We start from the raw sequence: 72089 nt of genomic DNA, 5'->3' as shown, positions 1-72089 counted from the left end.
TTAATGCTAATGTCAAGGACCCTGTTGATGAAGGTACTGTCAAAGCTAGTGTTCAGTGTGGTGTTACAGACAATGGGGAAAAACGGGGGGGGGGGGGCAACAATCAAGCTCATTTAAAGAAGTTTTTGGACAACTATTGTGCATTTGATAATGTGAACAGTGATTGTGGTAATGAGCAGTTTAACCCATCCACACAGAAGGGCACTTTGAGAGATTTTATTTTCACATTGGGGAAAAAATTTAACTTAATTAATACTTTAAAATTAGATAATGCATATCTGTTGAAATGTATTAATTCTAAAATTGTTCCTATGGGGTTATGATTTTTCAATTACCCTATGGAGGTTGACATTACTAATAACACTAAATGTGAATTTAATCAACTGTTCAATCAATTTGGTTTTCAGTATATGCAGTTATTAATCAAGTTTAACGATGAAAAGTAGTGTAAATATATGAAAGAAGTAGAACAGTTGAATGAAATGATTCTCAATGATTTATTATTCCCACAGTGGGAGAAATTGTATGTAAAACAATTTGAGATAGCCGATCATAAAACCCAGAAGTTCTATAACAAAAAATGTAAAAAGATTAAAAGAGATATTGAACAGTACAATAAGGGTCATGCTTATCAGTGGGGAGAAAGTAAACATAAAGCTAATAATGCCAAGGACATTTATAGTAACAGCAGTAGGACATATGAGAATGTGGACACTTACAACCATGATAACAGATTAAATTTTCATCAGGGTTGGAAACACAAAATGTACATAGATTGGAAAAGGGAAGGAAAATGGAAGAAAAATTCTTCACACCAAGTGGACAGAACATACAGGAACAATCCAGTGAATGGGGGGGGGGGCATTGGTAGAAGAGCACAATACTACACCTTGTCACTACCAAGACCCACATACAGATCAGGGTATCACTACAGAAGGTATCATTTTTAGTTACAAGAACTTTAACATATATAACTACACACATCTTCCCTTAGAAAAAGCACATTTTGACTTGCTTTCTAAGGGAATGAAATATATTCCCACTACATGGTTCAGATTAGTGGGTTGTCTAAGTGAATTCAAACTATTCATCAGAAAACTCAATTTAGCCATTTCGTTCAAGGATACTATTACAGACACTGAACAAAGGACAAGCGGCTCAAGTATACTTAGGAAGAAGAGTTGTTATGTTCCTCCCATGCATCCAAATGTGTTAGTTTATGACAGACTGGTAACCAAACAGATTTACCAGTTGCAGAACAAGTTATTGGGTAAAAATCCTAGTAGTAATTTAACTATGGATGAGATTAAAACCTTGAAAGACCTGACAGAAGACAAAAGTATTCGGGTAATGAAACCAGACAAAGGAGGTGGTGTAGTAATATATGACAGTTTGGAGTACACCTCCAAAATGCATGAGATCTTACATCTATCAGGCATTTATGAGATAGTCTCTATTAATGAAATCAACATCGCACACAGACATATAGATTTGCATGTGGGGGAATTTCTTATTGATAGAAGGATTACGGAAGATAGTTACAACTTTTTGAAAGTAAAATATCCCAAACTGGCAACTTTAGTGGGGATACCCAAGATACATAAGAATGTCAGTAATCCACCATTTTGTCCTATAATTTTGGGTAGTAAATCCAAGACCTTCCCGTTGGGAGTTGCTGTGGATACTATGTTAAAACATATGTATGGGAAGATTACTCATATGGTTAAAGACTCATGGGAGTTTTTAAATAACTACCCTGTTGACACCTGGAAGGAAGGACTTATATATGTCACTATTGACGTTATAGATTTTTTTTCATGTATTCCCGAGGAGGAAGGTATGGAAGCCTGCATTAATAGTATTAGAAAATATAATGACCTAGAATGGGATAAGGTCTGCTTGATTCTTGAATTGATGTCCTTAGTTCTTGATCACAGTTACATATTATATGAAGGTGAACATTTCAGACAAACCAAGGGAGTGGCTATGGGGGCAGCTTGTGCCCCCATATTTTCCAATTTGGTAATTTTAGATTGGGAAGAGACAGTAGTGTTCAAATGTGAGTACTACAAGTATGTTAGATACTACTCACAGTTCCTAGATGATATATACATCTTATGGGAAGGTAATCAGGTAGTCTTAAACAATTTTGGACTATTTAAATCAAAGTAGTGAATTCCTCAAGTTCACTTCTACTAGTAGTAAAGAAGGTATAGCCTATTTAGACACATTTATCTCCAATTGTGACAAATGTTTTAAGTCCAGAATACACAGAAAAAGTACATTCAGAAATGGATATTTGGAATATAGTAGTAACCATCCTGGAAAACTATTATATAATATATACAAAGGACAGTGCATTAGAGCCATTAGAATGACTTTGGAATACAAAGATATGATGGAAGAACTGGATTTTATTACTGAATTATTTAAAGAAAGGGGGTACAACAGAAATATGATGAAAGATGTGAAGAATTATGTTATTAAGGGATGGGGACATAAATACATCCCATTATTAGGAGCAAATAGTAAAGGGAGAGCTACTAACATGATGGAAAGGTCTGACATCAATCACAAAGATACTAAAGGGGACTTCAATAGAGCTTGTGTGTTAGAGTATGGTCCACACACTAACAAAATAAAGGACATTTTAATAAATAATTGGAATGTTATGATGGTGGACCAAGAAATAGCAGACATATTGGGTCCTACACCTACATTTGTATACAAGATGGGTTGTAACATCAAGATGCATTTGGAAAGAGGAATAATGGGTAAAGGAAATAACAGTGAAAGAAGAACACATCAAAATGTGGCAGTTGTAGTCAATGTCAGGCAATAAATGAGGAGGAAGGAATTGTTTTAAGCAATGTCAATAGAACTAGAATAAGATTCAAACAAGGTAACTGCAACTCCAAATTTGTCATTTATTTGGCAAAATGTGGAACTTGCCCGGGATACTATATAGGGAAGACTGAAAGGAATTAAAAAAAAAACGCATTTATGCACACCTATACAGTATCAGGAGGAAGGATGTGAACAATGCTCTATACAGACACGTAGAGAAGCTGGGGGTAGAGCACTCTTTTAAGTTTGCCATTTTGGAAAATGTTGCCCATGACCCTAGAGGAGGCAACATTAAGGCAATATTGGCTTATAAGGAACTATGGTGGCAGTTATTCACTGATGCCTCGACTCCTCCGTGACTTAGTGATTACCTAACCATTAAACCATTATTATCCATTAAATAAATTCATTAACATGATTTTTGTATTTAGACAAGATCAAGTTTATGACACACAAGGATGTCATTGCCCAGCCATTATCCGTACATAACACATGAAGATTTCAATAACATTTTGTATGTTTGATGATCATAGTAATTTTTAACAATTTTTTTTAAAAATTAGTATGTACATTTGTAGAGGATTATGGTTTATTTTGTATTTTTTATGTGAACAATCAGAATGTGTCAGTATATAATAAATATGAATATAGTGAAGGTTGTTTTATATATACATATATATATATTTTTTTGACATTTTTATTAATGTTATATTTGTAGATGTTATTTTACATTAATAATAGGACATTTGGCTGCAAATAAGTGTTGTAGGTGTCATTAGGTGAAGCGTACAAGGTATTTTTTGTACAGAATCTTTCGTGCGCCTTGTCACTTTAAGATATATAGATTTGGTGCCAAACGGAGTATTTAAACTGCATTCTCTCTTTTTACAGTTGTTCTGATGAAGCTCAAGGTTGTGTGAGTGAAAGCGCTTAACTCATGAAATATTAAATGAAGATTTTTTAACAATTCAAGTGGTTGGTGTGTTTTCACACAGTATTTGCATCATCGCTAGTGGTTTGGATTTTGTTTATGGGCAGTGAGCGTTTCTGGAGTCCGTGGAGTCAGCGTTCTTCACTGCCAGTCTTTTTTGCTATTTTGTTGATGGAACACTTTACTGGTTCAATGGTTCTCTATGGACAGTCCTAATTACTGTGTTCATTTGTTTTATCAAAATTTTGACTTTTTGGGTTTTATTGACCTTCTGCAGTCTATTTCTTTCATTGATCTTAATATGTCTATGTATGTCTATTAAATCAAGAAACTCTTTTCTTAGCTCATTTTCTTCTAAACTGAGGGCACATTGTTTTGTTTTCCATTTCCTGTGGGCATTCTATAGAAAGTTCTGTATCATCTTCCTGTGGCACATTCTCTTCAGTTTCATTCTGTGCCATCCATTGCTCTATCATATAGGAACTCACTGGCCTATCACTCCTCAAGATTGACTGCATCAGAGTTTCCAAAGTTTCCTGTTCCTTCCCTTGCTGTCCAGCTTCAAGTGAACATTTATACTGGTTTCCTCTGGTAGGCTCCAAAATATCGACAACTAACCAATTGCTTCCCATTCGATTGGTTTCCCCTTAATTTGGATATCAATTGCTCTATCCTTTTGTGGTACTGTCTGGATTAGATTTTCTGCACTGAATCCTTCACTTGGCAGGTACTCCATAACCATACACCTCTGGAAAGCAAACCTCAAATTTCTTCAGAAACACCACAAAGTTCAAAGGAAGACACAGAAGTAGCTAATGTCCATCTTTATTCTTTCCGTCCTGGTACCTCAGCTGTTCGCCTTCAATGGGACATACTTTGACATTTTCAGTGTTCTTTTATATATGCATTAATTGATTAATTAAGCATAAATTGATTAGTTAAACATCATTATGTCAAACATTTTAACTCTTTCACCACTGAAACATATTCCAAGGAAAGAAATATTTCCATTATTTGACTATTTAAAGATCATTTTTTCTTTTTTTCTTAATTTACAAAATTTCTAAATATTAATTACAAAATATAAACAAACTAAACACTCCAAATTTGATTAATTAATAAATTTCATTAATACAATAAATTCTTTTCATTTAAATATGTGTATAAATATAACAACCTGTTAGTCACCTTTAACTTATCAGTATTACAAAACTTCATTTTTAGCATATATTAAATCAACAAATATAAGTTAAATTTCATTTACACTCATTAAATTTCCAGATTCATTCCCTTAGGGAATAAAGTATGATACTCAATAATCATCCTCTGTTCTAACTTACTTAGGGCTGCTTTTTAATTTCCTTTACTAAAATGGGGCCTAGCTAATGCACTAAACTTAAAACTGTCATTCTCACCATTATGTATGCTACAAAAATGTGCAGCTATGGGGCTCTCTAAGTTGCCCCTCCTTATGTCACCCAAATGTTCCAAGATACGAATCTTAATTTGTCTAGTGGTTTGCCCAATATACCACTTAGCTGGAACACAATCACAACCTAAGATGTATACAACGCCTGTTGACCTACAATCAAACCTTTCAAAAGCAGTGTACTTCTTTCCATTTATTTTCACCCCGTGCATGTTTTTAATTTTATTACAGACGGAACATTTCCCACAGCTATACATCCCTACCTTACCCTCTGTTTTAACTTCAACTTTTCTGTTTAAAATATCTTTTAAATTTGGATACCTTTTATAAGAAAAGGTAATGTGTTTAGGAAAAAGGTGACCTATTACAGGATCTTCACTCACCACAGGCCACAAATCCCTGATAACTTTTTCCATAATACCTGAAAAATTGGAATACTTGGATACAAAAAACAACTTGTTTAAATCTAATGCATTTTCAGACTCAAATGCATGCTTATGCCCTCATGTCCCAAATGTTCTATTTTTACTTCTGTGTCTTCCTTTGAACTTTGTGGTGTTTCTGAAGGTACTCCATAACCTCAGTTTCTATTTCTTTAACTTCTCCATTACTAAATCTCCTTTTCTACTTTTCCTCTTTTGTCTTCTTATTTTTTGTATTGTAGAGTTTTCCATGCCTGGATTAATTTGCCTGTATTTCCTACTATATATATACAAGCTGATGGGAGTTGAGGTAGACTGTGGTTTTAAGAAGTTCAGCTATGTGAAGAATATGCATACCTTTTCTGTTTGGTTGAGCTGTAAGTCATCAGAGTCTAAGACAATTATACTTTAAAAAGGAAAAAAGAGAGAGCAACCAGCAAAAGTCAAAGTATTAAAATGAAAGAAAAAGCTGGCTAGGCAGATAAGTACAAACACTTTTAATAAAAATATATAAAAAACAAAAGACTGTTAAAACAGGATGAGCACTTTCATACACAAAGGTATGAAAGTGCTCTTCCTGTTTTAACAATTATACTTTAACCTTTTTGCTCTGTCTATTCTGATCATGTGTAAATCATCACATCTTTAAATCCCCCTGCACCCGTGTGGCAATGATGGGACAGTGGTAATATTGGGGAAGCAAACAAAATAAAGTTGAGGTTCACCCTATAGGAGAAGCATGCATAAGCGAACCCAGTGCTACCTGGAGAGGTCAGGAGGCATAGGAGTTTGAGGGATATGACTACCACTGTTCTCCTACTTGTTGAAGGGATCATCTGGTATAGAAGGGGAGGATTCCCCTGTTAGGATGCCACAACTTTACCCACACTTTGAGATAAAGAATGATCTGGCACATAGGGTAGCAAAAGGGGGTAAAATTACATGACAACTGCTATTTCCCAAATGATTTAGACCAATAGTCATGAAAATGGCCCACAGCTATGTGTTCAGGGATATTTACTCATGTATTAGATGAAAGCAAAGGTGCTAACCAGATTTTGCTTGCCTGGTGTTTCCAAGGAAAGCCACAGTTACTGTGGCAGCTGTCCTGAATGCCACAAAACTGACTCCAAACCCAGGCATGAGGAATCCTCTAATTAACTTGCCTATAAATGAAGTTCCATTAGAAAGTATTGCAGTGGATATTTTAGGGCTGTTAGTTAGGTCCAATCATGGACACCACTATAAATTAGTAGCACTGGACTATACTACTATTTTTCCAAGACTATTCTTATCAGAATGGCCAATTCCAAAACAACTGCAAAAGAACTGGTAAGGATACCAAAGGAGATCTAACAGATCAGGACAAACCTATTATATCCAAAATCATGCAGTAACTGCCAAATCATTCAAGTAATACAGTTAATAACCTTGTTCTGTTACTTCAAAAGGATGGTTTGGTGGAACAGTTCAATATGGCCCTAAAATCTATGTTAAGAAAGGTTATAAAGACTGGAAAACTGGAACTAACTGTTGCCCTGTTTAATGTTCTCCATTCGTGAGATACCCCAATCCTCTGCAGAATTTAGCCACTTTTAAATATGGTAGGCACCCTACAGGGCTGATGGATTTAGTAAAAGAGCTGGAGGAGGAAGAGGAGGATGAAACCTCTTTTAAGAGTGTCATAGAGCATTCTACAGGACAGAATGAAACTGAAAATGCCCACTGTGCAGCAGCACATAGCACAACTTAAGCAACAAGGAGTCTATACAGAAACATCGGGGATAGGGAATCCCAAGTGGGAAACCTTATTTGGTTCTGATCCCTTCAACCAAGAACAAGTTCCTGGCCAAGTGGCAGGAAATCTATGAACAAACTGAACTGATAAATGACAAAGATGAGACAGACAGGGACATGCTGTGTACAAAGTTACCATATAAATGTACTGAAGTCCTGCCAAGAAACTCAGAGAAGTGTGCTAAGTACGGTTTCTGTGGTTAGAGACAACAAGGAAGAAAAGAGCATGTTGTCCATATCCACAGTAAAGCAAGAAGTCCTTCTGAAAAGCTGACATTTTGTCAAAATTACCAGGTGAGGTAAAACTCACAGAAAAAATTAATCGAAAAAAGGTTACCTTAAAAACACACAGAATACCTGAATCATCAGAAGAAGCAGTAGGCCAGGCACAGATACAGTTAATGAGTGGAGTAGTCCTGTTGTAGTAATGCCAAAACCAGACATTACCAACTGATTTTGTAATGGCTTTTCCAAACTAGTCATGCAGAAGCCATAGAGTCTGGGTTGGGTCAGTGCTCAACTGAAAACTAGGAAATGAAGAACAACCACTATGTCTCAGCAAAAAGGTGAATAAAATGGATTAGATACTCCACAATTAATAGGGAATACCTAGGTATAAAGTGTTCCTTAGTGTCACAACAGTGTTTTCTGTTAGGCAGAGAATTCACACTGGTAGCAGATCATCTCTCCCCCTCCCCCCCACTGGTTTCACCAACAAATGCCAATCGAGCCATTACATTTCCACATTCATCATCATAATGTGGACAATATGTCTTGGACTTGCAGATCTTTCAGCAGGCTTGAAATTGATATGATCACACTGGGGGGGGGGGGGGTCTGTATCACTGTGACATGTTTCTACTGCAAAAATTCCTAACAAATAGAATGCGAAGGCACAGATAGGAACATGTAGTGAGCAAGTACTAGAATGAAAGCTAAAGTTTTTAATAGAAAGGTAGTAGGCCTTTTTTACAATGGGAGAATGCACAGGGGCAAGATATAGGGACTGGTCCCTTTAAAGTGAGATGTCTGCAGCCATATAATGAAAAGCAGCTGTATGCCTGTACCTTTTTAAAGCCAGGCAAGCTGCATTATGTTAAAAGTAGGTATTTCAAGAGTCCAGATGAATCTGGAATATTTTGTAAAGGTGTGACAAACACAAGATAGATCAGTCAGCTCCAATACAGGAATCCTGTAGTAATTTGGTACTGTCAGTGAAAGCCCTGGTAGCCGAGAACTAGAGCTCTTTAACTGGAGAACTGTCCGTAAAAGGGTTTATGTTACACAGAGCTACTGCTGTTTAACTGGAGAACCGTCAGCAAAAGGTTTATGTAACAGAGTCTATGGATTGCTAATCATAAAGGTCCAGATATGATTTTGTTTCAATCAGTGAAAGCCCTGATGAGAAAAGACTATGAACTGACTGTTGTCTACAATCCATGTAAAGACTTCTTATTGTTGGAGTATCAATTTGTAAAGTACATTTAAGGCTGAAAGCCCTGAAACCTTATTAACATCTTAACTAAGCATTGCTGCCAAAGAAGCCAATAAATGGCACGATTTTTGCTATTTGGTTTTCCTGCCGTTGGTTCCTGTTTTGGCAAAGTTAGCCCATTTTTACTTTCATTGAAAATCTGAAGTCTCTCTCTGCTTTTTGGGAATTCCACAGAATATATGCATTAACACTGGCCATACAACTGAGTAAACTTATTTTTGGTATGCTGATTGTAATTTTCTGACCAAATTAGATAGTTTCTCTAGATTGTAGAATATTGCTATCATGAGACATATGCAGCCGAAGTACAAGCAAAAACTAAAGGTTTGTGGCTGACAAAGTTTGCTGATGACTGCAAACTGGGAGCAGTCATAGAATCTTCACCTGATGTCAACATCCTTCAAGAGGGTCTTACACAAAAAATGATTGGTGCCAAAGTCATGGCCTTAAACTCAATGCAAAAAAATGTATTATCATTCCTTTCAGTAGGAGCAATGTTCCTGCTAACTACCACATCAATAGCAACACCCTAAGTATGCACTAAATGGTGAGAGACCTGGGCATACAGGCTGACAGCAATCTTACCTTTGATCACCATGTCTCCATAGTGGTAAGAAGGGCATTCTATATTGCTCATCTCATAAGTAAGGGCATTGCCTGGAGAAAAAAGAAGTTATAACCTCCCTGTACTCTTCCCTCATCAGGCCAATAATTGAGTACAATGCCCCTTTTGGTATGTACCTTTCCAAGCACCTGCAGCAATTGGAGAACCCACAAAGGTTCCCCCACAAGGAAAATTTGAGGTCTTCAGCATCTGTCCTATGTGAATCATCTAAAATCACTGTCACTTTATTCTATTTCATGCAGACTATTCAGAGGTAAAATGGTACATGGCTTACTTTCGCTAAAGACCTTAACCTGGTATGTAACATTAATAGAACATGCTGGAGGTACAGATTTGTCTCCCAGAGGTTACTACACCTTTGGAACAGGTATGTGACATTAATAGAACATGCTGGAGAGACATTTTTCTCTCCCAGAGGTTACCACACCTTTGGAACAGACTTGCACTTCATGTCAAACAGAGCACCTCATTGACCTTCTTCAAACACAATCTGGATGATTGGATGGGTAACTGTAAATTCACCCCGGGGGTTCCACCTGAGTCCCTCTTGGACAGCATTAGGTGCTGATCATGGAAATAAGGGTAGAACTTGGCTAGGCTTGTAAGGGTCCTAGGGCCATTAGCCTAATAACTTCCTGTCATCCTATAATTTTATAATGCATCTTTATATTGTGCCATAAAAGAGATCTCATAATCTCCTCCCTTGATGGCTCATCTGCCTGCACCCGACTGGCCCAAACCTTATTTTGGGTGAAAGCAAGAGCCCTACAGCCCATTCATTCCTGGCCTATAAGCCCAACTGGTCCATTCATTTTCCAATAGTGAGAATCAAGTAATAATAAGTGGGCCAGTTTGCAGATCCTTCAGGGAAGTCTACCACCCACCATCCCCAACCCCCAGCAAAACATTCTGCAGTAGTTCTCCAGGATCTGCTGATGGTGACTGCCTGCCTCAGGGGAGTGGTCTTTCAGACACTCATTCAGTTTTATGCTCAGTGTTACTGTGTGCTCACAGGCTCATGCTTACACTAGATGCCAGCCAAGAGGCAAGCCAAAGCTAACTCCCTCCCACGAGCAGCAGGTTCTCACTCTCATCTTCCTCAGCTAGTTCCATCAAACAACTGAGCCACTAATCAAGTTATGGTTACCTGGGCTGTAGGTAGAAATTTATCCCTCTATACCACCAGAACTGACCCACAGAGTCTGTTAATACTTTTGCTCTACACCCACAGTGTGTACTGTTAATTTGTGAATTTTGCAACTTGGCACGTAAAAATCTACTGCCAATCATTAGCGAACTGGAGTTCCGCTGTGGCAACCCCTAACCGGGAAAAGCCGAAAGACACAACAACATACATACATATCAATGATTGAAGCTACCAATCTGAAGAACTCCCAGTGGCACAACATTACCCAGTTTGGACAAAACCCAATTAGAGTCTTAATAATTAGAATATGTTCTGGCTGTTTGTGGATGACCAGAGTGGTTGCTGTAATATATACATTATGTACTTCCATGAACTTCCTTCCTGTAGCATGGGTTTATTTTCACTGATCTTTGTTCTAATATGATAAACCAATGACTTTTCTCGATTTGACTTTAATAGGTTAATATTTTTGAAACACTGTTTTTACAGATATGTTAATAATAAAATATATGATTTTCCATGTGTCCATTCTAAAACATTCATTGTAGTCCCAGAGGGATTACAGGATCATCAAATGCAAAACTCAAAAATAGAAAAAACACACCCTAAATTAAATAAGATTCAGAAGAAATGTTTCCATCTAGTCTTCCCTACTGCATTGCAGACTTAATTAAAACTGAACTTGTAAATGGAAATAAATGAAAAAAAGCATCTGCAAATGTTTTCCAAATAATTATGAAAGAGAAGTTAGGCATTTGGCTTTCTTAAACTACATTTTGGGAATAAAAATGATAGCAATAAAATGTGTTTTTGTGGTGCAACAATATAATAAAGTGTTATCATTTATCAATGACTTGCATTTTTCACATTATATGGGTGGATCGCTGTCACCAAAGGAACACTTTTAACTTGGGTTACAGTTCTGCATTTATTTACAAGCTGCTTTTAATTGTGATAAAATTAATAATCTTACATACTTTGTTTTTAATTAAGACATTTGTGTCATAAATACATTCCAAAAAAGAGACTCTTGAATGTCAAATGCATGTCTAGAGGAAATGAACTGCATGTTATTTATTTAGAAACAATTTTGAATAGTTAATAGATGGGAATGCTTAAAGAAAGACATGATTCTATTTGGTGAAAATGGGCATACAGAATAAAACAGTAAGCACCACTAAATATAAATGACTTGGGAAACTTAAAGGGCATTTTCAGGGTGAGGATAATTTGGAAATTCTATACCAAGAGCTGCCAGTGACTATGTATTTGTAAAGAGTCTGAAGCAGAAAGTCTAGAAGTATGACATGGGGCAGGATTCATGAAGGCTTGCACGGAGTCTAAGAGTAGTGTAAGACTCCATGCAGCCTTCGCGATCCAGGAACAGCCCTAAAGTCCGTGTAAGAGACCAGCTAAAACGTCTCTTACATGGAGTGGGTGTGGATATGCTAATCACCTCACTTGCAGCCCAAAGGCATGCAAATGAGGTAGATTAGTGATCCACGAAGCCCAAAGCAGCCTGTGTAAGAGCCATTTTAGCTGCAGAAATGTACTCAGTTGACAACTGAGTACGTTTCTGCAAAAACCACAATGGAACCATGTCAGCTCAAAATAAAGGGTGCATATGTGTCAGGCAGCATGCCAATGGCCAAATATGTGGCCATTGGCAAGGTACCCAGATGCAAATATGAAAAATAAATATTTTTTTTTCGGCGATCTAATGCAGCGCAGCCCCGCGCAAACGGGCTGCGCTATATAAAATATAAAAATGAAGGTTATAAACCCACAAATGTGGGTTTTATGCAATACATGGATTTACAATGCAGGGACCAGCAGACCAAAAACAACATGGCCACCGTTTAGTGGTTGCTAAGGGGGGAAGCTGACTCTAAGACATGTAACTAAGCATTAGTAGGCAATCTGATGTAAATGAGTGTTAGGATACTGAATTCCACTGTCACATAGCAAATGAGCACATTCTGAGTAGTGTAAGAGATACATAAGGGGGAGGAATAGAGTAGGAGATAGGTGACATCACAGGGGGGAATGGTAGAAAGAAATGCAGTTCATTGGAGATTAGTGTTACATGACAGATGTCAGACACATATCATGGAAAGAGGAGTGCCACAACATAAGCATGGGAAAGTCAAGAAATGGAAGGTGTACACTGTTGCTTACACCAAAGTTTCTTGCTGGGCGTGCATGCGCATGTGTGCGCGCCATGAAGCATGAGTAGGTCAGTGTGGGCACGTGTAAGGCAGACTGAGCATGTGGGAGCCTGTTGGCAGACTTGTAACATTGTTTGCGGTGGTGTGCATGCGATTTAACCCGAATAAGACGATTGTAAACCATGTAAGCATGTGTGCGCACGTATAAGCCACTGTGAGCGTGTTTCTGCTGGTATGCACATTGCTCCCCCCTGAGGAAACAGAAAGGAAAAAGAAAGCAACAAAATTAGTAGGAAGCTAGCAGGGAATACTGCTGGAGCTAGCAGGTGAAAACAATTAGAAGCAGGCAATTACAGAGGCAGAATAGTAGCTCAGCCAAGCACTTAAAACTCTGCAAACAACAGTGCATGATGTTTCTCTCAAGAGACACTGCAAGACAAGAGTAAGCTATTAGAAGTGAAAACTGAAAAAGCTGAACTCAGAGCAGAAATGCTAGGGGCTGCTATAGCTGTCATAAGTAGACATAGGCTACTTGCTGTGGGTGGTGACAATGCAGATGGTGCCAGACAACCCACAGTGAGGAGACGGAGAAGAGTGTACAGGTCCAGGGTCACCTACCACGGGTTACATGAGCTGGAGATAGTAGAGTGCTATAGAGCGGACAGAGACCATCTGCAGCAAATTGTCGAGCTGTGTAGGCCATGCCTCACACACAGAACCAACAGAGGGGAACCCATCCCAGTGGAAACCAGGGTATGTGTTGGCATAAGAATACTAGCAACAGGTACCTTCCAGAGACCAACTGGTGATATGATGGGGATATCACAGGCATCAGTCTCCAGGGTACTGCACCAGTTCCTGGATGCCATGTCAGCACATGTCGGTGATCATGCATATTTCCCCAATGCCCGTGAGGTATTGGCCAGTAATATGCATCTCTTCCAGCAAATAGCGGAATACCCTGAGGTAGTGGGTGCAATAGACTGCACGCACATACACATCAAAGCACCAGCCGGTGAGCGGGGTAGGGCCTACATTAACTGCAAGGGCTTCCCCTCCATCAACTGCCAGGTCATGTGTAATGCCCAGGGCATAATAATGAATGTGTGTGCTGGCTGCCCTGGGAGCTACCATGATTCCCATATCTGGCATTTGACGCAGCTATACCAGACATTTGCCAATGGGGACATCCCACATGGAAACCTAGTGGGGGATGCAGGTTATGCACTGGAGCCGTGGCTGATGACACCCATCAGAAACGCACACACACCTGAACAGGAATGCCATAATGAGGCACATGCACAAACACGTAATGTAATAGAGCGTGTGTTTGGGCTGCTCAAGTCATGGTTCCGGTATCTGGACACATCTGGTGGAGTCTTGCAGTACTCACCAACTACATGTACCCAAATTGTCATGGTATGTGCAATGCTACATAATATGATCTTGCGAAAACAGCTGCAGCAGGACCAGCATAGGGCCGGGCCAAACAGCCCCCCACCATTGCCAAGGCCATCACAGGCAGAGCGTGACTCAGAGGAGGAACAACCTGAGCCTGCCCCAGTAGGCAGAAGGAGGCATGCCCAGTATGCCCTGGCCTTGGCAAAGAGGCAATGCAGAGCACATACACTGGCTCAGTAGGAACCCTGGGAATGATACCCCTCTCTGACTCACTCATATAATAACATGGATGCCTAGAATGACATAACCTGCTCTCAAACATGTACAGGGAGTGTAATATGTGCATCCGACAGAGGCAGCCCTGCAGCACCACCTGAGGCATGAATGCCATGTGTTAAGCAAAGTAACACCATGTAGTATATGCACACTTGAGGACCCTGACTAACATCCTACCCTCACCAAGCATGATGCCACAATATGACGATGAGATGATCAGTTGCAATAATTGGCTGAAGTATTGCAGTTAGTCAAAGGGGATCCAATGTGTGCCAGCCTGGGATGACATGCTGAGCATGACATGATGCTCCACCTGCTAGGGGTGGCATGCACCTATCAGTCCAGGTCTTATGGATACTGGCAAAGGATGTTGTTACCCACAGCGTGCCCTGAATAGGTAAGGCTCAAAACACAAACCCACCTCCATAGGTATCACAAGGAATAAGAACCTAGATGTAATGCTACCCAATGCCAGAAGTCTAAACAGCAAGATGCATGCAGTCTAAACTCACCCAGAGTGGAGAATGTTGATATCTGTCCTGTAACAGAAAACTGGGTCAAGGCTCACAACAGCACCCTAACACTACCAGGTTACACCTCATACTGTGCTGTACAGCCTCAGAACATGGAACAAGCTACAAAAGGAGGGTGACTAGCAATAATTGTCAAGGATAACCACACACCCATGTTGGTACCACAACAAGAAGCAGCATGGACTAGCCATGGTCAAGTAACAGTGGCTAAAACTGCCTCCCAGTTTATAGCCTGCTACAGACTACCATCCTAACACCAGGAACTGCACCTGGCCTATGTTGGAATACATGAATATATCAAGCCCTGCAAACCACATTATATTGGGTGACTGAAAATACTCAGACATAAACTGGGAGCATTATACTAGCTCCAACACTGTAGGAGAAAAGTTCCTAGAATCCATAAACCAAAATGCCCAGGAACAACGTACCACTCCCACAAGAGGAGTAAGCATACTGGATGCGATAATCAGCTACATGGGTACTGGATGGAAAGATGAGAAGTGTATCCCTCACTGGTAAGACCAGACCATAAAGTAATCACACTGGACATACACATCTTGACCACAGTCCCTGGCCAGAAAACCACAGTGAAAAACATGTGTAAAGCAAAAGTTGCACTCCTCCAAACTGATGTGGAATCCATTAAAGGCCCTGTGCAGGTGCAAAATATGGGCCACACCTCAGAACCAGTTATACAGGCATTCCATGAACACAGCCAGGAATGCTTGGATTATGCAATCCCAAATAAAAACAAGACACAATGTCATACACGCAGGCATCTGGCATGTTGGACTCCAGCCATTACCAAACCATGCAAGAGAATGAGGAAGCTACTAAATGATAGAGCAAACATAAAAAGGGAAATAATCACTAATCAGTAGTATGGCAATAAAATATGTCCGCACATACAATCCACTAAGGCCAGCTACAACAAGTCGAATCTGTGAATCCTGAGGCAATGTTACACCTGCCACAAGTACACAGACAACCCTCAACTCCCCCCAAGAAATACAAATATATGTGAGAGATGCAACCATTTATCCAAACCGGAGGCTGAGCTCCCTCAACTCAGTACTGTCAAAACTAGTCAGGAGGAGAAGGTAACCACACACACACACCACAAACCCAGTCCCACATAGACCTATCACAACTGCAAACCAAAGACATAAACACAGAAAAACATTCCCAGAGGCCCTAATTACAAACACACCACACCAACAGAGGCCTCCAAAGCAGACACCCAAGCAACCACAACCTCCAAACATAGCACATGCAACACATAGTACACAAAGCTGGTGTGCCAAACAGTCACAGGCCAGAAGGAGAAACAACATGCCTGATACAATTGTAATAGGTAACTCCATAGTCAGACACACTGCTGTTCCGCTCACCAGACTGAACAAGGGAAAGGGTATAGTAAGCTGCCTGTAGGCTGCTACAATACACCACATAACACAAGTATGCAGGTCACCCCAAAGCAAGTAGAAATATGATGCAGTCATTGTCCATGCTGGCGTGAATGACCTGAGATGTACCTCCCTGGACTACATGAAAAGAGACATAGATGAGCTCTCCGATTATGTTGTCCAGGCCGGTATGACACTGACCATTTGCAGCATCCTACCCTCACCAAGAATGATGCCATAGTACAAACACAGAATGATCAGCTTTAACAAGTGGCACAATTACTGGTGTCATTCCAAGGGGATCTAATGTCTGTCTGCTTGGGATGTCATGCTTGACAAGCCACACTGCTGTTCCAGGGATGGCATGCACCTGTTACCCCTGGGCATCTGGATATTGGATAAGGCTTTTGCCACCTCCATAGAGCCTTTCATAGGCAAGGCTGAAAAGACTAACCCACCACCCTAGAAAACATAAGTGGAAAGAAACATAAGGGTAATGCTGACCAATGCCAGACGTGTAAACCACAATATGCATGCTCCTGAGGCCCTCCCCAGTATGGAGAACATCGATGTCCATGCAGTGACAGAAACCTGCTGCAAGCCTCCTGACAGCACACCAGCACTACCAGGTTATACCTCATATCATGCGTTATGGCCCCAAAACCTGGACTAAAACATAAAAGGAGGGGGAGTATCCATATTCAGCATAGACACCCATACGTCCAGGTAACTGACAATGCACGAAGCATCAGAGACCACCCATGTGCACCTAACCATAGGCAAAACTGCTGTACAGTCTGTAGCATGCTACAGACCACACTCTCACACACAGGAACCCCACCCAGCCGTCCTGAAGACACTGGACAGTATGAATGTCCCACCAAATATCAAACAAGGTACTCACAAATTACCACATAGGTGATAAACCATTATGTATGGAAGGAGTAATCAGGGACCTAGGGACACAAGTGGACAGTAACCTGTTATGTGACACTCACATTGCCAATCTGGCTAGGAAGACTGTTTATATTGGACACTGTATCATGAAAGGATGCACATCTACGTCAACAGAGGTCATTGTGCCCCTGTACTGTTCTCTTATCAGACCCATAATCTAGTACAATGCCTCGTTTGGGATGTACCTTACCTGACACCTGCAGCAGTTAGAAAGAACTCAAAGGTACCTCACCAAGAGGATAAAGGGTCTCAACTATATGTCATATGCTGCCTGGCTGTAGACACTCCAGCTGAATGCAGTCACATACTGCCTACACAGAGGCATTGTATGCCTGTTGTACAAGGCCATGTCCAACACAGGAGTAATGGACATGCTCCACCCCAGAAAACCCAAAGCCATCGGAGCTGTGAGAGTGAGAGATGTCAACCTCAGCACATAATGAAATAGGATGTGCTGGAGGGACAGATACATAACCCAGAGGCTCCCTACACCCTGGAACAAAATCCCACTCCATGTTAGGCAGAGCACCTCACTGACACTCTTCAGCAGGAATCTTGCCAAGTGGATGGATGATCGTAGATGTACACTGTGCCACGTCCAGACAGAGGCGCAGTAAAGTAAATCATAAATGGCCATAATATTCACATAGCAAGGGATGGCGAAAGCCACACACACTCTGGCTAGGCTTATAAATGCCCTAGGGTGGATAGCCTAGTATGACCCTATGAACCTATGAAGATACAAATTCTCCAGGGCACTAAGGATAATCACAAGGCTTTCTCAACTGATGGTAGGAACCTTGTTGGGAATTCACGGATATGCTCTGAATCACTAAAATATTACAAACAACATACCAAACACACACACATATTGCCAACATACAACCTGACAGGTGCAGTGCAAACCCCCCCCACCCAGAATGCAAAATATCTATCCCAGCAGACTGCTGGCCCCCTGACATTGCAGATGCTGAGGTAACAGCCAGCATCTACAAAGCAAAACACACAGCAGCAATGGTATGAGATGGTGTCCTGGGCTGAGTCCAACATGGACTCCAAGAAGAATGGAATGCCAAATCACACTACTGCTCAATGTCAGCCTTACCACAGGATATGTACCCAAAGAGCAGTGTACAACAACAGTGGTCCTTCTCAACAAAGGTGTTGCCTGAATGGATACTGCAAACTACCACCCCAGAATCCTGACAGGCTTGGTCTGCACAGCTATGGAAAGGATCAGCATGTACCGCAGACATAAAGATATTGGGGACCTACTGACACCAAACCCTACCCAGTGTGGCTTTCTTAAGAGCAGATGCTGCCCCTTAAACATGTTTGACTCATTTGAAACAGTCATTAAGGTAATTGATGAGGGCAATGTGGTCCACACAGCATAGCTGGACCTTGCAAAGGCTCCCATACAATACCCCACATGTTAATTATAGATAGGCTCACCAGCTTAAATATAAACCCCTATGTCAGTAGAGGGGTTGCAAACCAGACCGAGGACAGAACTGACATGGTCAGACATGCTGCAGCCATGTCAGACTACAAACCAGATATAACTGGCATCCCACAAGGATTGGTCCTGGAACCTCCCTCGTTTGATATATATGTCCCATATGTACAGGCCAACATGGAAGGACTGTGTCTGAATATGTTTGCAGAGGACTACAAACTGGCCACCATATCTGACCCTCCAGCTGACACAAGCATCCCACAAAAGGGACACATAGAAACAGACAACTGGTGCCATAGCCATGTCAGCAAGCTAATTGCAGAAAAGTGTATAGTCAACCCCTGTGGATATACAGTAAGTGTCCACCAATTACCACATAGGTGTTAACCCATTAAGTACTTAACATGTAATGAGAGACCTGGGGACACAAGATGATAGATATCCTGCATTGGACAAACATGTGGCTGTAGTGGTTACAGAAACATACCATATACCCACCTATCATGAAGGTTGTCAGATCTAGATAAGGGGAGGTCATTGTGGCTCTGCAGTCATCCTTCATCAGCATTACAATTGACTACAATAGCCCCTGTGGGATGTACCTCAGTAGACACCTCCATCAACTGTAAAGTCCCCAAAAGTACCTCACCAGGAGTATCAAAGAGCTTGAACAGATGCCATGTGTTGCCTGATTAAACAAACTGCAGCTCCACACACTGCCATACTGCCCACCCAGAGGCAAGCTGTGCCTGATGTATAAAGCCATGTCCAAGCTGGAATCAATGAACATGCTGCACCTTGTACAATCTGAATGGCAGTGAGCTAGGCACATGAGAGACCTGAACCCCAGCACTGACATACATAGGGCAAGCTGTACTGAATGATCCATAACACAGAAGCCACCCCCACTCATGAGTAAACTCCCAGTACAGGTTAGCCAGAGAGTCACTCATCGACTCTCCTCAAGAGGAATCTTGATGAGTGGATGGGAGATGGTAGGTTTACCCTGGGTATCACTGTTATGTCATGGGTAGACGGAGGCACAGTATACTAACCATGACATATGTCATGGCAAACTCCACTTACAATGTGTGTCGAAGGACAAACACACTCTCCGACTAGCATTAGAAATGGCCTAGGGCACATCGATAGTGTTTGCCAATGTACACCTATGTTGTGGAATACACTACCAATGTTGGACAAGCCTGGTTTAAGTAGTTCATATCTGAACATAATGCAGCATGGTCAGATGTGCACAACTGGCCCCTAACCAGGCTGTTGTGCTCACTATGAAAATGTAAAGCAGTGATAGGACTAAAGGCCAGAATACTGTCCACCACAGTGAAAGTACTGAACCAGTAGACTATACGGTACTACAGTGTTAGGTCAGTATGAAAGGATGTTGACAACTGTATGCAAAGTATCCCATGCAAACCCTGCAGGCAGAGTATAATCCCTGTTGTGTTAAGACACAAAGCAGTTGGACAGTAACTACACAACATGACGCAGAACACACAACCATAAACGTGAGATATTGTTGAAGTTCACACTCATCCACAAATGTGGTGGGCTGCAGAGTTTTGGAAAGCTCACACTGGGCATGCTCGCACACTTTGATAAATGAGACATATGTCAGACAACATGCCATGGGAAGCCTGAACTGGGCATGCTCACACACTTAGGCCAAATCTCAGTTTAGCATTTGGCCACACATATCTGGTATTTGTACGTGTTATTCTAGGAACCAAACACATTGCAGCAATCTGCCCAGTACACACAGTTAAATGACTACAGAGACATACGTGATATAGTGGATCCCTCCCATATTCAAACATCTTCCACAGATACACATGTTGTTCATAGAAACAGGGAATACTATGGCAATAAAGACCTGCAAACAGCCTATCAGCAACAAATATTGTGCATCTGACAATTAAACATATGGGTGTAGAGGTCAACACTAGGCTGTTTGCCCTAGGGAATGATAGCTTAGCCAGAGTGTGCTTGGCATCTGCCTCCCCAGTACAGTAGGCTACTGTGCCACTGTAAAGTAGGTCACATAAGGCACTGTGTGAGGCTAGTGTGCTGTGCCTCTGTCAAGCAGGGACACAGTGGAGATCCCAGGGGTTGAATTTGCCAAGCCACATCCAAGTTGTTGGTGTGTGCTGGAAGAGGGTTGCTGAGGACCTCTAACAGTAAGAGGGCATCAATAACAGACTGAGGGGAGCCTTATCTGCATTGTCTGGACAATTTCACTGTCAGCACTTTCTCGTGATGATTATGAGGGATTGAAGTGTTGTGCCAGTACTGTTCAGAGATGTCCTCCCTCTGTGGGCTACTGCTCTGCAATGTATTAGCTCACTCTGTCTGTTTGACAGCTCATATATGGCTGGTGTACACCTGACAGATGTCCTGTTGTGGAGCAGTCATGGGTATATTTGGGATAGCATGATCAATGCAATCCTTCCACATGCCCATAGAATGCAATTGTCAAGGATTATGCAGAGTGTCCTGTATACTACCCCAGCATGGGTCCTTTGAAGTCATCCACCCCAGTCTTCACAAGTGTAAAGTCTGCTTTTGATAAATACACTTTGTTTGCAGTGACAACCTAGCCTGGGGGTGGGGATGGGATATGGATGTCCAGGGAAAGGTGGGTATGGCCAGATATCAACAATGGTGGTCTACCTCTGGTGTGGAACAGTGAGTACCCATGTTGTAGATGGTCAGGTGCAATATGTATTCCCCCTTGTGGCTGTGGTGAGTGGTCCTGACATAGCACATGGACTCACAAATTGTAGTGGCTGTAGGGTAATGTTGTAGAGGCCTGAGTAGTTCCCACACACAACATACCTGTACCTGACGTTAACAACTGGAATGGTGTATGTGAACACCTGCATATCTTGGCACTGTTCCCAGGGAAGCAAAGTGTGTGTCCTGGATGTGGGAGGGGTGGTCCAAACTGGTTGTGTTGTGTGTTACAGGTCCTGTGGTCACAAAGCATGGCATAGAACATAACCTGCCAGTGCGATGTGCATATCTGACCCTGAAGTAGGTGACTGCAAATGCATATATATGCTATCCCCCACCTGACAGGTAGTACTAGATGTACATACCTCTGTAGACATAATGATGTCAGCACCCAATAAATACTGCAGTTGCAGAACAGATGCCCAGTAATTCGGATAGTGTGCTCTGCTAATGCATCTCCCTCAAGTGTCATAATATAGTTAGGTAGGGGTTTGAATCGTGAAAATGCTCAGTGTGTGTGTGTGTGGGGGGGAGGGTGAGCGGAGATGGTGTGTGTGCAAGTCTGTGTGAGGGAAATGTCCCTTTTGGCAACTGGGAAAACACTCTACAGGATGCACATTCCCCTTTCTAAACACTGATGATGTCAGCACCCTATAAGTACAGCAGGAGAAGGGAAACTTCCCAGTAATGCAAGTAGCGCGCTCTGCTAATGCGTTTGTCTCAAGTGTCATAACATAGTTAGGTAGGGGTTTGAATCCTGAAAATGCTCAGTGTGTGTGAGTGGTGTTGGTGTGTGTGCAATTCTGTATGAAAGAAATGTCTCTTTTGGCAACTAGGAGAACACACTACAGGATGCACATTCCTCTTTCTAAACACTGATGTTGTCAGCATCCTATAAGTACAGCAGGAGAAGGGAAACCTCCCAGTAATGCAAAAAACATGCTCTGCTAATGCGTCCATCTCAAGTGTCATAACATAGTTAGGTACAGGTTTGAATCCTGCAAATGCTCAGTGTGTGTGGGGGGGTTAGTGTGTGTGCAATTCTGTATGAAAGAAATGTCCCTTTTGGCAACTAGGAGAACACACTACAGGATGCACATTCCTCTTTCTAAACACTGATGATGTCAGCACCCTATAAGTACAGCAGGAGAAGGAAAACCTCCCAGTAATGCGAATAGTGCGCTCTGCTAATGCGTCCATCTTGAGTGTCATAACTTAGTTAGGTAGGGGTTTAAATCCTGCAAGTGTGGGTGTGGGTGGTAGTGGGGGGGTGTGCAATTACATGTGTGAGAAAACTGACCCTTTTGCCAACTAGTACAACACACCAGCTGCTGCATATTCCAATCTCTACAGAGAGATGATGTCAGCACTCTACAAGTACAGCGGAAGAGTGCAAATCTCCCAGTAATGCAAATAGCGCGCTCTGCTAGTGCGTCTCTCACTACTGTCATAGCACAGTTAGTTATGGCTTTGAATTCCACACATGCCACATGTGTTTTTGTCACACAGAATGCCCATGTGAGGCCAAATCTCCCAGTAATGCAAATAGCACGCTCTGCTATTGCATCTCTCACTACTGTCATAGCACAGTTAGTTATGGCTTTGAATTCCACACATGCCACTTGTGTTTTTGTCACACAGAATGCCCATGTGAGGCCAAATCTCCCAGTAATGCAAATAGCACGCTCTGCTACTGCGTCTCTCACTACTGTCATAGCACAGTTAGTTATGGCTTTGAATTCCACACATGCCACGTGTGTTTTTGTCACACAGAATGCCCATGTGTGTGGGTTGTTGTTCACAATAATGCATGACATTGATTAAACCAGTAATGGCAATGGACACAGATGTATGTGTGTGCCAAATACACATATGTACCTGTGACCTTCAATAGTTCCCATGGGTCATACCAGCCTGTGCCACATGCTCAGAGAGCCCTTCCATGTTCCCTATCATGTAGTCCAGGGAGGTACATCACAGGTCAGCCATAGTGGCATGGACAATGACTGAGTGATATGTGTCCATGCCTCTGACTGACCTGTATGCTTGTGTTATGTAGTGGACCATAGTGCTCCATGAGCATATCACTGTGACATTCACCTTGTCCAGCCTGGTGAGCGGGACCTCACTGTACTGGACAATAAAGGTACCTAACACAACTGCGGCAGTAGCGTTGTATAGCTGTACAGACTGTGCTTGTTTGACACACAGGATTTGTGTGCTATGTGTTATGCGTGCTGTGTGCAGGCCTAATGTATGCCTGTGTGCCAGCTGCAGAGATGTCTTCCAGTCATGCAGGATGCTATCCTTAGGCTCCACAACTGACCCGGTGTGTTTCCATGCTTGTATTGCTGTCCGTGTAGGTCCACATCAGATTGGTATTGCTGTCACTGTAGTATTTCATGCCACCAGACAGGTTATGTCAGTACTGGGTTCAGAGTGCTTAATCCACAGTCCGGCCATGTGTTTCCATCTCATACATGTGTTGTACATCCATGGGCAGGGGATAGGGTTGACTGTGTACATGTGGCAGCTGTGACATTACTACATGACACACATATCCCACAACTGTACCATAGAGGTGACTGACAATTGACCTTTGCACATGCTACCATAGTATTGAGATTGCATTGGTGATTAACAGCACATAGGGCCAATGGTGAACAAGATACATAGGTCCATAGGTTCATACAGGGATGTCTGCCCAGGACATGTATCCCCCTAGGCAGAATGTGTGTGGCTTTCAACATGCATTGTAAATCTGTCTTGCTATGCCCTTTTCCAAGGTTAGTATACTGTGCCTCTGTCTCACAGTGACACATAAGTGATACCCAGGGTAACCCTACAATGTCACATCCAGTCATTAATATCACTCTTGAAGACAGTCACTGAGTCAGTCTGCCTAACCTCTATTGGGATAATATTCAAGAATGAAGGGAGCCTCCAGAGTTGTGAATGTGCCCCTCCAGCATGTCCTATGTATATCACTCCTGAGGTTCAAGTCGTTCCAGCATGTATCCTGATGGGATCTGGATATTCTGAGGTGCAGCATGGCCATTAAGTGAAGGTTTGACATGGCTTTATATGTCAGGCACAGATTGCCTATGAAGAGGCAGTATGCCACCGAGTAGAGTTTGCAGTCACCTGCAACTTGCTCAGCCACAGTACTTCCATGTTGGCCTGTACCTATGGTAAATATATAATGAACATGACAGCTCCTAGGGCTGAGCCTTGTGGGACACCACTTGTACCAGGTTGGAGGTTGACATGGCTCCAGCAAGTCTAGCCATGTGTGTTCTGCCCTTGAGCCAGTGTGCAATAACCATAGTGACATAGGGGTTAATATGTACACTGGTGAGCTTCCCTATAATGCACAAGTGGGGTATTGTATCAAAGGCTTATGCAAGGTCCAGGTAGGCTGTGTAGACCTCCTTCCCCTTGACAGTGGCCTTGGTGACTGTTTCAAAGAAATCAAACAGGTTTGAGAGGCAGGATCTGCCATTAACAAAGCCAAACTGTGTATGGTGACATGTCTGTAGGTACACAATATCTAGATATGTGAGGTTCATGATGATCCTTGCCATAGCTTTGCAGACAAAGCTAGTCAGACATATGGGGCGAATAGTGTCCAGGATCCGTGAAGGCACCACCTGAATGTAGAGGGACCACTGTTGCTGTACTCCACTCTCTGGCCACATATCGTGTAGTAAGTCTGGGATTGAACAGTGGTGTTATGTCTGGGTGTAGCTCTTCTTGTGGTTCATGTAGGACACAGCCTGGGACACTGTCTGGTCCCATTGATGCAGTGTTTATTGCTTTGGGAAGGGCATCTCTTACCTGAGCATCTGTGATGTCAGGGGGGGCAGCACTCTGCCGCGAGACATATTTGCCCTTTCAGTGTGGTGGGGGGAGAAGGCAGCAGTGAACCTGTCCACTAGGATGATGGCAATGTCTGTGTGTTTTGTATTTGTGTGACATCTTGGATTACCTCTGAGCATATCTGGGTAGTACCACCCAGGTTCCTAACATAACTACAGACAGCCTTGTGATTATCCTCAGTGGCTTGTGGAATCTTCTCTCAAAGATGGCCTTAGACAATTGTATGGGTGCCTGTAGTTGTCTTCCAATAACCATCAGTGGTGCCTTCACATTTTGGGAGGTTGTTGTATCATGTAGTGGTGTCATCCTTCTATTGTATAGTGTGTTTATGGCTGATGTCCGGCACCCAGGACATCTGCCTTTGGAGAATTGGGTCATGCTTTCATATGTGGTGTCATGATCCATGCATTCCTGAATGTGTCCATAGAATGCCTTTATACAGGTATCTGCAGTCTGGTCCATATTTTCAACAGGCCTGGGGCCTTTGAAGGTTTCCACATCATTTATGAGGGGTGTGAACTTGCTTGACATGAGCTGTTGACAGACGTGCCGCCCCCCAGACAGAGCAAGGTGAGGGTCACATTTAGCTACCTGTCGGGTGATAGAATGTGCCACATAACACAGGCACACAGGTCACTCCACAGCAAGTACAACTATGAGGCAGTCATTGTCCATGCTGGTGCAAACAACCTGAGACGTACCTCCCTGGACCACATGGAAAGAGACACAGAGGAGCTCTTACAGCACCCTCTCAAACTCAGGACTCCCACACAGCCTTCATGCTGACACAGGAGAGTATAGATTTCTCTGCAAACACCATCATACTGGGTGACATCAGATACCCAAACATAGACTGTGAACATTATACAAGCCACAATACCCAAGCTTTAGGGTTCACATAGATCAGACATTCTTCAGCTATGGAACAGGTAACCAACCTTCCCACAAGAGGGGCAGATATACTAGACCTGATCATCACAAACATGAGTACCAAATGCTCACCACTGGGAGTATATCCCTCATTGTTGCAATCAAACCATATACAAATCACACTGGAGTACTGGATCCCCCACATATGCAAACCTCGAACACATCGATGTGTGTGTGGGAAATGCCCCTATTAGCAGCTGTGACAGTACAGTACAGGATGCAGATCCCCATTTTGAAACACTGATGATGTCAGGACTCTATAACTATATTACCTGTATTAAAGTCCTCTAGTAATTCGCATAGCGCGTGCTGCTAATGCATCTTTCTCCACTGTCATAACATAGTTAGGTAGGGGTTTGAATCCTGCAAAGGGAATGTATGTGTGTTAGTATGAGTGGGGTTTATGTGTGTGCACTATGCTGGGAGGGATAAGTGCCTTTTGCCAACTGGGAGAACACACTACAGGGTGCACATCCCTCCTCCTACACACAGATGATGTCAGCACCCTCTAAGTACAGCATTAGAAAGGATTTCCACAACTACTGCATATAGCACATTCTGCTAATGTGTCTGTTTCTACTGACATAACACAATTAGGTATGGGTTTGAATCTTGCAAATGGAAAGTATGTGTTTTACTGTGGGTGGGGTTAGTGTGTGTGCACAATGACGGGGTGGGATGTGGCTTTTGCCACATGGGGCTATGCACTGCAGGGTGCTCATTACCCTTAACAAGCAGTGATGTTGACAGCACCCTGTACAAACAAAACTACAAAAGAGAAGGTGGTGGTACCAATAACACATGTAAGGTAACACTTCTTCAAGTAATGTCCACAAAACGAAGTAGGATAATCAAACAATTCTTTTATTCTATACAAACAACATGACAACAGACAACTGCCAGTACTCAGTATAGTGTTACATGCTACTGTAACACGCACATGTACCAGAATATACCTAGATAGTGTTTTGAAGCCTGTATGTGGCAAGTGTGTGGATGTGGGATGTGTCTGTGTGTGCATTTCCGTATGGGAAACATGTTTGATGTGGCAATCAGGGCACCACAGTACCTGATGCACATTACATCTTTGAACTGATGAGGTTGCCTGCACCCTGTGAGTACAGGTAGAGAAGAGGAAGTGAGTAGTAAACAGCATAGTGCACTTCTCAAATGTGTACCTGTCATGTATCGACAGCTACTCATGTAGGGTAATAAATAATGGGAATGGCAGGTGAGCGTGTGCATGTGTGTGGGTAGCAGGGTGTGTATAAATGCATGTGTGACAGAACAGATACATATAGCTCAATCTACATAACAGCACATGATGCGCATTCCCATGGTCAATGTTAGCATGTGATGGTGTGCAGCTGGTACACTTTGGTAAGTAGTATGGGTGCAGATAACAATTGAGGACATTCATACAGTTACTGCAGCAGGACTGCTGGGATATACACACAATCATACTGGAACACTGAACAGTTACAAACATGTTACTACTTATACACATCTATGTAGTCACCCTGTGCATCAGCAACGTGTATACCTTTTCCTGCACCAATGTTGTAGTATGCAGGAGGTGGCACAGTGTCATCATATGCACAGGGTGTGGGTTAGGTATGCCCAAGCCAGCCACTGGTGACACCAATTGACATGTGTGTGTATGTGTGTTTGTGAGGGGCAGCAGTACAGGGTGGACCAGTGTTGGTGCAGTGTGTGTGTGTATGTGTTTGCCCTAGGTGTTAGGTTTCTGCATGTGTGTAAGCACGCACACAGTCACACATAATGGCTGCCATGTACAGGGTTTTGTGGACAGCCACAGACTGCACCTGTCAGATCATCCAGATCAGTGTCTGTGGGCACGGACACGGTACCTGTGCCTGGCAGGGGTGCTACGGGCCGTATCCGGTACTAACCCAGACTGGGTACTGTCATCAGAAGCAGGGATGTGCTGACTGGACACAGTTCCCTGTTGGGACTGTCCAGAGCCACGTGCACGTGGTCTCCTGGGGCGTCCTGATGACAACACAGACCCAGCATTGCTGGGGCTGGTGCTGGCACTTGAGGTGCGTGAGTGGGCCTGTTGTCGTCTGCGGCCACTGCCAGCTGGTGCTATTGCTGGCATACGGTCACGTCGACATCACAAACGCACACCATCGCCCTGGCCCATGGACATCTGGTTGTGGAGCAGCTGTTCTATGCCCCCACAACGTCTGTCAATGACATCTGTGAGGTTACAGATAGCATTCGCAATGTCACGCATGCCGTCTGTCATGGCTGTGCGACATGCTCTCAGCTCCCTCAGACCCTGTCTGGTGTACCTTTCCATACGTGCCTGTGCCTGCATGACAGTTCTAAACATAGTGGAGGTTGACATACCTCCTTGGGCACATCGGCCAGAGGCAGTACGGCCACGGATGCCCCCACGAGAACCCATGGGTGACTGTCTGTGTGGTACCATTGGAGGACCCTGCTCATGGCTGCCTTGTGGGGATGCATGTACCACAGGTACCACATTACCCTGATCTATGCCCACTGCAGACTGTCCATCACCTAGGGACAATGGTGGCAAAGGATGTAACGGCAGGATGACTGTGCGCATTGACGGGGTTGACAGCTGTGTACTGTCAATTGGCTGACCAATGGTGGACCCAGACACACCTTCCTGCACCATTACAGACATTTCATCATCATCAGTACCTGGGGCACAAGATTCAGGTTCCCTGCTGCAGGTCACCAGAGCAGCACCAGAACCTATGGGAGGAAAACAGGGAACACAGATTACAGTCCCAACACATATTTGACAGAGATGCACTTCAATACTAATGCACACATTCAGAAATGGACACATGCACTCATGGACACTAACACACATGCACACATGGGCACAGGCACACTCGCACACATGCACACCCCACAGTAAACACACACATCAGTACCGTGTTACACTACTCTTAATTTAGTACAACTGGTTATTACAGTTATTATTAACACACCCACCAGCATGTCTACTACAGCGTTACACTACTCTTACTAGTATTATAAATTGTTTTTCAGGTAATGTTAAAAACACTCACCAGCATGTATGGCCTGCCTCGTTGCTAGATAGGAGGGACCTGGAAGTGTGAAGAGAGTAATGTCAGTGGGCACAAGTGTGCCATTTGTTTTGCACATGATACAGTACAGTAGTACGCTAGTTCCCTTATACACATCAGCTGCTCATAATGTCTGTATCACACATGCACAATTACATATCATGATGACATATACATACCACATGCACACCTTATGCATGCATGAAGTAACAGTGTACAGAACAGTCATATGTACATACCAGGAGTTAACTCTAATCTCACCCTTACCTCTCTTCAAACGACAACTCAAACTGTGCTTCCAGAACCACTGGCTTTGTTCTTGTTGGACTCCAGGCTAATGTCCCTCTCCCCACCCTCTCTTTACCTTTAACCCCTCATTGTGCATAAAAACTAGCTTCTACCCTGTTTCTTTCACCTTGATGTCCTTCTATGCTCTGACCTACTTCTCCCATCCCTCCCACCTCCTCTTGACTGTCTTCCTTCTTTTCCTCACATCCCTTCTTGACCCCTGCCTCTTCCCTATTATTTTATCTTTCATACTCCTTCTACTTCTCTACCCTTCTGAGCCCTAAGTATTATCTATATGGCTCTTGCCTTATTGCATAACCGTTATGCTTTAGGTAGAATTGCTTTGAAACTGACAGTACATTGTGTATGACTCTAAACTGTTTGAGTTCCTTAAATGTATGTTGATTTAATTAACAGGCTGGTGTATATTTCTATTCTGTTGGCTGTCTGTATTAACAACTTGTCTGTCTGCCTTTATTATGTTATGTGTGGAGCTTTACTCCCCAGGCCTCTACTGAAAGTGGACATATATCCAGCTAGACTATCTTGGTCAACAAATGTAGCAGTAATAACAATAAATAAATATGGCATCTTACCTGCACGCTCGGTGTCTTGCTGCTGTGTGGATCCAACCTCCATCATGATGCATGACTGTTGCTGTTGTTGTTCTGGGGCTGGATCCACAACACTTAGCAGTAGCCCCTCCTGTATGGTGAGGGGGGGATGTGTGGCCACCCCCCCCACCTGTGGCAACCTGTTGCCTGCGGATATCTGCAGCACGCTGGCGGACATTTCTAATCAAATCACTGCAGTGATGTCTCACCTGCTCATATGTCTTATTATGCATGCCAACATCATTTATCCTGCTAAGTAGGTTTTGCCACAGTGCAGACCTCTCCTGCTGATTCTGGGTGGTGCGTGAGAACAGGATGGCATAGTCACGCACCAGGCTCTGGCGAATCACGTCATCTTCTGCAGCAGAATATGCTGGGTTCCTTTTTGGAGCCATGTCGATCTGGAAAGGTACACAAACAGGTTATCAGCATAGTATCTCAGCAATACATGGTACACATTCTATACAGGGAGTATTAAATTGTACTTATTACTGCTTGGTTGTAACTTGATTACAGTGTAGCTATCATTCTCAGTCATTTTGACTAAGCACTTGGCCTTCAGGCCAGTTGTTTTACATTAGGGAGGTTTGTGGCAAGCACTGTGGTGGCAGGACACATATCTTTCATCCATTGAAGTTGGGAACTGCTGATTGAGGGCCCAGTGTACAAGTGTGTTAGTTCTGGTATAGGCAATTGGCCTTCAGGCCAGTTATTTAACATTAACAAGGTTTGTGGTCTGCACTCGTGTGTGACAATAGGCTGTACTCTGCCATTCATAGCTGGGGACATCTGGTTTCAGGTTTATAGTGCCTGCATATCTGAGCTGTAACTTACTGACATTGCTACACCTTGTTTGCTGTAGCAAACACTACATCCAGGCCTCCTGGATCTACCTTTGTTTATATGCTTGTTATTTGTTAGCTTGTTATTTCACTGGTATGCTACTTCCACATAATACACAGCTTCTCAACACATCTGTGACTCACTACTGATATCTGCATTGCTTACTGTACGCATTTCCATGTTACACATGACAGCAAGTGACTGCTTGTCATTGTTGCATTTACTTAATTGTGACACATTGCACTTAGGTTACCTGGCACTTGCTCACTGATGCTTTTATATCAGTCAGCAGTTGTAGGTAATATCAGTACACCCTCACTCCCCACTGGACCTTGCTTTCAATTATTACGGAATTCACAATAGTATTCTAGCATGTCCAGAGGTCAGTTGTCAGTTCCCTCCCCAGTCCAGCTGGTGAGTGTGGTACTCCAGAGGCAATGTTAGAACAGCTGCATGTACACAGACAACCCCCTCCTCCTAACAACAAATTCAAACTCATGTGAGTGATGCAACCATATACCAAACTGGAGGCTAGGCTCTGTCTACTCAATACTGCCATAACCAGTCAGGTGGCGAGGGAAACCACACTCACTACACTTCCAGTCTCACATAGACCTACCACGACAGCAGAACTAACACATGATCACACATGAACATACTTGTAGGCTCGGACTACAGGTCTGCCTACGCAGCAGAGACCTCCTAAGTAGACACTCAGGCAACCACTACCATGGAAACGTACACGTGCAACACATATCACACAAAGCCAATGTGCTGAACACTCACAGCCATTAACAGTACACAACACACCTCATACACCTGTACTAGGTGCCTCTATTATCAGGCACACTAACATCACATTCACCAGGCTTAATGAGGTGAGGGTAACGGTGTGCAGCCTGTCGGGCACTATGACCTGCCACATAACACAAACACTCAGGTAACCCCAAGGCAAGTACAGGTATGACTCAGTCAATGCCCATGCTGGTGTGAATGACCTGACACATACCTCCCTGGACTACATGACATGAGACAGTACAGAGCTCTCTGAGCACGTAGCCCAAGACAGTTTGACCCTGACCTTGAGTAGCACCCTACCCTCACCAAGAACAATGCCACAATATCAAGGCACGATGATCCCTTCCATCAATTGACTGACATACTGGTGTCATTCACAGGTGTGCCAATGCCTGCCATCTTGGGGTGGTATGCTTTGCTAGGGCCAGCTTGCACCTGTCACCCCTGTCCTATTGGAATTTGGCGGAGCCTCTTGCTACACCCATAGTGCCTGTATTGGGCAAGGCTCATAAGGCAAACCCACATCCATTTGTATCACAAAGGATGAGGAAGTAAGAGTGATGCTACTCAACACCGGAAGTCTAGACCTCAGGATGCATGCACTCAAAACCCTACTTAGCATTCTGGACATCGATATCTGTGCAGTAACATGAACCTGTTTCAGGTTTCACAGGAGCACACCAGTACTACCAAGTTATAGCTGTTACCATTCTTGTCGGCCCCAACACTTGAACAAGGGAGGGGAGTATCAGTATTCAATGCAGATTCCCAAGCCTCCACATTGGTGGCAAAGTACAACATAGTTGTTAGGCCATTGAGTACAGAAGATGAAGTTGGGGACCTGGGGAAGAAACATGGTAGCGGTCTGTCATTTGTCAACCACATGGCCAATGTGGATTGAAAGACATGTTATATAGCCCAGCTAATCATGAGGGATTCACATGTATGGCAGGGGAGGTCATTGTGCCTCTTTACTCATCCATCATCAGGCCTATAATTGCGTACAATGCACCTTTTGGGATGTACCTAACCAGACACCTACAGCAACTGGTACAGGACAACAGTACCTCATCAAGGGGATGCAATGGCTCATACAGATGTCATATGCTGCCCAGGTAAAGTAAATCCAGCTGGACTCAGTGGCATACTGCCTGTTCAGAGGCAATCTGTGCGTGCCATATACAGCCATGTCCTACCCAGCAGTAATGAACATGCTGCACCTCAGGCAATCAGAGTCCCATACTGACATGCTCAGGAGAGCTGGACCTCAGCACTGACATACATGGACATGCTGGAGGGGCATATTCCTAACCGAGAGGCTCCCTTCACTCTGTAATGAGCTCACACTACAGGTTAGGCAGAGTCCCTCATTGACTCTCTTCCATAGGAATCTGGATGAGTGGATGGAGATCATAGTTGTACCCCAGGTATCACTTCTATGTCACTGTTAGACAGAGGCACAGTATACTAACGTCGGGCAAGGGCATAGCAGCATAACTTGTAATTGGGTGGCGAAAGACAAACACATTCTACTAGGCTTACCAATGCCCTAGGGCAAATAGCCTAGTATGAACCTATGAACATGTGTGTACTGCTGTAGTACTTCTGCCATATGTTGCATGTGTGTGTGTTGTGGGGGATGCACAGGTAATGGCCGGATATTTCTGCACAGGCGACACGTCTGACATACTCTGGGTGTTCATCCCTACATACTGGATGTGTGTTGCCATCCAACCCTGTGATGTGGACACACATTACTCAGCCTGGATATACATATCCGAACAACACCACAAGCACAGTACACTACCTTGCTATGTATGCATGTAATTACACAGTTATTCACTAGTTATGACAGTGATGCTATCCATGCATCCCATTGGGCCAGTGGAAGCCACAACACACACCGCCAGCACCTTTGCATATGCTTACCACAGACATCCCACATACTGCATGTACTGTGCACACACATATCTAACCCAGAACAACTGCACACCACTTATTAATCCTGTCCAGTGGACTACAGATACAGGCATATTGTATAACAATAGTAGGAGGCTACTGCAGCACAGGGCAGATTCACATGACGGCAAGGCATCTGTGGTCAGCAGTGTTAAGATGCTTCACATTCACCAAATGCACAGATATTGGCAACATTGTTGCAGACAGTTTAGGTGCAGGTACCCCCATTCTCCTACACATGTGGTATTAGTTATCCCAGATGACTGTAACCTCCCTATCCTCTCACATGTCCAGGTGAGAGCCACCCTCATCATTGCAGAACACATAGCATCACTGTTACGAAATGGTATCCCTGGATGTGTGCTACATTCACCCCTGGAGGACATAGCACCACATGACAGACTGATATTAATCCCTGGCCATACTATGGGATATGTACCTGAACAGTGCCATACATACACAGTGGTCCCACACCAATGAGGAGTAACCTCTACTGACCCTGGTAACTACTGCATCATATGCACAACTGGCCTTGTGTTCTCAGCTATAGAAGTTTTAAGTATGGGCAACATGTACAGCAATATTACATATGTATATATTTCAGGACTATGTACACACAACCTATCTCATGGACATACCTATAGATAGTGAACTATGATACATTTGGAGATGTCACAGTAAACACAGTATTAACCTGCTACTTTGCATTACCTTTGTTTGTGGCAGCTGTTGCTGTATCAGTGATGCTGCTTGCTGCTTGCAGTTTTCTGCTGCTGCTGCTGGTTTTGCTGCTGTCAGTCTGTTTATTTTTGTATTTCTGTTTCTCTCTCTCTCTCTCTTTCTCAGGTTTGTGCAATGATTGTATTGCATGTGTGGAGTGTGGGTACTGAATGCTTTTGTAGGTATCTGGATAGGCCCATGTGATGGCCTCTGCACCAATTGTAAGGCAGCATTGGCTAATTGCATACAGCCAGTTGTGTACTGATTGCATGTCTCACTGTGATTTCAGGACAGTGCTATAAAAGGTATGTGAGATAGGCGTTGCCCTTTCAGATTGTAAGGGTGTGGACCATGCTGGTATGCTGTTGGAAAATGTTCTGTGAGTGTGAAGGTTAGTACATCTCTCATGCTTCATGCTGTGTTGTGAATTCAGGTTGCTGAATTTCTCCCACCTGTTCCCTGTAGTGAGTGTGTATGCATACTGACACCCACAACTATATTTATTATGTATTGCTATATATACATATGTGTACATATACATACTGTCATATATGTACATTAGCTGACAATATTGGGTACAAGCTAACAATTTTCAGGGCTGTTTCTGTTAACACACACTAGTATGGGAATCCAGTAATTGGGACAGTGAAGGTCTGTCTGACATGCTTAGGGTAGTACACATACTATATTGCCTTTATCTTCATTCCTACTATTACATGTTCCACTTATTTAGCACTATATTCCTGTATGAGAGTCATGTCTTGCTGGTAGGTCGTACAGACTAGTGTTACAATGGTCTTGTGGTAGGGCCTACTAGTATGCTTGTATTTTGCTTTCAAATTGAGTACAGGGTCTATCAATCAAAGTGCTGGAGGCACCTTCCAGCAGTTAAGGGGTTAGTAGGTCTCACAGGAGTCAGGCTGTGTTGCAGATTCTGGCTGCTGCATTTATCTTCACTGTCTCCTGTAGTGAGTGTGTATGGATACTGACACCTACGACTATATTTCATATGTATTACTATATATTTATATATATATGTAAGTGTACATTTACATACCTTCTTATGTGTACATTACCTTACATTATTATGTACAAGCGAACAATTAGTAGGGCTGTTTCTGTTAACACTGAACTAGTGTGGGAATCCAGTAATTTGGCCATTAAAACTCTACCTGAAATGCATTGGGTAGTACACCTCCTATATTGCCTTTATATTGATTCCTACTACTACATGTTATATTTATTTTAGCACAATGATCTCATGTGGTAGTCATGGCTTAGTGGTAGGTCATACAGACTAATGTTACCAAGGTCCTGGGTTTGACACTGGCAGTGGGAATTTATTTTTCTTTCCAAACCTTCCAGATGAGTACAGGACCTGTCAATCAAAGTGCTAAAGCCACCTTTAAGCAGTTAAAAGGGTTAGTGGGTCTCAGAGGGGTCAGGCTGTGTTGCAGATTCTGGCTGCTGTGTTTATCTTCACTGTCTCCTGTAGTGAGTGTGTATGGATACTGACACCTACGACTATATTTCTATGTATTACTATATATTTATATATATGTATGTGTACATTTACATATCTTCTTATGTGTACATTACCTTACATTATGTACAAGCGAACAATTAGTAGGGCTGTTTCTGTTAACACTGAACTAGTGTGGGAATCCAGTAATTCGGACATTAAAACTCTACCTGAGATGTATTGGGTAGTACACCTCCTATATTGGCTTTATATTGATTCCTACTATTACATGTTATATTTATTTTAGCAGTATGTTCTTGTATGGCAGTCATGGCTTAGTGGTCATACAGACTAATGTTACCAAGGTCCTGGGTTTGAGACTGGCAGTGGGGATTTATTTTTCTTTCCAGACTTTCAAAATGAGTACAGGACCTGTCAATCAAAGTGCCATAAAGGCACTTTTAAGCACTTAAAACCAGGTCTGCGCTCGTTTGCTGAGCTCACTTGCGCCTTGCGTTTAGCTCACAAGACACAAGCAAGACACCCGCTATTTTCTTTGAAAGAAAAGAAAAGGGGTGACAGGAAAGTGGTGAAAAAGGGGTCACAAAGAGGGTAAGACAGTAGGGAAACAAGCGTGGGATTTGCAGGAGGGATGTAGGTAAGGCCCATAGATGCCCATGTCTTTAGCAGCAACAGCTGTGCATTTCCATGTATTTTGGTGAGACATTTGAAACCTTCCACCCCTGAGAGAGGTGTCAGGACAACATTAATGTTTGTTGTAGAGCCAATTGTAATTAACAGTTTCAATGTCAAGCGGACATGTGTGCAACATGGACAGCTATGTATGGGGCGTAATTTTTTTGTGGGTACAGAGTGCCCTTTTTTTTTTTTCACGGGAGAGTGGTATGTCAGGTGCAGGAAGTCGGTATAGCTGGGGAGGTAGGTTGGGTAGGTTAACAGACAAGACAGACAAGACGCATACAGGGGCGGTGTATGACATGTGGGGGGGTTACACAATTGACGGGGACGGAGGTTGGGATATCCAAGATGCATGAGCCCACAGATGACAACAGTGGAACTGATATCCCCACCCATAGGCAGTTGCCACTGTTCCTTCACAGCCCAGGACGGGGCTGTGCTGGGGCTGTGTGGCGGGCAACGGCCGGGGCTGTTAGCTGTGCCACACGAGCCTCGAGCTGGCGTAGGGGCCCAAGAACGGAGTCTTGGATCTCCCTTCGCACCACAGACCGGACACCTTGGAGGGTGAGTGGACGAACTCCTCCGGCCACGCTTGAAGAGGGGGGACGGGCCCCATCCCCTGCAGCGCTTCCACCCGAAGGTGGCACGGGGCCACCGGAGGAGGGTCCGGCCTGGGCACTAGTGCCAGGTGCAGTCGCCAGCTGAGGTGGGAGAGGTGGGTCCGCTGGGACCTGCCTTCCCAAGCGTTCTAGGTTTGTGAGTAGTTATGTTAGTTTGGGTTAGTGGCATATTATTCCATTCAGATTAGTTGTAACAACATGCATTGGTATTCCCATTAAACAAACACACAGATATTAACACCATTGAACAAGAGGCATATCAATATCACATGCATTATTTGAACGGAAATACACAATCAAACAACATGCAGGGTTGATTAATGGCAACAGGCCATCAGATTTTCAGGTATGAACAGGGCACATGCACGAACAGACATGCATACATGTTTGGAATGGACAAATGTCCGTGGTTAATGAAATGTTCACATACCAATATTTATTGGGTGTTGTTATATGGAATTATAGGGTTGGGTGGAGATAGAAAGTGATGACACATTCATAAGTTACACATTGATATACATTTGTAATAGGTACACAATTAAGTTGAGGCTGATGTTTCAAAATGATTTTTATTTGACTGTCATGCTACACCTGTTACAAATACATCACTATCCTACTTATTTTAATTTGATCAGATACATCATCCTGCTACACTTTGATGACAGGACAGGGGACAACTATGGCTGTTTAGTCTGTCAGATAATCATTCATTCTATCTGCAAATTGTTTACTGTCATCACCATATACAGATTTTGGCCTTGACATTCCAGATTCAGACACACTGAAATCAGTTTGGGATGTTAATTTGTACTTCACACATGCATTTAGTTCTGTGGAAACACACTGGGGCTAATATATTCAGGGGTTATTACTACTTTATTTATTCATACATGACCCTTTCTGTCACTCTCACACATCCTGCAACTTCACAGTTCAGGTTGGTACTTCTAGGCTTTGTTCACATATTAGACCTGTGGTGATTCAAACACTTTCCAACAGCCTCACTTCTGTCATGATTCAGCATTTCAACAGGGGATAAATCACACATGTGACTACCTCAGATTCTGAAGCTGTACTCTGGAGACTACTGCAGGTTATACTACATTTAATTAATGGTGGGACATCTGTATTACAGCACTATTTATTTCTATAAATTATTTTTCCAGTCACACTTGCATACTGATGAACTTGTTGCAGCCATACCTGCAAACTTTCAATTCTTGCTTGCACATTAGATTACTTTTAATCAATACACTGCAGTGTTCTAATACATGCTACACTATAATATTTATTTACAAGTAGTAGATGGGGTTACTAACCTGCATGGTGGCGCAGCCGTGCCAGTCTACGGTCATGCGTCTCACGGTTCGCAGAGCGGACACCTGCAGCTGTAATACAAAGGAAGTAATATTGGACTACACATCTCCATGGTATCAGCTAGTTGAAATCCTTACATACATGAGTAAAATGTAACTTACTCAGTAGTGGGGCATTGGGCATATCCCGGGCCTCCTGGATCCATTGGGTCAACTGGTCTTGCTTACACCGCTTCAGGTCCGCATGGTGGTGACGGACCTGCTCATCAGTGTGTGGAATGCCAGTAGCACTGGTCAGATCATGAGCCAACTGGTCCCATGCCTCCGCCCTGTACGCTCCCCATGAGACCTGGCCCTGCATGAGTTGGGCCTCGTGATGATGGACAAGGAGCCAGACCATGTATCTGGACTCCTCAATGCCCCAACGCTGTGCTCGAAAGCAACGTCCCTCACCTACTCCACTCATTCTGACTGCAGGTCTGTTCTACAATCGGTTATGGTGTGTATTCCCGCCTATGGGGCTTATATATGCTGCTTTTCCCGCACATTTCTCTGATTGGCCATTTTGGAATTGTATCTACTTCACTGAAAATGCTTTATCATGCTCCATTCTGTATTTTATCCCATATATATGCTATTTCTGCATTTCTAGGTATTGCTGTCATGGCTTAGTGGTTTAGTACCTTGACTCTAGTGCATGGTATCCTGGGTTCGAATCTAACCACTGATTTTTAATTTTCCTGACAGAAATGAGTTGAGGACCTGTCAATCAAACATGCCATAAGCACTTTTAAGCACTTAAAAGCAAGTCTGCACTTGTTTGCGCGGAGGTAACGCATGCGCACTGGCAGTTAGCTTGTGGGAGCGGCGCGCAAATGGTGTGCGCTGTGATAAACCTTAATTGGCTAGTGACACACATGTTAAGCTAAGCACAGCTAGTTGCAAACAGTTTCAGCCTGTTAAACCGGTGCTTAGCAACGGGCATACCGATTGCAGCTTTTTAAACACTACGCAGCTACGGGCACTGTGTCTCACAGCAGCTTAGCTATCGGTACATTTCTAATTATTTTTATTATTGTGTTACTTCAATATGTATGCTCCATTTCATTCCATTTTACAAAAGGGTATACTTTTACATTTGGACAATACTGTCAGGGGCTTTTTTAGTGCTTATTTACAAAAAGAAAAAGGTTGTTGTGTGGGCTCGAACCCTGCCTGCCTACTCTTAAGCCGGCAACTCTACCGCTAAGCTATTTCTTCTTGGCTTACTTTGCATATGTAGTTCTCATATCCTTTTCCACTGATTGCTAACTGCAGTTGCGCTAGTAGCGCACACGAGCGCACACAGTAGCACACATTTACGGGGGTTAAAAAAAAAACAGTTTTTATTTTCATTTTATAGCCTCTGTTCAATTTGTACACTGATGGTCTGTGGGGAATGTGTTGTGTAGTGTGTTTGTTTACATTTCCATGGCCTCTCTCATGGCTGTTTACTTTCAGCCATTATACACTTTCGGGGGCGTGTCCGCATGCAGGGCTTAGCCTACGGACACGCCCCCTACTCTCTTACATGGACCGTGTAAGAGTTACAGTGTGATTCAGCATGCCTCATGCACCTCATGCATATGCATGACATGCTGACATCACACCATTTAACTGCAGCCTCCGTGTAAGAGTTATAACTCTTACACGGAGGCTTCCTGAATCTGGCCCATCCTGTTTCCCCTGCTGTATACTGTACTGTGTACAATAAAACACTGTGTCCTGCTGACTGCTGTATACTGTACTATGTACAATAAAACATTCTGTGTTCCCTGCTGTATACTGTACTGTGTACAATAAAACATTCAGTGCTCCAACTGTAAAATGTACTGTGTGCTCTTGCCACTCCTCTACACCCTAACATCATTGCAGCATGAGTAATTAGTTCCCTGTTGTGATGCATGTTGTATACCATTCTGTTTTGTGCCATTTCATACAGCTGTTGGACAGTGGTTCAAGTCCCTCAAGTTGCTATGTGCAGAATGTATTGCTAACTGAGATCCATCTGTACACAAACCTGTAAAATGTTTATTATATTCATGTTGCAGAAGGAGAGCTATTTCACTTGCTGTATGCTCCTGCTTAATATTTAGTGTCCACATAAGCTGCTGCACAAGTCAGGGTTTTGCCAAGTTCATTGATACAATTATAAAGGAAAGACAACTATATTATATTTATTTGTAAGTATTTGTTATCCTGATAAGTGAACTAATCTGTCAGGTACCCTTTCATACCTCTCAACTGTCCAGATTTTCACAGAATGTTCAGATTATCCCCTCATAATTTTCTCTCCTCATAAAATTGTTGGTTTTCTGGCAAATCACTGAGGATTTAAGTCACTAAATAATGACATACATATGAATTTCAGACTTCATATCCTTCAAAAAAATGCATGCTAATACAAACTAAGTTGTTCAAGCAACTTTCTTAGTTTATAAAAGAAATATTTATAATCTGTCCCTGTTTTGGGGCCTTTGTCTTGCCATTATTTTACGCTCTGTCCAACTTTCTTGTGCTAAGAGATTTAGAGGTATGTTTATAATCACAAGGATCAGGGTTAAATGCATCGCTTAATGATTTTGTATGTTTTATAAAAGATATCTGGTGTGTTTTAAGGCACAAACTAGAGTACCTAGAAAAAATCTAAGTGAGCACAGGGACAATATGTAAACTCCATGCAGGCAGTAACGATGGATTATGAATCAACCATGGACCCTGCAGCTGTGAAGAGGAAATCCTAACTACTGAGCCTCTGTGCTGCACTGAATGACTTCAACATAAAGCCTAAATATAGGTGGGCTGTAAGATTAGTGTGAAGTTATACTGGTAACCGTGAAATAAGTACTGGGTGTACACTGAAACCAATTCTGTTAGTAATTTATTATCACTGAACAAAACTTGCCAGTTTGCATTTGTGAGTACTGAGTACCACATCTGAACCATGACCCTGACTTGACTTGCACTTATTGTTTGGTGGCAGACAGCAATGACATTTCATGCAAATGAATCAACCATTATATTAATAACCTTGTTGCTTGGTGTGAATACATTAGGTTACATAAAAGAAATGTATTTAATGAAGAAAAAAAGTACAAAAAATACAAATCAAGACAGAAGATAAACAACTTTCTATAATGACAAGTTTCCAAGCTGCCCATTTTTTTCTTTTTCAAGAAAGTGATTTTTGTATGTCCTTTAAGCACACTAATTTCAGCATTTGCACCCACAAGTTTGGTCTGGTTACTTATTCTCTAGTTTTCTGAGGTTCAGAGTGCCTGCCCACGTTTGAAGTTCTTATTAGCTCTTGCTTTTAGGCATTCAGTTCCTGTTTCCCATAGCAACCATTTCACACCACAAAAAGAAATATGCAGCTCTGAGTCCCACAGACAGAATTTTATTTTGGCATTTTAGAACTGTTTATAAGAAAAGGGCTTCTGAGATTTCTCCAGGGAAACTGGTAAGCTATGAACAGGGAAATATGCACTATTTTTTTTTCATTTAATTATTTAGTGTACCATGGGAAAAGGCCAAGGGCTAATGTTTGGAATGTTAATATCACAAATTTATTGGTTAAAGGCAAGATAACAGCAGTGGTTCTCTGTGGGTCTGTCATTTTTATTTATTTTTTTATTTTTATAAATTGTTGACATTAAATTAGAGTAAAATTAGGTAAATGGAACCAAAGACTGCAGTACTAATATGTGCATTCTTTTGCAGCTTCGCATGACTGTTTCCCCTCCTATTAGTATGCTCCAAAAATATAAGGTGTCCTTTTTTTACAAAACAGATGAAAAATATAATGTAGCATTTTTAAACATTGCTCATTATGTGGGAAATCTTTTGGATTTCTTTTATTCACAGATGGATTACATTAATTACTGCATTTATCTTTCCTTAAGCATAGATTTACATTTTCCCTTGCGCAATCAGCTCATGACATATGCATTTTAATTGTGTAAACATGACATACCTATCAGCATTCAGCAGTAATATAAATCCACCTGTACAGTTATGTTGGCATAAGCTCAGAACAGATTGTTCTAGTACTGGTGTAATAGTGGGCCTGGTTAACAAATGGTACACAGTTATTTTATCTAAATGTGATCACGTTTTAACGTTTTGATCTTTAGCCCTTTGCTACTTTAGGGGTATCTGCAGTTTAACAGCATTTTTCACAGTGATCTGATGGTGCAAGGGCTATAACATATAATAAACTGTAATGATGCATTATATTATTATCAATATTTTATTTGTTAACTGGTAGGTGGACTTGTGAAAGCCTTTTTTTGTTTTCAGCCATAACCCAGGTCATGTGGCACAATCACAAATCAGAATCATTGCAAAATATTTAACAGAAATCAGTTCTAACTGTACATTAATATGAAAGCAGCAAGGAAGATAAGTCTTTACAAACAAAAGGAAATACAGGACTAGCAGATGAGACAAATCCATCAGAAGACACTACCTACAACAAAAAACGTCAAATGTAGGAGATTAAGTAAAACCACAATTACATTGAATTAAATTACATAAAACCACAGATATACCTTACTAAAAGGCTACAAGGCCTAAATGAAACATGTCCTACATGGACTGAATCAAAGGCCTGTCACTGCACTCTGTATCCTACAGACTGGTAAAAGGTGACCAGTGTTTACCATGCAAGGCATACCCCAATCATCAAGTCAAATTGCATCAGAAATACTTGGTCTAGGGATTAAACCTCCTCTGCAAAATCAACACAACAGTTTGGAGGAACAGGTATATCTCGCAGAGGATACCCCTGCTGTGGAGCAGACTCCCCTTCCACATAAAACAAAGTTCATCCCTGTCCATTTTCAAGCACAACTGAGATATATGGATGAGAAGCAGAACATTTCTCAAGTACTATGGGATGGGTAAGGCCATTATTTTGAGCAAGAAAAGGGAAACTGGCCAGGCTTAAAATGGCCTGCAAGGGCAGCTAGCCTAGTACATATCTATGAACCTATAAGCTTATAAACATACAGAAAGTTCACACAATCCATCAGTTAGTTCCCAGAATATAATGAGTGAGATTTTAAATTATAACCACATCAGTGCATTCACTGTCCTTGCAAAGCTTATCTGATTTCTTTACAGTAATTATACTTGTAAGCAGTGGCAAAGTATGATTCTGATTGTCTAAAATTTGCAGGAAGCTGACTGCAAGTATACAGTGCTACCATGCTAAAGTTTTTCTCCAGAAATGGGGACCTAAACATAAGACTTTTAAGAGTTAAAGCTCCCTAATTTCTAACTTCAGTTATGGTTGTCAATATTTAACCTTTATGTTGATGCAGGAAGGAGGGAAATAATCCTTTTGCAGGAGTTTGTAATGAAGAAAGTAGGTCATAAGGTGGCCCTTCACTTTTCTAGGAATGCAGTTAATTTTACTTAAGGAGATGTGGTCATGTTCACAGAAATCTGGGAGTGTTATATAGCTATGCCTGGGATATTGTATCACATTGTCAACACATAGGGCCGGATTCACGAAACCTCCGTGTAAGACTTAATATGTCTTACTCAGAGGCTGCAGTTGAACGGTATGATGTCAGCATGCCATGCATATTCATGAGGGCATGCTGAATCATACCCTAGGCTAACATGGTCCGTGTAGGAAAGTAGGGGGCGTGTCCAAATGCCGAGTACTGCAAAGGGACACGCCCCCAGAAGAGTCAGAGGCCTGAAAGTAAACACCCACGAGCGAGTCCTTAGAAATGTCAAGGAACACAACACCACACATCCCCACACACTAAATCCTACTGAAAAATAATGTGTAAAACGTAAAAATAGCAGTTTCATCTTTTTTTTTTTAATTAAAATTTCAAAATTGTTTGCCCGCATTTGCGCTCGTTTGCATGGGTATGCCCTTTGCTCAGCTGAGCCAAAGAGGAGGTAGTCACGGTTCGAGCCCCCACAACATCATTCACCATTTTTATTTAAATAAGTATGAAACAATCCCCTGACATATATATATATATATATATATATATATATATATATATATATATATATATATATATATATATATATATATATAGATATATATATATAAAACTATAATTTAAGTAAAATGTAATGAAATGGGCCATGTATTTGTGAAGAAATCCGACAGAATAATTTATAAAAAAAGGATTATAATTGCCCATAGCTGAGCAACGCTTTAGCAAGCTGCATATGAGTGCCTGTAGGTGAGCAGCACTTTAACAAGCTGCATATGAGTGCCCGTAGGTGAGCAGTGCTTTAACAAGCTGCATATGAGTGCCCCTAGGTGAGCAGCACTTTAACAAGCTGCATATGAGTGCACGGAGGTGAGCAGCGCTTTAACAAGCTTAATATGAGTGCCCGTAGCTCAGCAGCACTTCACCCAGCGTAATATGAGTGCTCATAGCTAAATAACGAGTTACCCAGCGTAAGCCATTTGTGCGGAGCTGCGCAGCGCGCCAACCAGCGGGCAACATTGGGCAAGCTGTATCAAAGCCGCCTTTACACAGACACACCTTCTAGCCTGTCTAGACAGTAGTAAAATAAAAAAAGCAATGCCAAAAGTCGAAACTGGGATACTGGGCACCATAGCCAACGTACTGGACCACTAAGCCATGACAGTTGTACTGAGAAATACAGTATTAGCATATATATAGGAATGAATGAAAATAGAAACATGACAAAGCAGGTTTGCTTTAAGCTGATAAATATCCAAAATGGCCAATCAGAGATAAGTGCAGGAAAACCGGCATATATAAGCCCCATAGGTGGGAATACACACCATAACTGATTGTGGTACCCATTTGCAGTCAGGATGGCAGGTGCAGGAGAGGGAAATCACTTTAGAGCACAAAGGTGGGGTGTTGAGGAGTCAAAATATATGGTTTGGCTCCTAGTTCATGATCATGAAGCACAACTCGTTCAGGGCCAGGTTCAATGGGGAGCGTACAAGGCAGAGGCATGGAACTGGTTGGCACATGATCTCACCAGTGCCACAGGCATTCCGAGGACTGGTGAACAGGTCCGTCACCACCATGCAGACCTGAAGCAACGTAAGGAAGACCAACTGAACCGTTGGATAAAGGAGGCCCGCTCAATGCCCCACTACTGAGTAAGTATCCATGTAATTACGTATGTAAGAAATGCTATCCTAGCCTATAGTATGGAGAGGTATATTCCAATATTCCTTCATATATATTACAGCTGCAGGTGTCCGTTCCGAGAATCGCCGAGCCTATGCTGATAGGCTGCTGAGGTTGCGCCACCAGGCAGGTTAGTAATTATTTAGCTGGTATTGTTATAGAATATAAGTGAGGCAGATTGTAAAAGAGTTCATTGTTGTAACCCAGTAATAAAGGTGAAATAAGCCTAGAATAAATATTCTGCTAGTATTGTAAGATTAGATAAGTGATGCAGCCTGGAAAAGAGTGTATTGCAATCCAGTAATAAAGATTAAACAAGTCTCAAATAGAGTTTCCACCTGTATTGTAATATCATCAGATAACTGCTTCAGCCTGAAAATGAGTGGTAATCAATCAACAAAGGATAGACAAGTGTCGAATACATCCCTGTAAATTCTGCCATATGAAATAAGTGAGTCAGCTGGAAAGGATTGTTGTAACCCAGTAATAAATGTTAATAAAGCCTAGAATTAAGTACCATTCTGAAATGTAAATATAAAATAAGTGAGAGAGTGTGAGAAAGACAGTTTGAAGCTTCCAAGAAAGCTGTAATAAGTCTGGAATAAAGGTATACTGCAGTTACTACATAATATGAAATGAATGAGACAGCCACAACCAAAGAGTGTAATGTCTTAAATAAAGTACAGAACCTGGACTGTGTCCATCCCACAATTTGGATATGTTGCTGTACCCTTGCATTATGGAGATAGTATGGTTGTATAAACTGCTTGTATGACAAGGCCTGTAGTCCTAAATCCTACTGAAAAATGTGTAAAACGTAAAAATAGCAGTTTCATCTTTTTTTTTATAATTTCAAAAATGTTTGCCCGCATTTCCGCTCGTTTGCGCGGGTATGCCCTTCGCTCAGCCACAGTTAGCAGACATTGAAAAGCATATAACATCTAACATATGCAAATTAAGCCAAATAGCAATAGCGTAGTGGTAGAGACGTTGGCCAAAGAGGAGGTAGTCACGGTTCGAGCCCCCACAACATCATTCACCATTTTTATTTAAATAAGTATGAAACAATCCCCTGACATATATATATATATATATATATATATAGATATAGATATAGATATAGATATAGATATAGATATAGATATATATATAAAACTATAATTTAAGTAAAATGTAATGAAATGGGCCATGTATTTGTGAAGAAATCCGACAGAATAATTTATAAAAAAAGGATTATAATTGCCCATAGCTGAGCAACACTTTAGCAAGCTGCATATGAGTGCCTGTAGGTGAGCAGCACTTTAACAAGCTGCATATGAGTGCCCATAGGTGAGCAGCACTTTAACAAGCTTAATATGAGTGCCTGTAGCTCAGCAGCGCTTCACCCAGCGTAATATGAGTGCTCATAGCTAAATAACACGTTACCCAGTGTAAGCCATTTGTGCAGAGCTGCGCAGCACGCCAACCAGCGGGCAACATTGGCAAGCTGTATCAAAGCCGCCTTTACACAGACACACCTCCTAGCCTGTCTAGACAGTAGTAAAATAAAAAAAGCAATGCCAAGGGTAGAACCCGGGATACTGTGCACCATAGCCAATGTACTGGACCAGTAAGCTGTGACAGTTGTACTGAGAAATACAGTATTAGCATATATATATATATAGGAATGAATGAAAATAGAACCATGACAAAGCAGGTTTGCTTTAAGCTGATAAATATCCAAAATGGCCAATTAGAGATAAGTGCGGGAAAACCGGCATATATAAGCCCCATAGGCGGGAATACACACCATAACTGATTGTGGTACCCATTTGCAGTCAGGATGGCAGGTGCAGGAGAGGGAAATTGCTTTAGAGCACAAAGGTGGGGTGTTGAGGAGTCAAAATATATGGTTTGACTCCTAGTCCATGATCATGAAGCACAACTCATGCAGGGCCAGGTTCAATGGGGAGCGTACAAGGCAGAATCATGGAACTGGTTGGCACATGATCTCACCAGTGCCACAGACATTCCGAGGACTGGTGAACAGGTCCGTCACCACCATGCAGACCTGAAGCAACGTAAGGAAGACCAACTGAACCGTTGGATCCAGGAGGCCCGCCAAATGCCCAATGCCCCACTACTGAGTAAGTATCCATGTAATTACGTATGTAAGAAATGCTATCCTAGCCTATAGTATGGAGAGGTATATTCCAATATTCCTTCATGTATATTACAGCTGCAGGTGTCCGTTCCGAGAATCGCCGAGCTTATGCTGATAGGCTGCTGAGGTTGCGCCAGCAGGCAGGTTAGTAATTATTTAGCTGGTATTGTTATAGAATATAAGTGAGACAGATTGTTAAAGAGTTCATTGTTGTAACCCAGTAATAAAGGTGAAATAAGCTTAGAATAAAGATTCTGCTAGTATTGTAAGATTAGATAAGTGATGCAGCCTGGAAAAGAGTGTATTGCAATCCAGTAATAAAGATTAAACAAGTCTCAAATAGAGTTTCCACCTGTATTGTAACATCATCAGATAACTAATAAATAAAGTTTCAGGTTAGGCAGATACTCCAGGTACTCCAGGGTAATCGTTGTAGTGTAAAAAGACCACTTTATTCACAATGAATTACGATATATAACAAGTAACAAAGACAGGTTTTAGCGCTTTCATCTCTGAATGAGACTTCATCAGAAACAACGAATGAAGCAAATAAGCCGTTTAAATATACAATGCAATTAACTTTTCTATGATGTCACCAATTTAACTTCATTAATTAATATTTAAAGAAATATAAACCTGGTTCCATTGTTTAAACAAAATACTTCAACTAAATGAATTATGAATATCCTAAGAGAACATCTCAAAATGAATACAGTTTAAAAAACTAAATATTATAATGAATATTACTTTTAGTGAACACTATATAAAATTAATAAATATAAAAAACTTTAAAAACAAGTTCTTATTGAAATAAAAGCATGAAATACTATTTAAACACCACAATATATATAACTTCTATAGTATAATTTATATATTAACAAATATGCATATTTCATTATTATAAATAAATTAAATAAATATGTATTATAAATTATTCTTGTTGTTATAAAATGTTAAATATCATTTGCTCTTTCTATCAATATAGGAACTAAGGAAACATGGTCATTTATACCAGGTGGAAACATGGATGCTAACTTATATTGCCAATAGCTTTCTTTTTTCTTTAAAATATTTTTCCAGTCTCCACCTCTCGGATCTATATTTACCACTTCAAGAATACTAAAAACAAATTTATCAAAGTTTGCACAGCCAATACTGTGTCTATACAAGGCATTTGTGCTTTTTAAATTCTTTATATCATTTAAATGTTCATATATTCTACGTTTTAATGCCCGTTCGGTTTTACCTACGTAGAAATATTTACAAGAATTGCACAAAGCCAAATAGACCACTCCCTTGGTGTTACAATTACCCTTCTTAAAATACACTTTACTTTTTACACAATTATTTAACACCATACTTTGTTCTTGATTGATGTACTAACAGTAATGGCATGTTCCACATTTTTTAGTACCTTGCATAACTGAAGTGGTACTTTGTTTATTTTCCAATAATTGTTTTATATTTTGCCCTACTTTGTTTACAAACCTAGGTTTACTTCCCATCTTACTGAAAACTTCATCATTAGTTCTGAAAATATTCCAGTTTTTTTGATAAATTTTTCGGATTTTATCAGATCTTGAATTATATTGCAACACACAAGCTGTGTTAAAATTAATAGCATTTTGTGTGTTATTATCTATATGTTGACTGGAATTTTGACCAAAAGTTTCACTATTGCCCAAAAGTGGTAGATATTTCATCCCCCATTCTTTATATATTTCATCTAAAATCGAATGTATTAGATCAATAGGGTAACCACATTCAGAGAACATTTCACTCAAAAAACAAAATTCTTCTAGTAGATCTTCCTTATTGGAAGTCATTCGTGCTACCCTAATAGCTTGTCCTTTAATAATACCAATTTTTTGAGATAAAGGATGACTACTTTCAAAGTGTAGATATGCATTACAGAATGTCTTCTTTCTATAAACCTGTGACTTGTATTTTCCTTCTTTTGTATCTTTAGAAATGTAAGTGTCCAAAAAATTCATCCCTAAAATATCATACTGAAAAGTGAAAGACAAAAAATTAGTACTTTTGTTAATATAATCAATAAAGAATGGAATTTCATCTTCTGAGCCACCCCATAAAATAAAGATATCGTCAAGGTATCTGAGATATAATTTTATCTTAGACATGTATTGACTTTCAAAAATATGTTCTATTTCCCAACCTAAAAGTACTAGATTTGAGTAAACAGGGGAACACGCTGCACCCATAGGTACACCCTTGATTTGTTGATAAAATTCCCCCTCGAAACACAAGTAGTTATTGTCCAAGACTAAACCCATAAGTTCACAAATCAAATTGGTTTTGTCATGGTCTAAATTAGAAAATCTAGATAATACTTTGTCTAGAAAAACTAGTCCTTCAACCTTGGGGATACAAGTGAACAAATCTTTGACGTCCACTGTAAGGAAAATAAATGTCTCATCATATAATTCAGGTTTAATTTGCCTCAAAAATTCCCAAGAATCTTTTAGAATGTGGGAAACCTGGCGTATTATATGTTGTAGATGGAAATCAATGTATACTGTAAGGGGGTGTATCTTTGATCCCTTAGCCGCAACAATAGGTCTAAACGGAGGTTTTTCAATATTCTTGTGTATTTTGGGTATCACGAAAAAAACGGGAATCTTGGGATATTGTCTGTATAAAAATTCATGCTCATCGCTGGTAATTCTACCATCTAATAAATATTCTTCTAAGTAACTGTCAATTCTAGAACTAGATATATTAATCTGGTTTTTAGAAACATTGGTGTAAGTGTTCTCATCCAGTAATAAATTTAACATTTCACATGAATAATCCATACTGCGAAAAATAACTATCCCACCCCATTTATCTGGAACCATAATACAAATGTTACTATCACTTCTTAAATCATTAAGTAACATAAATTCTTCCTTAGTTAAATTCCATTCAGTTTGTTTACTTTTTTTGAATTCTTTGTAAATATCTTCCATGACTAATTTTTCAAAAACTTCTATTAAGGGATGAAGTGGTGGATTATAGACACTTTTCTTTTTTAATCCTTTATAATTGATATCACTTGATAAAAGAGGGCAGTCAGGTTGATTTTGACTGACCACAAAATTTAATTTTCTAGTGTATAATTTTAAAGATATTATATTATCTACTAAATTTCCATTGTTAGAGGGAATGAACTTAATACCTTTGGAAAATAGAGTAAAATATTCCTTAGCTATAACTCTATCTGAATAATTATAAATACTGAAACCTTGATACTGAAAAGGATGTGAACTAGTATTTAAATTTGTTGGAAAGTTTGTTGCCAAGTGGGCATCTAATGATAATTTCTGTACTGGGAATATTGATTCTTCCTCTGGGGGTAAAAAGTTTTGTTGTACTCCCCCTCCTTCGTGTAATACCGTGCCAGTCTCTCTGAGCGTCTGACAATGGGAAAATCCTCCTCATACTGGGGGTCTATATTTACCCCTTCACTTTCCCATTCTTTATTCTGCCTATCAATTCTGTCCACATTTATTGGACTGTAACTTTCTATTTGTTCATTATTTACATGACCACGTAAGGTGTAATCCTTCTTCCCATTAGACTGCTGATAAGGTGAAGGCTTAAAAATATATGCCCTATTGTTGTAATAACTCTTTTGATCCCTATCTAATTTTCTTTTTTTCTTCTGGTAAATATTATAACATCTACTGTCCACTTTGTCTAATATCTTAAAGTATAATGAACTGTGATGTGAAAATAACAAATCACTTTTAATTTTACTGTCAAGGCTTTTCACCTCACTTAAAACACGTTCTCTTTCTTGTTCATAATAATGTAATGTTTTAGAAATAAGTCCCAAACCATAATCATTAAAAAATTCTATATAATCTGATATAATTTCATCAGTATAATTAATTCCAAAAGGAAATCTATAAATTCTCAAACCTTGAGGCACAATTTTTAAATCAATACATTGTTTAAAATAGGCAATGTCCATTTCAACCGTTTTGTACTTAAACATTCTTTTTTCTAATAAGAAAATTAAGTCTCAAAGAAGACTCATGCATTAAATTTTCCACAGTATTGTTGTTCGGAACGCCCTTACAACTGTTGTCCGAAGAAAAGGAATAATGTTTACCAAAAATTCTATCAAATTTATTTTTGGCTTCAGTTTGAGAACAAGACATGTTACTGCCAACCCGTTCGTCCACAATTCTATTGTTGCTATTATGTCCTGAACTCACTTGATTTATAGTTGAAAAAACAGTACCTTTTTTAGGGCGAACAACTGGGTTGCGAGAGTCTGAATTCATGTTGTTTGAACTTGCCAAAATAGGAGAAGTATGTATCACCGAAGTGTTAACATTGCACATGTTTCCCTCAGAGGAACTATTGGAAACAATTGTGTTAGTCTTACTGGAACCAGGAACATCGCTGTCATGACCCGCTGCTATAACATTCACGGAAACCGGTGAATGCAAATTTGGCGGGTTTTTTGAATGAAGCACCAAATTAGAACCACAACAGTTATACCCCGGCGGAACAAAAACCGTACGCTCACCAATAAAGGATCCTGCACCTACATGACCATTTTCCTTCTGTGTCAAAAGTTCAATAAGTTTGGTCAATTCACCCTTAATTTGAGTGATTTCACCTCTCAGTTGTTGAATAGCTGCTCCCGAATCCTCGGCCAGTACGGTACTTGATAAATTCATGTCCCCGGAGATATCCATAGCCAAAACCCGAACAGAGGAAAACTGTTGAAAGACCAAAAAACCAAGGAATGAATAAATAAAGTTTCAGGTTAGGCAGATACTCCAGGTACTCCAGGGTAATCGTTGTAGTGTAAAAAAACCACTTTATTCACAATGAATTACGATATATAACAAGTAACAAAGACTTGTTTTTAAAGTTTTTTATATTTATTAATTTTATATAGTGTTCACTAAAAGTAATATTCATTATAATTTTTAGTTTTTTAAACTGTATTCATTTTGAGATGTTCTCTTAGGATATTCATAATACATTTAGTTGAAGTATTTTGTTTAAACAATGGAACCAGGTTTATATTTCTTTAAATATTAATTAATGAAGTTAAATTGGTGACATCATAGAAAAGTTAATTGCATTGTATATTTAAACGGCTTATTTGTTTCATTCGTTGTTTCTGATGAAGTCTCATTCAGAGATGAAAGCGCTAAAACCTGTCTTTGTTACTTGTTATATATCGTAATTCATTGTGAATAAAGTGGTCTTTTTACACTACAACGATTACCCTGGAGTACCTGGAGTATCTGCCTAACCTGAAACTTTATTTATTCGTTCCTTGGTTTTTTGGTCTTTCAACAGTTTTCCTCTGTTCGGGTTTTGGCTATGGATATCTCCGGGGACTTGAATTTATCAAGTACCGTACTGACCGAGGATTCCGGAGCAGCTATTCAACAACTGAGAGGTGAAATCACTCAAATTAAGGGTGAATTGACCAAACTTATTGAACTTTTGACACAGAAGGAAAATGGTCATGTAGGTGCAGGATCCTTTATTGGTGAGCGTACGGTTTTTGTTCCGTCGGGGTATAACTGTTGTGGTTCTAATTTGGTGATTCATTCAAAAAACCCGCCAAATTTGCATTCACCGGTTTCTGTGAATGTTATAGCAGCAGGTCATGACAGCGATGTTCCTGGTTCCAGTAAGACTAACACAATTGTTTCCAATAGTTCCTCTGAGGGAAACATGTGCAATGTTAACACTTCGGTGATACATACTTCTCCTATTTTGGCAAGTTCAAACAACATGAATTCAGACTCTCGCAACCCAGTTGTTCGCCCTAAAAAAGGTACTGTTTTTTCAACTATAAATCAAGTGAGTTCAGGACATAATAGCAACAATAGAATTGTGGACGAACGGGTTGGCAGTAACATGTCTTGTTCTCAAACTGAAGCCAAAAATAAATTTGATAGAATTTTTGGTAAACATTATTCCTTTTCTTCGGACAACAGTTGTAAGGGCATTCCGAACAACAATACTGTGGACAATTTAATGCATGAGTCTTCTTTGAAAGACTTAATTTTCTTATTAGAAAAAAGAATGTTTAAGTACAAAACGGTTGAAATGGACATTGCCTATTTTAAACAATGTATTGATTTAAAAATTGTGCCTCAAGGTTTGAGAATTTATAGATTTCCTTTTGGAATTAATTATACTGATGAAATTATATCGGATTATATAGAATTTTTTAATGATTATGGTTTGGGACTTATTTATAAAACATTACATTATTATGAACAAGAAAGAGAACGTGTTTTAAGTGAGGTGAAAAGCCTTGACAGTAAAATTAAAAGTGATTTGTTATTTTCACATAACAGTTTATTATACTTTAAGATATTAGACAAAGTGGACAGTAGATGTTATAATATTTACCAGAAGAAAAAAAGAAAATTAGATAGGGATCAAAAGAGTTATTACAACAATAGGGCATATATTTTTAAGCCTTCACCTTATCAGCAGTCTAATGGGAAGAAGGATTACACCTTACGTGGTCATGTAAATAATGAACAAATAGAAAGTTACAGTCCAATAAATGTGGACAGAATTGATAGGCAGAATAAAGAATGGGAAAGTGAAGGGGTAAATATAGACCCCCAGTATGAGGAGGATTTTCCCATTGTCAGACGCTCAGAGAGACTGGCACGGTATTACACGAAGGAGGGGGAGTACAACAAAACTTTTTACCCCCAGAGGAAGAATCAATATTCCCAGTACAGAAATTATCATTAGATGCCCACTTGGCAACAAACTTTCCAACGAATTTAAATACTAGTTCACATCATTTTCAGTATCAAGGTTTCAGTATTTATAATTATTCAGATAGAGTTATAACTAAGGAATATTTTACTCTATTTTCCAAAGGTATTAAGTTTATTCCCTCTAACAATGGAAATTTAGTAGATAATATAATATCTTTAAAATTATACACTAGAAAATTAAATTTTGTGGTCAGTCAAAATCAACCTGACTGCCCTCTTTTATCAAGTGATATCAATTATAAAGGATTAAAAAAGAAAAGTGTCTATAATCCACCACTTCATCCCTTAATAGAAGTTTTTGAAAAATTAGTCATGGAAGATATTTACAAAGAATTCAAAAAAAGTAAACAAACTGAATGGAATTTAACTAAGGAAGAATTTATGTTACTTAATGATTTAAGAAGTGATAGTAACATTCGTATTATGGTTCCAGATAAGGGGGTGGGATAGTTATTTTTTGCAGTATGGATTATTCATGTGAAATGTTAAATTTATTACTGGATGAGAACACTTACACCAATGTTTCTAAAAACCAGATTAATATATCTAGTTCTAGAATTGACAGTTACTTAGAAGAATATTTATTAGATGGTAGAATTACCAGAGATGAGCATGAATTTTTATACAGACAATATCCCAAGATTCCCGTTTTTTTCGGGATACCCAAAATACACAAGAATATTGAAAAACCTCCGTTTAGACCTATTGTTGCGGCTAAGGGATCAAAGATACACCCCCTTACAGTATACATTGATTTCCATCTACAACATATAATACGCCAGGTTTCCCACATTCTAAAAGATTCTTGGGAATTTTTGAGGCAAATTAAACCTGAATTATATGATGAGACATTTATTTTCCTTACAGTGGACGTCAAAGATTTGTTCACTTGTATCCCCAAGGTTGAAGGACTAGTTTTTCTAGACGAAGTATTATCTAGATTTTCTAATTTAGACCATGACAAAACCAATTTGATTTGTGAACTTATGGGTTTAGTCTTGGACAATAACTACTTGTGTTTCGAGGGGGAATTATATCAACAAATCAAGGGTGTACCTATGGGTGCAGCGTGTTCCCCTGTTTACTCAAATCTAGTACTTTTAGGTTGGGAAATGGAACATATTTTTGAAAGTCAATACATGTCTAAGATAAAATTATATCTCAGATACCTTGACGATATCTTTATTTTATGGGGTGCCTCAGAAGATGAAATTCCATTCTTTATTGATTATATTAACAAAAGTACTATTTTTTGTCTTTCACTTTTCAGTATGATATTTTAGGGATGAATTTTTTGGACACTTACATTTCTAAAGCTACAAAAGAAGGAAAATACAAGTCACAGGTTTATAGAAAGAAGACATTCTGTAATGCATATCTACACTTTGAAAGTAGTCATCCTTTATCTAAAAAAATTGGTATTATTAAAGGACAAGCTATTAGGGTAGCAAAAATGACTTCCAATAAGGAAGATCTACTAGAAGAATTTTGTTTTTTGAGTGAAATGTTCTCTGAACGTGGTTACCCTATTGATCTAATACATTCGATTTTAGATGAAATATATAAAGAATGGGGGATGAAATATCTACCACTTTTGGGCAATAGTGAAACTTTTGGTCAAAATTCCAGTCAACATATAGATAATAACACACAAAATGCTATTAATTTTAACACAGCTTGTGTGTTGCAATATAATTCAAGATCTGATAAAATCCGAAAAAATTATCAAAAAAACTGGAATATTTTCAGAACTAATGATGAAGTTTTCAGTAAGATGGGAAGTAAACCTAGGTTTGTAAACAAAGTAGGGCAAAATATAAAACAATTATTGGAAAATAAACAAAGTACCACTTCAGTTATGCAAGGTACTAAAAAATGTGGAACATGCCATTACTGTTAGTACATCAATCAAGAACAAAGTATGGTGTTAAATAATTGTGTAAAAAGTAAAGTGTATTTTAAGAAGGGTAATTGTAACACCAAGGGAGTGGTCTATTTGGCTTTGTGCAATTCTTGTAAATATTTCTATGTAGGTAAAACTGAATGGGCATTAAAATGTAGAATATATGAACATTTAAATGATATAAAGAATTTAAAAAGCACAAATGCCTTGTATAGACACAGTATTGGCTGTGCAAACTTTGCTAAATTTGTTTTTAGTATTCTTGAAGTGGTAAATATAGATCCGAGAGGTGGAGACTGGAAAAATATTTTAAAGAAAAAAGAAAGCTATTGGCAATATAAGTTAGCATCCATGTTTCCACCTGGTATAAATGACCACGTTTCCTTAGTTCCTATATTGATAAAAAGAGCAAATGATATTTAACATTTTATAACAACAAGAATAATTTATAATACATATTTATTTAATTTATTTATAATAATGAAATATGCATATTTGTTAATATATAAATTATACTATAGAAGTTATATATATTGTGGTGTTTAAATAGTATTTCATGCTTTTATTTCAATAAGAACTTGTTTTTAAAGATTTTTATATTTATTAATTTTATATAGTGTTCACTAAAAGTAATATTCATTATAATATTTAGTTTTTTAAACTGTATTCATTTTGAGATGTTCTCTTAGGATATTCATAATTCATTTAGTTGAAGTATTTTGTTTAAACAATGGAACCAGGTTTATATTTCTTTAAATATTAATTAATGAAGTTAAATTGGTGACATCATAGAAAAGTTAATTGCATTGTATATTTAAACGGCTTATTTGTTTCATTCGTTGTTTCTGATGAAGTCTCATTCAGAGATGAAAGCGCTAAAGCCTGTCTTTGTCACTTGTTATATATCGTAATTCATTGTGAATAAAGTGGTCTTTTTATACTACAACGATTACCCTGGAGTATCTGCCTAACCTGAAACTTTATTTATTCGTTCCTTGGTTTTTTGGTCTATCATCAGATGACTGCTTCAGCCTTAAAATGAGTGGTAATCAATCAACAAAGGATAGACAAGCGTCAAATACATCCCTGTAAATTCTGCCATATGAAATAAGTGAGTCAGCTGGAAACGATTGTTGTAACCCAGTAATAAATGTTAATAAAGCCTAGAATTAAGTACCATTCTGAAACGTAAATATAAAATAAGTGAGAGAGTGTGAGAAAGTCAGTTTGAAGCTACCAAGAAAGCTGTAATAAGTCTGGAATAAAGGTATACTGCAGTCACTACATAATATGAAATGAATGAGACAGCCACAACCAAAGAGTGTAATGTCTTAAATAAAGTACAGAACCTGGACTGTGTCCATCCCACAATTTGGATATATTGCTGTACCCTTGCATTATGGAGATAGTATGGTTGTATGAAATGTTGAACATCCACAGTTGCCTAGACCCATATAAATCAAATGTAGCAGGATACTGTACCTGAACACAGCCAGATATGAACATATATGAATAAAAATGGAATGTATATTAATGTAGCAGTAACATCCCCATCACCAACATTCCTAAGGTTACATACAGGAAATTGTACTAATACATGTAGGGGATATATATCTGTATCTACTAGGAATGTGCAGTATATGTATAGGTAGTGTAAGTTGTTAATGTAATATTTCTCCACCCTACCCTATTTTCACAAATTATGGCATTTCACACCAAACTGGGTATATGTATTCACAATTCCCATGGACATTTGTCCTGTTGGTTCATACATATCTGCATGTACGTTGATGCATGTGCCCTGTTCACATATCCAAACCTGATGGCCTGTTGCCACCAATCAACCCTGCATGCTGTTGGAATGTGCACTGTTGTTCTAAATATGCATGTGTTATGCTTGCTGCTCAATGTTCGGAATTCATGGGTGTTTGGTTAATGGGAATACTGATGCATGCTGTTACAACTAATTTTGAATGGTGTTGTTTGTTACTAACCCAAAATGCCATAAAATACTGCTAAACATAGGACAACAGGGAAGGCGGGTTCCAGCGGACCCACCTCTCCCACCTCAGCTGGCGAGTGCACATGGCACCAGTGCCCAGGCCGGGAACTCCTCCTCTGGTGGCCCTGTGCCACCTTCAGGTGGAAGCGCTGCAGGGGGTGGGGCTCGTCCCCCCTCTGCAAGCGTGGCCAGAGGAGAGCCTCCACTCACCCTCCATAGGGTCCGGTCTGTGGTGCGTAGTGAGATCAGGCGTTCTGTGACTGATCCCCTACGTCAGCTCGAGGAGAGAGTGGCGCAACTCATGGGTGTGCCTGCCCATCTTATCCAGCCCTCAGCACAGCCCCGGCCTGGGCTGTGAAGGTGCAGTGGCAACTGCCCATGGGTGGGGATCTCAGTTCCACTGTTGCCATCTGTGGGCTCATGGGCTCGCGATATCCAAACATCCATCCCTGTCAATTGTGTTTACCCCCTACATGTGTCATACTCCGCCCCTGTATGCATCTTGTTTGTCTTGTCTGTTAACCTCCCCAACCTACCTCCCCAAATATACCTACTTCCTGTACCTCACATTCCACTCACCTGAAAAAAAAATAAAAAAGGGCACTCTGTTCCCACAAAAAAATTGCGCCCCATACATAGCTGCCCAGTTCACACACATGTCCGCTGGGCATGTAAACTGATAATTCTAATTGGCAGTACAACATATTTTGTTGTCCTCACCCCTCTCTCAGGGGTGGAAGGTTTCAAATTTCACACCAAATTTCGAACATATGCACAGCTGTTGCTGATAAAAAAATGGGCAGCTATGGACCTTCCCTACATCCTTCCTGCACATCCCGAGCTTGTTTTTCTGCTGTCCTACCCTCTTTGTGCCCCCTTTTTCACCACTTTCCTATTTCCCCATTTTCTTTTCTTTAAAAGAAAATATCACGGGTGTTAGCGGGAGTAAGCACTTTTAAGCAGTAGTCAGCGGGTGTGCACTTGTGTGCGCTTAGCTAAGAGTAGATAAGCATAGCTAAGCATCGTGCAAACTCACGCAAACCCGCTTACAACTGCTTAAAAGTGCCTTAGTCACTCTGTATGACAAGGCCTGTAGTCTGCTCATCAGCAAAATGAAATACCCCTGTCAATCTCGAACCCCGGACATTGGAAACACTAGTCTGCATGAATTACTACTGAGCCACAGCAGATATACAAGAACTTGGTGCTGAAAGAAATATATCATGAAATACAAGGAGTGAATGTAAAGGGAAAATAGGAAGGCCATTACACAAAGCTTGTTCTGTGTATCTTTACTGGCAATTCTTGTGGAATTGCATTACATTAGTGTGAGAAGACAAAACAGCCATGCTAGTAGGTAATAATGTTACAGTAGCACCTTACAAACTCCACACAGTACCAGAGCAGGATAAACACCACCATATTTGAATAGGTAAGAGGCCAGACCTCCCAACTGTGACTGATTTACAGGGATGTCCCTGATTTGCAAACAGCTGTTACCTGTGCTCCACTGACTCCCTGTGAAATGTACTAACAGTAGGCAGAAAGGTGGGGAATCCCACATAATGGTAACTGTCAATAAGTTAAAGTAGACAGTACTTGCATGTCAGAAATGGTGTAGTAATACAAATCATCAAAATCTATAAAGCAACTACAAATAACATCCCAGACACTGTTTACTATGTTTATGCAGGGGGGCACCCCTCCATGTGGGGGGCTCCTCCTCCCACCCCCCCGTAATAAAATATACCAACTCCAAGGTCGCACTACAGTGGGGTTAGGAAATAATCTCTTTCCCCCACTGTAGTGCAACCTTAGAGTTGGTATATTTATTTACGGGGGGTGTGGGGGTGCAGGGGGGCTTGCCCCCCCTGCATAAACGTAGTAAAAACTTTGTGGAATGTTATTTGTAGTTGCTTTATACTTTTCGATGATTTGAGATTTGATGATATGAGTTTTCGATGAAATGAGTTTTCGACGATTTGGTCTCGATGATTTGCAATTCGATGAAATGGTAATTTGATGATTTCAAGTGGAACCATATATATATATATATACATAGATATATATAAAGAGAGAGTGAGAGAGGGGGACATGGGGGCAGATGTACTGCAACAGGTGCCTGGTGACCAAGGCATGGACTGAACACCAATGTTGATACTGCAGTACCATACCCCATTCCAAAACATGTTACCCACTAACTACCATATAGGTGGTTGCCCACCTACCACTGGAGGTGTCAGAAGGGAACATGGGACACAGGTGTACAATAGCCTCCCCTTTGATATCTACAGTGGCACACTAGTCTTGTAATCCCTGTACATGGTATGGGTCATCACAAATATGTGTCAGCTAGGGAAATGTAAGTCAATGTACCCCTCTACACCTCACAATGTCCTATGCAGTATGTACCTCCCATGAGAACTACAGCAAGTGAAAAGGCCACAGACATACCTAACAAAGACTGATAATGCCCTCAAACACATTCCCTATGCAGACTGACTCTCAAAACCGCTAGAGTGCCTTGCATACTTCCTATACAGAGGTTACCACTGCTGGACATACACAGTTATGTCACACCCATACCAGTTGGCCAACCACCATGGCAACACCTCACAATCCATCCAGCCTACATGACCTAGGGCCCTAATCCTTGTTACCGCACTAAACAGCACATGCTGGAGGTACAGGTTTCTATACACAAATATGCCATACCCTGGAGTAAACCACCCAGCATTAACAAACAAGGCTCCTTATTAGTAGATGTCATACATACCCCTGATGAATGTTATGGAGATAGGTAATATGCCCTGTGAGTCACCTCTGTGTAACCGTTTCACAGGAGCAAGTAATATCACATTACATGTGTCCCAAAGGGCAGAGTAGCATATGGCTAGGCTGCCCTATGCCCAGGGCCAATAGCATAGTACCCACCTATGACACAATGCACACACACACACACATGTACTCAGTGCAATACCAGCTATGTGATGTTGAATGAGTGTGACAATGATTGTGTGCAAGGTCTGTAAAGGTGTGATAGCTTAGTGTGAGTTTGTGTCTGTCATGGTAGTTTGTGTCCTTGGTGTGAGGCCAGAGAAAGATATGTCAGTTATCGGGATGCAAACATAGTAGATTGGCATATGTTGTGCCATACTTCCCTGCGTATGACTGCATTGTCCCATCGTAGGCAGAAGCAATACATGTATGCTCAGTAAGTGGTACTGCTGTTGAATCCAGCTCACATATGAACTGTTGTACTACCTGATGTTGTAGGCCTAAACACTACAGTATGGTGTATGTTCACATTCCCTGGTAACACTGTCTGGTTTGTTTCCTGTAGTCTGCACAGATTACATACCTCATGCATAGGTATCTGTAAGTAGGGGCACACAGTACTATAAGGTACACAGTTAATGCTCATCTGTGTTGTCATACATTTGTGTGTTGGATGTGTGTGTAATGTGTGTGTAATGATGCCTGTACCATGGCCGCAATCACATGTGTGTTACAGGGTATGTGTGTGTACCTGGCAGCATGTATAATCTGTGACAGCAGTATGCTGGCTATAGTAACAACTGTACACATATGTCAGGTAGGGGTATGGCATCAAAGACTAGGGTGGATTACCGTTGAAACTGTAAATGTGCATTGCATTCATTGTACGGGATGACAATATTCTTCATCCTTTAGCTTGATACATAAACCCGGTGTAAGGTTGTGCATTGTATCCCACACAGTGTGCCGAGTGCTTGTGTATACTAGTTTGTTGTATGGTGTGTGGCAGGCACTGTCAGACAGTTGTGTGCTGAGCACTGATATGTTGTATAGAACATGTGTATCCCCTGATAGACAGACAGATGCTATATATGGCAGTTAAGTGATATCAGTACATTACAATATTAAGTGTGCCACATGACTTGCTCACATATTTTTCTTTTCCTTCCAGGGTGATGGTGCATCAGCAAAACCCACCTTATACAGCAGCAGAGGATCAGGAGATCCACCAGAGCCTGGTGCAGAATTACTATGTGCTGTTTTTCAGGACCAGCCAGAACCAGCATGAGAGGGCTGCACTGTGGCAAGATATTGTCCGTCAGGTAAATGACATAGGCATGCATAACCAGACATATGAGCAGGTATGCCATCACTGCAGTGATTTAATTAGACATGTCCGGCAGCATGCATCTGATATCCACAGACAACAGCTTGCCATAGGCGGTGGGGTACCTATCCACCCCCCCTCACCAGTGTGGAGGAGCACCTCCTAAGTGTTGTGGCTCCAGGCCAACAACAGCAACATCCACAAACATGTGTCATCATGGAGGCCGGAGCCACACAGCATGTTGAAATGGAGCGTGCAGGTAACATGCCATATCTGTAGTTGACTGTTCTCTGTACTGGTAGTTTATGCGTGTGTGAGATGTGTACTGTTTGTGTAGCTGTTAACCTACCTATTCTTCTGCAAGATTGATATTCTGAGCATAATCTGTACACCTGTGAAAGCCACCTGTTGTACTACTGTACTTTATCATACTCACAGTATCAATGGCACAGTTGTGGCCACTGGCAATCACTCTCATATTTCTGCAGGTCCCGCTGGCGTGAAAGCAAGGCAGCCAGTCCATGCTGGTGAGTGTGTAATAACAATACTATTGTTAATGACATGTGCATGTCATATGGAGGTGTAGTCTGTGCACATGTAACACACCTACGCATAATGCATGCTATGCATGTTTGCTGTGAGACTATGCATATCCCATTATTCTCAGTAGCTGCCTCACTCACATGCAATACACAGAGCATGACACACATGTGTGGCAACACAGTACTGGACATTGTATAGGCATACCTGATACACATGTACACAATACACACATGTTTGGCATACACACTACACCTTAGCCTGCTACACATGTCCAATTATGACACCTGCTGTATGGCCACCCTTCAGTATCCCACTTCTCATCTATGCAGCACACATAATATACCTGAGGGGTAGAGGCCTATCATGTCTTTGTGCAACAGTCTTGAACAAATAATACATTCATGTTAGGCAATGCTCACTACTGGCCACCTTACAAACCCATGTAACAAGTGGCTGTGTAATTGTGGATGTAGTCATGTTCCTGCACATCAGGTACAGCATGCTAGCTGCCTGTCTGGCACACATTATTATTGTTGACTGACCACAAGAAGCATGTTGATCATGGCTCACGTTAATACACCACATCCAGTTCCGCCGACCACAGAAGTACACATAGCAGTCATTGCATAGCACCGTCATGTGTTTTTTTGTGTGTGTGTGTGTGTGTGTGTGTGTGTGTGTGTGTGTGTGTGTGTGTGTGTGTGTGTGTGTGTGTGTGCAAATATATGCACCCACAGCTTGTAACACTTGCACAACATTGTTATGTCCTTGTACACATTGTGTCCCAGGGTGGAGACAATCACTGAACAACTACACACAAGCATCAAGTACACTTATACTGTTATTAACAAGGGCTGTCTACACTTGCACTGCATGTTCCTGTGCAACACATAATCTGCATGCTGACACGTGTGCAGTGATGTTTTTCCTTGTGATACTGTCACCCACCCTAAAACAGTATTGTGTATGTGTTGGATTGCAGGTGTGTCTGTGTTTGTATCTGCTGTACTGTGGAGTGTGCCTGTGTGCTTGTGTGCCTGTGTACTTGTGTGCCTGTGTGCTTGTGCACCTGTGTGCATGTGCGCCTGTGTGCATGTGTGTATGTGTGCATAAGTGCCTGTGCACCTGTGCGCCTGTGTGCATGTGTGCATGTGCGCCTGTGTGCCTGTGTGCATGTCTGCATGTGTGCATGTGTGCCTGTGTGCCTGTGTGCATGTGTGCATGTGCATCTGTGTGCTAATATCATATACACATTTGTAAACTGTGTTTCCTATCTTCCTCTCACAGGTTCTGATGTTGCTCTGGTGGAGTGCAGCAGGGAACCTGAAGCCTCTGCTGGGGATAGTGATTATGATGATACATGTGTAATAGCACAGGGAGGTGTGACAGGGTCTGTCATTGGTCAGCCAATTGACACTACACAGCAGTCAACCCCATCAATGCGCACAGTCATCCTGCCTATGCAGCCATTGTCACCAATGTCCTTAACTGAGGGACAGCATACAGTGAGCATTGACCAGGGTTGTGTGGTATCATTGGCACATGCATCCCCTCACAGCAGCCATGGCCAGATTCCTGACATGGTACCACACAGGCAGATGTCCAGGGGTTCTCATGGGAGCATCTGTGGTTGTACTGCCCCTGTCAGACGTGCCCACAGAGGTCTTTCAACCTCAGCTATGTTCCGGGCTGTAATGCAGGCACAGGCACATATGGAATGGTACACCAGACAGGGTCTGAGGGAGCTTAAAGCACATCGCGCCACTATGAATGACACTATGCGTGACGTTGCGTCTGCCATCCGTAACATCAGCGAGGTCATCAATAGACGTTGGGGGGACACATTAGATCTCTTCCACAACTACATGTCCAGGAGCCAGGACAGTGCAGGATGGTTGAGGCATTGACGTGGATGTATGCCAGCAACATTATCAGCTGGCAGTCATCACGGATGACAACAAACCCGCAGCCGCTCCCATAGTGCCAGTACCAGCCCCAGCAATGCTGGGTCTGTGCTGTCATTAGACCATCTGAGAAGACCATGTGCACGTGGCTCTGGACAGTCCCAGCAGGGATATGTGTCAAGTCAACAACCCACTGCTTCTGATGACAGTACCCAGTCTGGGTTACTACCTGATACTGTCTGTAGCACCCCTGCCAGGCACAGGTACCGTGTCCGTGGCCAGAGACAGTGATCTGTATGACCTGGCAGGTACAGTCTGTGGCTGTCCACAAACACCCGTATATGGCAGCCACGTGGTGGAACTGTGTGCATGCATACACACACACATCATGCTAACACCTAGGGCTAACACATACACACACACATTGCAGCAACATTGCCCCATGTTGTACTGTTGTTCCTCACTAACACACACACACATACATGTCAATTGGATGTGTCAGTGTCAGACTCTGGCAAACCAAGTACACACCCTGTGCATATGATGAAACTGTGCCACCTCCTGCCATCTGTAACATTGATGCAGGAACAGGGTAGCATGGTGCTGATGCACAGGGTGACTACATAGCACTGTAGTAATATTATCATGTTGTTAGTACAGTGTAATGATATTGTTGTGGGTATATTCGAGCATGCATGATGCATTACCTATGTTTGTCATTGCAGTTTTGTATACACAAGTGTTAATTCCCAAAGTGTACTGCCTGCACATGTGCCACATGGCTGTTGTGTGTACCTGTGCCTGCACGTGTTGGGGCGTGGACAGTACATGTGTGATGTCTGCAGCACTGAGTTGCAGGTGTACATTTGTGAATATGGTTAGCATGGAACATGACATGGTTTGACAGTATGCTGTGGGTGATACGGTTTCCAAATGTCAATGGTCTGCATTCTGGTAGTATACACAGCTTACATAGCCTGACATTCAGTGGTCATGACATGGTGTCTCCTCAACTGATACACAGTTGTAGGAACCTGGTGTCAGTGATATCCCTGCAGTTCTACACTATACCAGTAGCCATTCTTACTGAGCCACACACATCCCTGGGAACAATACTCTTTGGCATATAGCAGTCTCACGTACATGCCAACACACTACAGATATGTCCATCCATGACTGCAAATACATACAGTGGCCTACAATGCATTCTACACATGACACACCTAACCACCACAAGGGTATCATACGGACAGATACCTGTTTTCCAAGCCATGCTGTATTGCTGTAACACAACTCATTGGCATCGGCATGTAGTTAACATAATATTCCAACAGTACCATGTAGGTGGTAGCACCCATCATGTAGAACGGGTAATGGTGTGTACATGTGGACAAGTGTTATCTTGTCTTTCCTGTGATATTCACATTTCCAAAGGTATTCTGCAGTCCCTCTGTGTATCACCTAAGCAAGAAGGTGTCTGTATGCATATCGGCAACAGTTGCCATACACCTATGCTGGGTGCCCATCACTCACAGACTTTGTTCTGTTTTAATATGTCTGACATATACTCCAGACATGAACCCTCACCCACATTAATCTATCAAAGCTTTCATGGGTGTGTGTCACATAGTTGGCCTAGGACACAGATCACTGCAGTAGCCTGCATTGTCAGCAACATACATGTATGGCCTAAGGTCTGGTAAGCTGCGGCACATGCTGGCAAAGGTAACAACTGTATTCATATGGGGCAGGCTTCACACATAGGAACTATTAAAGGTCACAGGTGCATATCTGTATGTGGCACACACATACCTAATGTGTGCATTGAAATTACTGTTATAATAATATGTCATACAATAATAAAAGCAAAACACACAACACATTAACAAACACACACATGGCATTTGTAGGATTCAACCCCTTACCTAACTATGTTATGATTGACAAACTGTGTAACAAACACACACATGGCATTTATAGGATTCAAACCCTTACCTAACTATGTGATGATGCTTGAGTGAAATGCATTGGCGCAGCACGTTATTCGCATTACTGGATGATTTTTTTTCTCCTGCTGTATTTATGGGGTGCTGACATCATCAGTCTTTCCAAAGAGGAATGTACATCTTTTAGTGTGTTATTTCAGTCTTCAAAAAGGCCATTCCTTTCACAGAGAATTGCATACATACACAACCCCCACACACAAAGCGTTTGCAGGATTCAAACCTTTACCTAACTATGTTATAACACTTGAAAGAAATGCATTAACACAGCACGCTATTCACATTACTAGATGACTTCCCTTCTCCTGCTGTATTTATAGGGTGCTGACATCATCAGTCTTTCCAAAGAGGAATGTACATCTTTTAGTGTGTTATCCCAGTCTTCAAAAAGGCCACACTTTTCACAGATAATTGCATACATACACACCCCCCTCCAAGACACACACACAGTGTTTGTAGGATTCAAACCCCTACTTATCTATGCTATTTGAGAGAAATGCATTAGCACAGCGCACTATTTGCATTACTGGATGATTTTCCTTCTCCTGCTGTATTTATAGGGTGCTGACATCATCAGTCTTTCCAAAGAGGAATGTACATCTTTTAGTGTGTTATTCCAGTCTTCAAAAAGGCCATTCCTTTCACAGAAAATTGCATACATACACACTCCCTCGCCACCACACATGGCATTTGTAGGATTCAAACCCCTACCTAATCATGTTATGATACTTGAGAGAGACGCATTCTATTTGCATTACTGGATGATTTCCCTTCTCCTGCTGTATTTATAGGGTGCTGACATCATCAGTCTTTCCAAAGAGGAATGTACATCTTTTAGTGTGTTATCCCAGTCTTCAAAAAAGCCATTAATTTCCCAGAGAATTGCATACATACTCACCCCGACACACTCACACAGCGTTTGCATGATTCAAACCCCTATCTAACTATGTTATGATACATAAGAGAGACGCATTAGCGCAGCGCACTATTCACATTACTAGATGATTTCCCGTCTCCTGCTGTATTTATAGGGTGTTGACATCACCAGTCTTTCCAAAGAGGAATGTACATCTTTTAGTGTGTTATGCCAGTCTTCAAAAAGGCCATCCCTTTCACAGAGAATTGCATACATACACCCCCCCACACACATACAGTGTTTGCATGATTCAAACACCTCCCTAACTATGTTATGATACTTGAGAGAGACGCATTAGCGCAGCACGCTATTCACATTATTGGATGATTTCCCTTCTCCTGCTGTATTTATAGGGTGCTGACATCATCAGTCTTTCCAAAGAGGAATGTACATCTTTTAGTGTGTTATCCCAGTCTTCAAAAAGGCTATTCTTTTCACAGAGAATTGCATATAGGGTGCTGACATCATCAGTCTTTCCAAAGAGGAATGTACATCTTTTAGTGTGTTATCCCAGTCTTCAAAAAGGCCATTCTTTTCACAGAAAATTGCATATATATCCATCCCCCTGCCCCCCACACACACAGTGTTTGCAGGATTCAAACCTCTATCCAACTATGTTACGATACTTGAGAGAGACGCATTAACACAGTGCACTATTCATATTACTGGATGAGTTTTCTTCGCCTGCTGTATTTATAGGGTGCTGACATCATCAGTCTTTCCAAAGAGGAATGTACATCTTTTAGTGTGTTATCCCAGTCTTCAAAAAGGCCATTCCTTTCACAGAGAATTGCATACATACACACCCTCCACAGGATTCAAACCCCTATCTAACTATGTTATGATATTTGAAAAGGACACATTAGCGCAGCGCGCTATTTACATTACTGGATGATTTTCCTTCTCCTGCTCTGTTTATAGGGTGCTGACATCATCAGTCTTTCCAAAGAGGAATGTACATCTTTTAGTGTGTTATCCCAGTCTTCAAAAAGGCCATTCTTTTTACAGCGAATTACATACATACACACCCCACACACACACAGTGTTTGCAAGATTCAAACCCCTACCTAACTATGTTATGATACTTGAGAGAAACGCATTAGCGCAGCACGCTATTTGCATTAGTTAAAGATTTGCCTTCTCCTGCTGTATTTATAGGGGCTGACATCATCAGTCTTTCCAAAGAGGAATGTACATCTTTTAGTGTGTTATCCCCGTCTTCAAAAAGCCCATTCCTTTCACAGAGAATTGCATACATACACAGCGTTTCTAGGATTCAAACCCCTATTTAACTATGTTATGATACTTGAGAGAGACGCATTAGCGCAGCACACTATTCTCATTACTGAAGGGTTTCCCTTCTCCTGCTGTATTTATAGGGTGCTGACATCATCAGTCTTTCCAAAGAGGAATGTACATCTTTTAGTGTGTTATCCCAGTCTTCAACAAGGCCATTCTTTTCAGAGAGAATTGCAGATTTACACACCCCCAGACAGCGTTTGCAGGATTCAAACCCCTATCTAACTATGTTATGATATTTGAGAAAGACGCAGTAGCACAGCGCACTATTCACATCACTGGGTGATCTTTCTTCTCCTGCTGTATTTATAGGGTGCCGACATCATCAGTCTTTCCAAAGAAGAATGTACATCTTTAACTATCCCTCAGTATGGGGGTTAACAATATCTGTGCATTAACAGACGCCTAGTTCAAGGTCACATATGCACACTGGCACTGCCAGGTTATGTTCTATAGCATGCTTCGTGACCACAGGACTTGTAACACACAACACAAGTAGGGGGTGTATCCATATACATCACAGATACACACACCTCTGGGTTGGTACCACTGCACTAAGCATGACAGGCCATACATATACAACTACCATTGTGCAAAACTGCCTTTTGGTTTGGTGTGTAGTTCAGACCACCCCCCCTCCCATACCTAGTAACCACACTTGGCTTTCCTGGGAACAGTGTAGGATATGCAGGTCTTCACACACACCATTATAGTGTTTGACTTCAGGTACACAAATATTGACTGGGGATACTACTCAGGCCCTCAACAACATCACCCTACAGCCACTACAATTTGTGGATCCATGTGCTATGGCACAACCAGTCACCACACCCACAAGGGGGAATACATATTGGACCTGATCATCACCAACATGGGGACTCTATGTTCCACACCAGAGGTAGAACCATCATTGTTAAGATCAGACCATAAACAGCTTTCCCTGGACATCCATATCCCGTCCCCACCCCAGCCAAGGAAATCACTGTAAAGAATTTCTCAAAAGCAGACTTTGCACTTGTGAAGACTGGGGTCGAATACTTCAAAGGCCCTGTGCTGGAGGATAATACAGCCCAATCTGCAGAATCCTTTACAAACGCATTATATGAGCACCTGCACGTATGCATTGATCATGCTATCCCAAATAAAACCATGTCTCCTCCAAAGCAGGAGACCTGTCTGGTTGACCCCAGCCATATATAAGCTGTACAACAGAAGGAGGAAGCTACTACATAACAGAGCAATATCCCACAGACCCCCATAGATCATAACCTCTCCTTTGCTAATCACATTGACAGAGTCATTGCAAAGACCTTTATATAGCCCTCCTTATCACATGGGTGTTTGCATGTAGATCAGGGGAGGTCATTGTGGCCCTCTACTAGTCACTCATCAGGCCCATGTTTGACTACAATGCCCCTTTTGGGGTGTACCTTACCCAACACCTGCGGCAACTACAGTGAACACAACAGTACCTCCCCAAGAGGATCATGGGCTACACACAGATGTCCTATGCAGCTCAACTAAAGGATCTCCAGCTCTACTCAGTTGCTTAACGCCTACTCAGAGGTGATCTATGCCTGACGTATGCAGCCATTTCAAACCCAGAAGTAATGGACATGCTCCACCTCATAACATCCAAGACCCTTAGAGCTACACACTCCAGGGACTTAAACCTCAGCACAAAAATAAATAGGACATGCTGCAGGGACAGATTCATTATCCAGAGGCTCCCCTCACTCTGGAATTGAATCCCAATTAAAGTTAGACATAGCCCCTCGCCAACCCTCTTCCAGCGAAATACAGTTGCATGGATGGGAAATTGCAATTATACCCCTGGGATCTCTACTGTGTCCCTGCTTGACAGAGGCACAGCAAACTAGCCTTAAAGGGTGCCTTCTGTGACCTACTTTACAGAGGCACAGTAGGCTACTCTACTGGGGAGGTGGACGCCAAATACACTCTGCCTAGGCTTATGAATTCCCTAGGGCAGACAGCCTAGTATTGACCTCTGCACCTATGTTTATGTTTGGGATGCACAATATTTGTTGCTGCTACTGTTTGCAGGTCTTTATTGCCGTAGCTTTCCCAGTTTCTATCAACAACTTGTGTATCTGCGTAACATGTTTGATCATTACAGGGTTTCAGTATATTAATATATGTGTCTGTTGTCATTTATCTGTGTGCACAGGGCGGATTGCTGGATCGTGGGAGGTTCCTGGCTTAACACATACAACTGCCAGATATGTGTGACTGACTGCTGTACTCAGACATGGCCTAAGTGTGTGATCATGCCCAGTTCAGGCTTTCCATGGTTTGTTGCCTGACATATGTCTCATTTATCCAAGTGTGTGAGCATGCCCAGTGTGACCTTTCCATATGTTGTGATCTGGAGTCCACTACATTTCTGGTTGTGTGTGAACATGACCAAT

Source organism: Protopterus annectens, chromosome 7.part0 (assembly GCF_019279795.1).
Source record: "Protopterus annectens isolate FY-2018-M chromosome 7.part0, PAN1.0, whole genome shotgun sequence".
Classification (NCBI taxonomy): Eukaryota; Metazoa; Chordata; order Ceratodontiformes; family Protopteridae; genus Protopterus; species Protopterus annectens.
Note: the sequence above shows the minus strand (reverse complement) of the source record.